General features: G+C 46.6%; 1 protein-coding gene across 1 annotated transcript; it reads right to left on the reverse strand.

The window, feature by feature from the left end:
* Positions 1-6148: 6148 nt before the first annotated feature.
* txn2 (thioredoxin 2) lies at positions 6149-30155 on the reverse strand. The gene is made up of 4 exons (XM_078237564.1): positions 30057-30155; positions 27703-27980; positions 11368-11491; positions 6149-6975 (listed from the first exon to the last, which is right to left on the reverse strand). Exons 2-4 carry the CDS (start codon positions 27978-27980, stop codon positions 6865-6867), a joined length of 513 nt encoding a protein of 170 aa, XP_078093690.1. The 5' UTR covers positions 30057-30155; the 3' UTR covers positions 6149-6864.
* Between the last annotated feature and the right edge of the window lie 35450 nt (positions 30156-65605).

Raw genomic sequence — 65605 nt, forward strand, 5'->3', positions numbered from 1 at the left:
TCCCAGATAAAAAAACCTCACCACCATCTCGGAAATGCCTACAGCTGGATCACCCATCATAAGCAGGCAGAATGAATCTCACCATGCAGGAATGGGCTGCGTTCAATTCTTAATCTGTGCTGAGTGACTGACCTCAGCCAGGACAACAGGACAGATGTGACAATTGAGCTCTTCTGCCCCCCCCCCCCCCCCCCCCCCCCCCGGGAATAGGAAGTCCATGTGGGATGAAGAAGATCAGAGAGTCTGCCAACGCTCACATGGTTAAGTATGGCTACCTGGGTGAGATCCCTGAGGCTGTTCATGAAACTGAACCTGAAATCATTAAACACAGGATAGGTAGTCCTCCCGCTCGGAGTCAGTAACAAAGTTATTCAGACCTAAGAGCCATGTGCCGCTCACGTTGTATTGACACCACCAGGAACTGAACGGTTTATTTTGCTCAGGCTTCTCCCAACCCCTGTTGCTTTGCCTCCAGTTTGGACATTTGGTCTCCTGGACGGTTTGCTCAGAAATGACTCATCTACTTCCTGTACCGAGTTAGTGATAAGGAGCAGGAGGTGCTGGAAGCCATCTGTGGAAGGAACAGCACCGAGTTAAACCGATGTTACTCATGTATATGTGCAGGAATTATTTCTGATTTTTGTTTGAGGGGGGAATAGTTGCCCCTCTTGAGACTGGCAGAGCTCGCTCGCAGCCAGATTTCGACAAAGGTAGAAACCCGTCACTTTGTTTAAAAGTCACTGAACCAAACAACTACAGAATAAGTCGGCCCCGTGCCTAGCGTATAGAGTTCACATCCCACTGCCTCACAGCAAGATCACAAGCACAATCTGGCCAAGCCCAGGCTTGGGGAGTTCAAAGTACATGCAAACCTGGCGTCAAATCAACCTCTGTCGATTGGATTTCCGAGCAAGGGAGTTGCTGATTGTCCTGAGGCTCTGCTAATTGAACAGACTCACTAATTACGCTCGGCAGAAGTGGGGGTGTCCTGTCAATAAGAGACTGGCTATTTTCCAGCTGACTCCAGATAACAGCTACCAGGCCCAGCCATCAGAAAAACATAGAAACCGGAGGTAAAAGCAAATACTGCGGATGCTGAAATCTTTAAAAAAAACAGAAAATGCTGGATGATACTAGACACTATAGTTAAGAAAGCCCCACCAATGCCTCTACTTTCTCAGAAGACTAAGGAAATTTGGCATGTCAGCTACAACTCTCACCAACTTTTACAGATGCACCATAGAAAGCATTCTTTCTGGTTGTATCACAGCTTGGTATGGCTCCTGCTCTGCCTAAAACTGCAAGAAACTACAAAAGGTCGTGAATGTAGCCCAATCCATCACGCAAACCAGCCTCCCATCCATTGACTCTGTCTACACTCCCCGCTGCCTCGGCAAAGGAGCCAGCATAATTAAGGACCCCACACACCCCAGACATCGTCTCTGCCACCTTCTTCAGTCGGGAAAAAGATACAAATGTCTGAGGTCACGTACCAACTGACTCAAGAATAGCTTCTTCCCTGCTGCCATCAGACTTTTGAATGGACTTACCTCGCATTGAGTTGATCTTTTTCTGCACCCTAGCTATGACTGTAACACTACATTCCGCACGGTCTCGTTTCCTTCTCTATGAACGGTATGCTTTGTCTGTATAGCGCGCAAGAAACAATACTTTTCACTGTATACTAATATATGTGACAATAATAAATCAAATCAAATCACAATCTCAGCAGGTCTGACAGCATCTGTGGATAGAGAATCGAGCCAACGTTTCAAGTCAGGATGACCCTTCGTCAGAGCTCACTGGAGGCCCTTCACCCCCTCTAACCAGTTCCAACCTTTCGAACATGGTTGATCTGTGTCATAGCTCTATCTACCCACCTCACTTCCCTTCACAGATACTGCCTGACCTGCTATGTTCCCAGCATGTCCTACTTACTGTTTGCCTGTTAAGCAGCCAAGTCTACTACGCTCACTGGAGGCCTTCAACCATTGAATCAAACTCCATTGGCTTCCCCTAACCTCCTCTACATGGCTCTCAGCTGGATATTGATATGGAGAGAGAGCGAGCGAGCATGCGCAAGAGAGCTCAAATCACAACTGTCAGTCAGGAGGGGTCATTATTCCCAGTGTCTGCTTGCTCCGAATGCCACTTTTTGACTTGACAGTATCCTACTGGTCAAATCTGATCCTCCCTTGGCATTCCCTCTCTGCTTCCCGCTCCTCTTTAGGGAATGCTGCGCTGCTTTGGATGGGATGTTAAACCAAGGTTCTGCCTGCCCGCTCAAGTGTGTGCAAAGGTTCCTGGGGGCCCTGTCTGAAGAGGAGCAGGGAAGATCACCGGTGTCCTGGCCACTGTACATCCCACAGTCAACACCATTAAAACAGATCATTGTATTGGCTATTTGTGGGAGCTTGCTGTGCACAAATTGACTAACCTGTTTCCTACAAGTAATGACACTTCAAAAGTATTTCATTGGCTGTAAAGCTCAGGGATATTAAGGTTGTGAAAGGTGCTATAGAAATGCAATTCCTTATTTTTTTCCCTCTTCAAACCTAACAGTCTGACCACATCTCCTCGTCTAATATCTCTTACGTGGTTCCATTTCAAAACATGGTTGCTGTCACTTTTGAGAAGCACTTTGGGATGCTTGGGGATGGGTACAGTGGGTTAGCACTGCTGCCTCACAGCGCCAGGGACCCGAGTTCAATTCCCAGCTTGGGTCACTGTCTGTGCGGAGTCTCACCTTTTCTGCGTGGGTTTCCGCCAGGTGCTCCAGTTTCCTCCGACAGTTTGAAAGATGTGCTGGTGCATTGCTAAATTCTCCCTCAGTGTCCCCGAACAAGCATCGGAGTGTGACGACTAGGGGATTTTCACAGTAACTTCATTGTGGTGTTAATGTAAGCCTACTTGTGACTAATAAATAAGTTTTATTAAGGCACTATATAAAGCTAAGTTGCTGATCCTGGCTTCATCCAAGACAGGGGCTGAATCACCCTTTGCTGATACAGATGTGCAAAGCTCGAGGCCCAAGTGTAGGGGCCCACCCTCCTCGAAGCTTAGATCTGATAACTCTCAGACTGGAGAATCAAGTTCTCGTAATGAAATCTACGGGAGAAGAGGGAAATGGGGAGGGAAGGAAGGATGTTTCAAAAAAAAAAGGAACTTTCATTTTGCTGTGAAAATTTATTTGTAATAAATCTGTTACATTGGTGGTAAAATTTTAAAACATTTGAAATCTGAATTTGATTACAAAGTGAGCTGTGTGCGAATCACAGTTAAGAAAGCTCAAATTGATAATGAATTTAAACAATCCGAACTCCTCAGCCCATGTCACCCATGTGATTTGCTGCAACGGAAATCTTCAGATGGTGACTGATGCACACCAGCAGAGAGTGGATAACGGAACGCTGCCAAACGTCGCTGGAAAGTACCTGAAACATGCTTGGGTGTCTGGTACGGGTAATAGGGAGCCTTAAAATTCTTCAGGGGCAAATGATCAGGAAGAGAAGCAGCCAAATCCACACAAGAGAAGACACAACATTGCCAAACACCAAGGGGGGGGGGGGGGTCTGTGACATCTGTTTGGGTTAAAACAAATGACCAAACACGAAAAGCAACACCAGTCTTGCCCCTTACATCCAGCGGAGTGGTTGGGAAGAGTTACTGCTTTAAGGTTTCAGTCAAATTAAACAGATACTAAGTTCAAATCGCGACAACACGGCAGCGCCGGTCCCATTTCGAGTCTCTCGTGAAGTTTTTCAAAGCCTGACTGTTGCCCTGTCCGTTATTGGCTCCTGAACCTCACCTCAAGCCAACTTAAAGCAGAGGCCATCCCTGAGCAGTGCCACATGGTTAGGCATTTGCTCGGAGCCCAGTGTTATCCTACACAAAAGTCGTTGCACTTCACACAAAGCGCTGGCGATTGGGGGAGCTGCGGTCAGATAGGCCAAAGGCTTAGGCCCACAATAGTGCTTGCCACTCATGGCAGCCCATTTCTGCCTCAGATTTCATCAATACAGACATTCGGTACAAGCTTAGTGACTGCCCGAAATCTGTTGGGGGTGGTGCAGTTGAGCTGGATCCCTACTTCAATCCACTTCCAGATTAAGCAAAGATTCACTGACAAGTGATCAGGCCTGCAATCCCGGCCCATGACACTTCAGCCACTCTTTGGCTCGGCTTACCAAGACTAGTTTTACGGGACCATTACTGTCCTGCTAGAGATCAAATAACTCATTCAAGATTGGTGCTTAAAACCAAGTTCCTTCCTGAAGCGATATTTAAAAAATTATACCTTTAATGAGTTCCATCCAACTGGATACACAGTGACGGCCTCAATCCTGCCAACATTTCATGATTTTGTTTTTAAATATGTTACAATAAATGCCAGAAGCTGAGTCTCAGTAGGCACGTACCAGGTTTGGTTGAAGATTTAAGCATTTTGATTTCAGACTTGGGCAGAGAGCTCCCCTAACGACCGGTCATTAGCATCCGGAAACGTGGCCAATTTGTTTTGCGGGAGTTTGAGATCCTCCTTCCAGCTAAAGTTTTACTTAAGAGATTGATTGTACTTCATTATTTTGGAGCGCAGTGTGCAGGCGATGACTCACTGTGTGGCTGGATGTCAGTGGGATCCACTGGCTCCAGCACACAGCCAACACACAGCCAAACAACTGAAATCATCAGATTGCTCTGCTATAAATTGCAACTCACGTGAGGGACAAAGTCAGGACTGGCTGAGCAGTGGAAAGGAAAAGAATGGAACCGAGAGTTGATGTATGCTCGTCCTATTTTAAGCAGCATTTAAACAGATTTAGATTCCACCCCCCTCAACAATTTGTTTAATCTTCACCTGGTTACTGCGTTTAAAAAAGACATTTAATAGGCCCCACCCAACATAATCTGGGGTCATGTCTCTCATTAATCTGCCAGCCACAATCTGATTTGACCATTGCTCAGAGTGCTTGCTAACTGGGTAGGTGTGAGAAGCACGACTAAAAGATTGACATACACCGAGGTCACAGCTGCTAAAGTAGAACGCTTCATATTTTCAGGTCAGATTCTTTTCCCTCCCAGCACATGGTTAATGTGGCTACTGCTCAAGGATGTGCTCAGGCTGCGTGCAGCAGCAGGCAATTTAACCATTGTGTTACAGGGAATCACCAGCTTGATCTGTTCTATCCTTAGCCCGGGGATACCGAGGCCCACTGCTGCTGTGACCACGCCCTAAACCAGCGAGCTCCACATGGAGGAGGGATTGAACCAGGGGTTGTCTGTGCTGAGGACTGCGCCGAGCAGTGCCTGGATTCACAGATCTGTAATTTACGCTGCAGCCGGGGTGGCACCCTACACGGGCACACTGTGCAACCTCCTTCTCGCAATTCTGTCAACCTTGAATTTCTGAAGTGGCCAGAGCCACAACGCGGAAGGAATCCTTCTTCCCTTGCCAGGTTTCACTTCCCCTCTTACATATGTAAGAGGTTAGGTTGATTGGCCAGGTTATAAATTGCCCCTTAGAGTCCTGGGATGCGTAGGTTAGAGGGATTAGCGGGTAAATATGTGGGGGTAGGGCCTGGGTGGGATTGTGGTCGGTGCAGACTCGATGGGCCGAATGGCCTCCTTCTGCACTGTATGATTTCTATGATTTCTATGATAACAGGCTGCATGTGCTGAAGGCCATAGTTTTCCTCACAGGTGGGGGGGAAAAAGGATATCGAGAATAAATTCACTACAACAGTCCGTGAAAACCAAGTTTTCAAATAAACAGCCTCTCTGCTGTCCTTAAAATCATGATTGTTAATATTCTACCTTCAAGAGAATAATTTGGTTCCAGCTCTTAATTTCTTGCTCATTGCGTTAAGGCAGTGTTCAACAGCGCAGCTTACATGATCAACAGCCAAGAACAAGACTCACTTTCAGCAACACTGCCCCCGACCCCAAAACCAGACCAAAGGAGACAGCACATGAAAATGAATGATTAACCAGAGAAACAGTGTTAGTGCCAGCATCCGTTTCAAACCCTCTTTCCACAGGAAAGCAGAGTTTTGTGAGTGTCCAGGTCACTGATTCGCACGTGAATCCTCTCCCCCCAGCCCCCAACCCCGCCAGTTGCCGAACTAGAATTTATTTAGTGATTTTTTTAAAAAAATGGAAGATGTAATTTTTCTAACATCCCCCTTGTACTTTGTCTCGCTGGCCTTATTCTAGCTATATGGCCTTTCAGGTCTCTGCTGATAATCCACATAGCCAGCTATAAGGACTGGAGAATGCTGCCCCTCTTCATCACCAACGAATATTTCCGCACAGCTTTTGCTCGGTGCAGGGTCACTCAATGCAAATCAGATCACTGACTGTGAACTCTGCTGTGGGCCACAGAGCAGCACTGGGAGGGGCTGGAGAACCTCCCAAAAAACATGGATATACAGGGCGTGCAGAAAGGGGGGGGGCGGGGGGGAGTCGAGGGAGCTGCAGGAAAGTGGAGTGGAACTGAGGATCATACACTGACTTCCTGGGAAGAGAAAGCCACAGCAGACGGGACAGGATGGAGAGTACGCAGTTGTGCTGGTGTAACAAGGTTGGACAGGCTGCCACGAGGTAGCTGGAGTAGATTCCGTTGTGTTTGGTGTGCAATAATGGTTACATATTTCAGAAGATGACAGGAGACAGCAGCCTCAGTTATGGCAAGATTTACTAGCTCGAGTGTGGGTAGAGGCAGGAATCTCAGCCAGACAGGTGGTTAAGTAGCAGCATCTCTGACCTAGTTTACAAAACAGAGGAAACATGTAGCTGGAAAATGGAGGATCACATGACAGTCGCACAACTATTCCATAAAACCTTAACCGGTCATCAGCCCAGTCACCATCAAATCAGCTTCTTGATGAAAACTTCCAGTTCATCTTCACTTTTCACGCCAACGAACTTGTCCACGACATCCCCGTCCTTGACAGCGATTACCGTTGGGACTACAGTCACCTGCAAACCATTGGGGAAAACGCAGCAATCTTACATCATTGTTTCTGTAACTGGAACTTTGAAAATGAAAGTGTAAATATTACAGATCACAGTGCAACTGGTTATTGGGAGTCAGCGGCTCAAAGGCAGATAACTTGGTGGGAAACCATTGGAACCTACAGAATAAGAGGCCATTCAGTCCAGCCTGCTTGGGCTAGTTTTGAAAGAGTTATCCAATCAGTCTCATTCTCCTTTGTCCTTTCCCCATATCCCTGCAATCCCCCCCTCAATATTTGTCTAAATCTCAGTTACTATTGAATCTGCTTCAGACAGCGCATTCCAGATCATTACAACTCGCTGCATCAAAACATTTGCATCTCCTTTCCAGTTCCTTTATCAATTGCCTTAAATCTGTTTTTCTGGTTATTAAATCTCCTGCCAGTGTAAACAGCTTCACCCTATTTCCTCTATCAAAACCCTTCATAATTTTGAAGACTTCTGTTCAATCTCTTCTCAACCTTCTCTGCTCCAAGAGAATCTCGTCTCTTAGAATCATAGAATCCCTACAGTGCAGAAGGAGGCCACTCGGCCCATCGAGTCTGCACCGACAACAATCCCACCTAGGCCCCATCCCCGCAACCCCACATATCTACCCCTCAACAAGAGCAGGGATGTACTTCTGAGGCTGTATAAGGCTCAAGTCAGACCCCATTTGGAGTATTGCGAGCGGTTTTGGGCCCCATATCCAAGGAAGGATGTGCTGGCCTTGGAAAGGGTCCAGAGGAGGTTCACAAGAATGATCCCTGGAATGAAGAGCTTGTCGTATGAGGAACGGTTGAGGACTCTGGGTCTGTACTCGTTGGCGTTTAGAAGGATGAGGGAGGATCTTATTGAAACTTACAGGATACTGCGAGGCCTGGTTAGAGTGGACGTGGAGGATGTTTCCACTAGTAGGAAAAACTAGAACCAGAGGGCACAACCTCAGGCTAAAGGGACGATCCTTTAAAACAGAGATAAGGAGGAATTTCTTCAGCCAGAGAGTGGTGCATCTATGGAACTCTGCCTCAGAAGGCTGCGGAGGCCAAGTCATTGAGTGTCTTTAAGACAGAGATAGATAGGTTCTTGATTAGTAAGGGGATCAGGGGTTATGCGGAAAGGGCAGGAGAATGGGGATGAGAAAAATATCAGCCATGATTGAATGGCAGAGCAGATTCAATGGGCCGAGTGGCCTAATTCTGCTCCTATGTCTTATGGTCTACCCTCTAACCTATGTATCCCAGGACATTAAGGGGCAATTAAACATGGCCAATGCACCTGTGCTGCGTTAAAGCAATAACAGTGCTGAGTTAAATCAATCAATTCTGCTCATGTCGGGTTGAAAAAGGAACATAGCCCAGGGGATAACCACTCCCAGACCCACCAGCAGGAATATGCTTTGGCTGAACCATCTGAACAGAAGGATGGGGTCTCTTTACGACATCTCACTTAAAAGGCAGCTCCTGTGAACATGCGGCACTCCCTCAGTGGCACTGGGCTGCCAGATGACATCCTTGAATAAAGCATCAACCTGTGACCTTTGAATCCACAGGGAACAGTGCTACTAACTTGAGCCACACTGCCAGAGTCACACAGATGATGAAGCAAGGCACTTAAGGTGTTCCAGTGTTCTGTTTCCAGTTGCACTGTGATAAGTGGCTCTCCCAGCACACTCCATCCTACAGCAGGCACAAAGCAAGTGTCTCTAAGGGGCGCACCCCGAGCTTCTCCATAGAGATATGGGGGAGAGAATCAAACATTGCAGCCTGCAAACATCCAGTCAAAACACTATGTTCTTCCTGTGTCATGACGGGTGACGGGTTAGTAAGAAAAGAACCACAAGGGGCGTGTATGATGCCAGCTCTAACCTGTCCAGGAATAGGGGCAAGTGATACGGGCTTCACTCTTTCTTCCCCCATTACCTGTAATTTTGTGCTCTGATCCGAGGATCCGAAGTCCTACATTTACCGTATATTGCTGAGTACAAAATCAGTCTGCATCACCTGGAATGAACTGAAAGGGGGGTTGGAAATGGTAACTTCTAAAAAGGAATTTGGAGTTAGAAGATAAATTTTAAAAGTTTGGGGAACAGAGGATTGGAATATGGATAACTTCCAAAGAGACATTGAGCCAAATGGCTTCCTTCTGCGTTGTACAATTCCGCTCCATACCGTTTTCATCTCGACAACTCTCATCACATTAGAGCATCCAGGAATTGGGCCTAGACTTTCTGCAATGCCATTAGATGAAGCTTCACTGAGGCCTCCAGTTTCATTTCCGCGTCCCGCCCGCCTCTGGGTGGCTCCCAGCCCACATGTGGCCCTTTGCACAAAGAATGCAGCGAGGGTGAAGAAAATAAAAACCCGACATTCTCCAATTGTTGACTCTTTGCACTGTACCTCAACTCCTTGGAATTCAGTTTGGGTCAAACATCTGCTCAGAAAATCCCCTCCCAGATTTACTGCACATTCTGTTCAGGAATGCGAGGGAGATAAATCGAGGGGCTGGACTGAACCCAAATTAAACAGGTCTGTTTCTGGGCGAGTCGGTGAGCTTCAGTTCAGGGCAGCCAACCATGAAAGCACAGATGCTGCGGGTTCAGGTTAGATAAGGTTCAATTAGCACGGGAGGGGGAGGGCAGTTTAAGAATCCCTATATAAAATGGGGCAGAAAGTTTTCGGATATGAACCGCACGACAGGTTTCTTTCTCAGGCTCAGTTACGCGTGAAATGCTAAATTGGGGCCAATTAAGCTTGGAATTCAGACACGTACAATGCGCAAAGCTGGAGCCAGGGTGTATCTGCAATCAACTAATTGTACACACACTCTGATAAAAACTGAACCAATGTCATAGCCTGGAAACAGGGGGACTCTGGACGGCACTGATTAGCTCAAGGTGTTTCACTTTCACGGGTTCTCTTCCCTAAATAGTCTCTGCCTTCAAAAACACCTGATTCAAAAAGAGAAGCTGAACTGCAGCCTCCAAATCCTTACCCCAACAAAAGAGGTCAAGAGTGTCGATCGAGTTTGCACTTGCACAGGACTGAGGCACTTAGATGGTCCAAATAAAAAAAAACTGAACATGGTTCTGGCGGCTGTTCCATCTTTTTTTTGGTAATCTATTCATTGACGGGACATGGGTATCGTTGCCTGGGCCAACATTTATTGCCCATCCCTGAGAGTCACCACATTGCTGTGGGTCTGGAGTCACATGCAGGCCAGATCAGGTAAGGACGGCAGATTTCCTTCCCTAAAGGGCATTAGTGAACCAGATGGGTTTTTGATGGTCATCATTAGACTTTTAATTCCAGATTTTTATTGGAGTCAAATTTCACCATCTGCCATGGTGGGATTCGAACCCAGGTCCCCAGAGCATTATTTTATTTATTTCTCAATTTGTGTCACAGGTAGGCTTACATTAACACTGCAATGAAGTTACTGTGAAAATCCCTTAGTCGCCACACTCCGGCGCCTGTTCAGGCACACTGAGGAAGAATTTAGCACGGCCAATGCACTTAACCGGCACGTCTTTCGGATTGTGGGGGGAAACCGGAGCACCCAGAGGAAACCCACGCAGACATAGAGAGAACGTGCAGACTCCGCACAGACAGTGACCCGAGAATTGAACCCGAGTCCCTGGCGCTGCGAGGCAGCAGTGCTAACCACTGCGCCACCCTACCAGCATTACCCTGGGTCCCTGGATCAATAGTCCAGCGATAATATCACTACGCCACCGCCTCCCTAACCCTGAACTCATCCAAAACTCTGCCTCTCATGCTTTAACTAGCACCGAGTCTCGCTCACTCATTAATTCTTTGCTCGCTGATCTACACCAGCTCCTGGTTAAGCAATGCCTTAATTTTAAAATTCTCATTCAAGTTCCCAAACCTCTTCATGACCTCACCCATCCCTATCTCTAATATCCTCCAGCGTTACAACCCCCAAACTCTGCTCTCCTCCAATTCTGGCCTACATAAGAAATAGGAGCAGGAGTAGGCCATCGAGCCCCTCAAGTCTGCTCTGCCATTCAGTAAGATCATGGCCTCTTGCTTGTACTCATTTATTCACTTAACGAGAGGTCAGAGACAAATCCACTGAACCTGGGTCGGGTGCAGATGCCATTCTAACAAGCAACTGCTGAATTTCGACTGGCTCCATGAGGATGGCACAGAGAAAGGGGCGAGAGCAGTATTTACCCTTTAGTAATGAAGGCAATAATGTGAGAAGGAGCATTTAATTTAATTTATTGTTTTTGCTCTGCTGCTTAAAGTTCAGGCTATATTTGATAAATGAAGCTAAGCAAGTGTGGGGATTGGGGTGGCTTTCTTAAACAAATCCTTTTGCCTGGCATCAAGTAATGTGATCACATGCCCATACCGTGTACTCGATGGCGAGGTCTGTGTGATCATCTATGTCGACTTTTGCCATTACGACCTTCCCTTCCTGTTTCGCCACCATCTTCTCGAGCCTTGGACCAAGAGTACGGCAGGGGGCACACCAGCTATTGGAGCAGAGAAAGAGACAGTGAAGGAGGCTGCATTAACGTGACAATTGTTTCTTTATCAATCCCCTCAAGACCCGCTGGCATTTGGAGCACTGACCCCAGGAACTCCTAGTGCCTCACCCAAATGATGATGCATCACTGGATCCGATGCACCAAGTATGGGCAGAATATTTCTCTTCTCAGAATTTTAAAGCACAGAAAGAGGCCCTTCAGCCCATCATATCTGTGCCAGCCATCAAGCAGCTAACTATTTTAATCCCATTTTCCAGGTCTGTAGCCTTGTATGCTTTGGCGTTTCAAGTGCTCATCTAAATGTTTCTTAAATGTTGTGGGGGTTCCTGCCTCTACCGCGCTTTCAAGCAGTGAACTCCAGATTCCCACCACCCTCTGGGTGAAAAAGGTTTTCCTCAATCCCGTCTAAATCTCCTGCCTCTGACCTTACATCTGTGCTCTCTAGCTATTCACCTCTCCAAGGGGAAAAGTTTCTTCCTATCTATGTCCCTCATAATTTTGTACATCACTGATGTGGGGACAGGTATGGCAGTGCAGCTCCCCCCCAATCCCAGCCTTTCAAACTGTGGGACGAAACCCACACAAACATGGGGAGAACGTGCAAACTCCGCACAGAGTGTGACCCAAGCTGGGAACTGAACCCGGGTCCCTGGCATTGTGGGGCAGCAGTGCTAGCAACTGTGCCACCGTGCCGCCCACATGCCGTACTTGCATACTAACATTTTGTGACTCAAGCACTAGAATCCTACATCCCTCTGCACCTCGGAATTCTGCAATCACACTTCATTTAAGTAATACTTTGCTTTATTCCTTCCTTTAATTCCCTTGCCTCCATTCAGCGGCAGCCCAGAGGTTGGGATGTTGATGCAGATCCTTCGATGATATTTTGCTAACTGAACAGAGGGAAGGTACAGCTCTACAATCGGTTGTGTCAGTACAGAGTAGGTCATCAGTGTATCCTCGGTCAGGCCGCAGTCTATCTTCAAGTAATGCTGTGCACAAAATCATATATAGAAATAACAGAGTAATAAGCCAGCAGCTTTCATCGATCTTTGATGCCATCGATTCAACAATCTGTGCTACACATAGGAAGATCTTAAAAACTGAAAGCCACGTTAAATCAGTTAACCTTTGAACTGCCAGAAGATAAGATTCCTGTCTTCCTAGACTAGCCAGTTGAGTGAATTCCAGCTCTCATGCAATGATAATAATACAATTACAGTAACACAGCTACTGCAGTGTTGGGAACTCCTGATCTACAATGGCACCAAAATGGATACCACTTAATCTAGCACAGGCTAAAACTAATAATCTAATTTATTTATAAGTAGAATAATATATGGATGCACAGTAATAAGCTACGGTTGAATACTGAAAACAAGGACAATCGGAGTTCAACACCATTTTATAGCTCATTATGTGGCAAGGTTAATGGAGAAACCATGGTTTATAAATCTTCAACTGAAAATGTATCACATGGGTGACAGCTTGCAATGTCAAATCTTGGGAGTCTAGACAATGACTCAAAACTCAACGAGTGATTAACATCCCATAATGGTTCACATTACAGGTGTGGGTGTTAATTTAAACTTTCTTCCTCTCAAACATCCCCATGACAACTCCACCAATGATTACACATTCTACTGTCCCTATTTATAAATGTGCCCTCACAGCAAGGTGGCACAGTAGCGAGCACTGCTGCCTCACAGTGCCAGAGACCTGGGTTCAATTCCGGCCTCGGGTCACTGTGTAGAGTCCACACATTCTCCCCATGTCTGCATGGGTTTCCTCCCACACTCCAAAGATGTGCAGGCTGAGTGGATTGGCCATGCTCAATTGCCCCTTAGTGGCAGGGGGATTATCAAGGTAAACATGTGGGGTTACGGGGATAGGGTTTGGGTGGGATTGTTGTCAGTGCAGGCTCGATGGGCTAAATAGCCTCCTTCTGCACTGTAGGGATTCTATAAAATAATATCTATGAAACAGGTCCGGCAAAATTAATGGATGTAGAAACATACAAATTTGTGACTTTTCACAATGTTAATATCTCCTTAAGTATAGATTATAAGATGACCTAACTGTGGTATTTGAAATGATTAAAGGAGTGGATAGGATAGATAAGTAACTATTTGCTTTGGTGGGGCTGTGTAGAACAAGGGAGGAAGGTGCATAATCTTAAGATTAAAACTAGACCATTCAGGGGTGATGTTAGAAAGCACTTCTTTGTACAAAGGATAGTGAAAGCTAGAAATTCCCACAGCCCCAGTAAACTATTGAGATTGTGAGTCAGTTGAAAGTTTCTAAACTATTAGATTTCTGTTTTGTTAAGCAAGACGTGAGCAAAAACCAAGGTGCATAGGTGAGGTTGAGATGCAGGGCAGCCATGATCTAATCAAATTGGGGGAACAGACTCAATGGACTGAGTGGCTTCCTGTCGTCAGGGGCATTAGTGGGGTTACTGGGATAGGGTGGGATTATTTTTGGTGCACTCGATGGGTGAAATGGCCTCCTTCTGCACTGTAGGGATTCTATGACATGTTCTGTAAACTGACAGCGATGGTTTTCGGATTCTGGTGGAACTGTTGGACAGATCCACATAGTATTTGTCATCTGAAAGTGACACAAGATTCTTTGAAAGGCAGAATGGTCCGAAGCTAAAAGTTTCGAAATCGTATTTACCTCTTAACTGAACTCAAACAAAAAACATACTGAAATCCCTCAGCCAAATCCCTGAAGGCCACACAGGTGCCCAATGGTCACTTCACCACAAACACAAAGACACCGGGGCCGGGAATCTCCCCCAAAAATTCTAAGTGCCGAATTTGCGTAAAAACGGAGTAAATCCCGCTGGTTTTGTTAGCGGGATTTTCAAAATGAATGTCCCACACACTGTGCATCACAGAGTGCCCTCGCGTGAATCTTGAAAAAATTCAGGGGCTGCCAGCCACGATCAGCCCTTCCCTCCCTCTGTCACCGATCTCACCCCCACCAATCTCCCCGTCCCCAGTAGGCCCTACTCCCTCTGGCCTCACCTCCTTGGCACTGCCCAATGCCCGATGGGCAGTGCCACTTTGCCCCTTGGGCAGTGCCAAGGAGCCAGGCTGGCAATGCTCAGGAGATCTACCCCCCCCCACCCCTTACGGGGGGGGGTTCCTCCAAGACCCCCCCCCCCCCCTTCACCCCAGCGGGGTCGGACCGCCTGGTAGTGCAGAGCTATTGTAAACCCCGCTGGGGTGAAACACTCCTGGCAGGCGGGGTGAGGGGCTAGCAAGCCCGGAGACTTCAGTCCCAGGCCCACGAATGATGTTTAAATTTGAATTTAAATATTTAAAGCAGATCCGTGCCAATTTCTGGCGTCAAGCGGATGCTGGAATTCCAGTGGCTGGAGCCACGCAGACGCCGTGGCGCCCAGTGGGGAGCCCACTCAATGGCCTCCGCTTATGTCCCGCGGCCCAATTTCAGCGTTTCACTGCACTCCCAGCTCAGGTCAGAGGTGAAAGCTGCAGATCGCTGGTCAACACCATTCTCAGATCCTGCTACATCGCGCACATTTATAACTGCAGTTCAGGGTGTGTGGTTTCTCACCAAAACCCCCTGCCAACTTACAGGAGTGTGACACTGGTGCTGTACATTTTTGTACTTTTTACACATCGTGAAGGATTTCTTGCAGCAAACTCACACGTCTGTGAATCGACTAGGCTAATCAGCCTAATCAATGGGTATTTTTTATTTTTAGATACAACAATCATGAATACAGGCGAGTGCGGTCAGCGGGGTGTCATCACGTTGGAGTGTGACATGTCCACAAACACTACAAAGGTAAATCAGCAGAGCGAAAGATAGGATGCGCATTTATTTAGTGCCTTTTAGAAGGTAAAGTCGCCATAGTCCCAGATGACCATAGGCTGCTCTTTCCTTTGAGGGGGGAGAGCTGACTGGTGATGATTTTACCTGAGAATCACCACATCTCAGGCGAGGGGCAAGGCATGGATAACCTCAGCTGGTACAGAAATTGAACCCATGCTGTTGGCCTTGCTCTGCATCACGAACAAGTTGTCCAGCCAACTAAGCTAACCGACCTCCATTTACAACCTCAGGGGAGCACAAAGCACTTTACAGTCAATCACATACCTTTAAAGTATGTTCACTGCTGTGACACAGGAAATGTGATCACCACAGGATTCCTAGCCTCCGACCTGCTTTTGTATTTAAGTGGCTACTCCAGTTTAGTTTCCCTCCCCCCCAGGATGTTGTTAGTGGGGGATTCAGTGATCCATTGAATGTCATGGGTAATGGTTAGGTTCTCTCTTGTTGGAGATGATCCTTGACTGGCATTTGTGTGGTGTGAATGTTACTGACCATTTGTAAGCCCAAGCTTGGATATTGTATAGCTCTTGCTGCATTTGGACACGGATTACTTCAGTATCTGTGCAGTTGCGAATGGTGCTGAACATTGCGCAATCAGCGAACATCCCTATTTCTGACCTTGGCTAGAGCTCCTTGATGCTACACTCCATAAAATGTGGCCTTGATATCAAAGAATCTCCCAGTACAGAAGGAGGCCATTCAGCCCATCGAGTCCATACCGACCACAATCCCACCCAGACCCTATTCCCTTAACCCTCATTGCTCATCCCCCTGACGCTAGGGTCAATTTAGCATAGCCAATCAACCTAACCCATACATTCTTTGGACTATGGGAGGAAACCAGAGCACTTGGAGGAAACCCACGCAGACACAGGGAGAACAGTCACCCAAGGCTGGAATTGAACCCGGGTCCCTGGCGCTGTGAGGCAGCAGTGCTAACCACTGTGCCACCCCAAGGGCAGTCACTCTCACCTCACCAGTTCAGCTCTTTTGTAGCCAATTCGCGAGTGTAAGTAGAACAATGTGCAGCACCACTGAAAATTTAGCTTAATTCACATTCCACAAGGAGCGCATAACAGCGAAGGCTACGAAACGAGCAAGCTATATGAATATACAAAAAGTTATCTTGGAAAAAGTTAGGTCTAATCATCTTCAGCTGCTTCAATGATCTTCCCTCCACATGGTGAGAAGTGGGATGTTCATTGATGATTGCACAATGTTCAATACCATTTGTAACACCTCAGAAATTGACAGCAGCAAGACCTGAACAACATTGGACTGACAAGTGGCAAGTAACAATCATAACTGGATGGGTTCAGCTCCAACATCAATGAAGCTCGACACCATCCAAGATAAAGAAACCTGCTTTGATTGGAATCCCGTCCACCATCTTAAATATTCACTCCTCCACCACTTGCGCACAATTGCAGCAGTGTGTGCCATCTACAAGAGGTGCTGCAGCAACCATCAATGCTCCTTCGACAGCATCTTCCAAACCCATGAGCTCTACCACACTGAAGGACAAGGGCAGCAGACACATGGAAACGCCACCACCAAGTTCCCCTCCAAGCCACACACCATCTTGACTTGGACATTTGTCAACATTCCTTCATTGTTTTGAGTCAAATTCCTGAAACCCACCACCTGCAATTGGTGCGTGTTGGAAGGATTTGCAGATTGATACTCACAGAATCCCTACAGTGCAGGAGGCAGCCATTCAGCCCATCGAGCCTGCACCGACTACAATCCCACCCAGGCCCTATTCCCATAACCCCACGCATTTACCCTTCTAATCCCCTGACACTAAGGAGCAATTTAACATGGCAAATCCACCTAACCTGCACATCTTTGGACTGAGGGGAGAAACCGGCGCACCCGGAGGAAACCCACGCAGACTCGGGGAGAACGTGCAAACTCCACACAGATAGTCACCCAAGGCCAGAATCGAACCCAGGTCCCAGGCACTGTGAGGCAGCAATGCTAACCACTATGCCACCCGATTACTCAACCTGTTTAGTCGTGTCATAAACACACTTTCCTTGGCCATCAAGTCCGGGGTGGAACTCAAACCCAGAGCTTCTGGCTCAGAGGCAGGGGCAGTACCCATTGAGCCACAAGACCTCCATCCTTAATTATACATTCTACTAATTTCCTGACAACAGTTGTTAAGCTTTAGCCACCATTCTTAAATAGCTGCGTGACATGCAGCATTCCAATCTAAAGGAACAGTTCTTATACATTGGATTGGATCCTGGGACTGGGTAATAAAGTGCCTCATGAAAGCTTTCATACACCCAAGAGACGCTCCGCTGGAAAGATTTTTCTGCTGGAAAGATTTTTGATGATATGACCTTTAGCCGCACCCTCTATAACTCCACCACCGAGAAAGGACAAGAGCAGTAAGGAACACTACAAACTCCAAGATCCCTTCCAGTCACACACCATCCTCGACATGGACATAGAATGCCACTCCTTTATCGTCAACTGGGGGTGGCGATGGCCGAGTGATATTATCGCTAGACTATTAATCCAGAAACTCATCTAATGTTCTGGGCACCTGGGTTCGAATCCCCACAGATGGTGGAATTTGAATTCAATAAAAAATACCTGGAATTAGAGTCTACTGATGACCATGAAACCATTGTCGATTGTCGGAAAAACCCATCTGGTTCACTAATGTCCTTTAGGGAAGGAAATCTGCCGTCCTTACCTGGTCTGGCCTACATGTGACTCCAGAGCCACAGCAATGTGGTTGACTCACAAATGCCTTTGGGCAACTAGGGATGGGCAATAAATGCTGGCCAGCCAGCGACACCCATGACCCACGAATGAATAAAAAAAAAATTTTGGAACTCCGTCCCGAATGGAACCAAGCAAGTCTTTTCACTACATGGACTTTGGTGGTTTAAGGCCACTCTCGCAAGGGCAATTACGGATGGGCAATAAATACCAACCTTACAAATAATGCCAAAAATCCTAAGAATGAATTCTAAAATAGAATCAACCCAGTTGTTAGTGAGTGCAGCCTGACAGGACTGTGCTAACTTTAATTAGCATTCTCCTGGCAATTCCACTGTTTAAGCTACTTCAGCTGCAGTGAAAGATGGGTTTTATGCACTTTGTTGTGCAGTTTAGCGAGCTTTAATTTGCTTCTAACCCACATCATGATGGATCTGGGATTGCGCAATGGCAACAGCTGAAAAATATTCTGTTCCCCAGCATGAGCACCTCTCATCTTGATAATCACTAGAATTCACAAAACAAGCAGTCAGTGGATCAGTACTTCCTTTGTTTCTCTTCATAGGAGGTCAAACGTCCTCTTTATTTCACTCAAACAATGTGGCTCGATGTGTTCTGTATATTAATGAAAACAGGTAAGAAATATCAAATATTTCCAAGTGACTGAACTTCCTCTTTTCAGCAACACAAAGCTGAGGACGGTTTAAAGAAAACACCACTTCCCTCTCGAATGACTCATTCCACAATATTCAGCAGGCATCAACAGATCCTCAATATCTCAGCAAGGTGGCTATTCAGCATGAACCAACTTGAAAAGCAAACACTGGCAGGACACTCCTACCTGTAAGAGCTAGTTACCGAAGCTTAGAAGTTTAAGCAATGGTTGCTCGTCAGATGCTGTTCTAAACGTCCTTGTGAGAAGGCTGGTTACAAAGACCTTGCTTCTCCCTACTTGTCCATTCTGTTGTTGTCACCTGAGGCTCAGTGAGAAGCACTCACCCGGTTAATAGGGGACAAAGTAAAAGCAGGGGTTTGATTAGAGGCAGGCGGCTGGAGAAATGATGAGATGTGAATTAACCCATCAGTGGAAAACAAGCGTTTTACATACGTGACTGGAGAAAACAATGGGGCGACAGAAGTGGAAACTTCAAAGTGGAGAGAAAGACAAGGAAACTGACATGTACCTGCCAAAAGTTGACTCCACAGGGGGATAAAATCAAAAGGAAAGAAATGGCACAATTGAAGAACACCAAAAAGAAAAGCGGAGAGAGAGAGAGAGAGCACTAACATCAGAACTCCAGCTATAGATTCCCCAAGAGAAGCAGCCACTCGTTAAACCAGAAGACTATTTCCCAGACATCATCACCTTAACCTGGCTGTGGTAATTATTTGCTGGAGTTAGTTCACAGAGTCACTTAATATTGGATGTTGTTTCATAGAATCCTACAGTGCAGAGGGAGACCATTCAGCCCATTGAGTATGCACCGACCACAATGCCACCCAGGCCCTATCCACTGAACCCCATATATTTACTCTAGCTCGTCCCCCTGACACTAAAGGGCAATTTAGCAATGGCCAATGCACTTAACTCGCACATCTTTGGACTCCGAGTTCAGGTAAAACGCAGGTAGTTTTGGGACAGTTTCATATAAAATTATGTGCGTAGAGCCATCAGTATCATTAAGTGTCATTGAGTATTATTGCCCTTCTTTGTCCTATGCTTTTACATCCTGGGAGTTACTATTGACCAGAAACTGGACTGAATCAGCTATACAAATACTGTGGCTGTAAGAGTGGGTCTGAAACTCGGAATTCTATTGCAACTAACTCTCACCTCCTGACTCCCCAAAGTCTGTATACCATCTATAAAGGAGGGTGATGCAATATTCTTCACTTGACTGGATGAGTATCATTCCAACAACACTCAAGAATCTTAACACCACCCAAGAATCTTACCACCACCCAAAACAAAGCAACCCACTTGATTGGCAACACATCAATCACTGGTGCACATTGGCAGCAGTATGTACCATCTACAAGATGCACTGCAACAACATGACGAGGCTCCTTCAGCTGCACCTGCCAAACCTATGACCTCTACCAGCTAGAAGAACAAAGCAACAGGTACATGGAAACACCACCATCTGAAAGTTCTCTTCCAAATCACACATTATCTTAACTTGGAAATATAACACCATCCCTTCACTGTTTCAGGTTAAATCCTGGAATTCCCTCTCAATGGTGTGTGTATACAACTCCACCACGGACTGCAGCAGTTTAAGATGGCTGCTTGTCACTACCTTTGCATCCGTATTTACTGAGGAAACGGGCATGGAGTCTACGGAAATAGGGCAAACTGGTAGGGAGGCCATGGAACCTTTACAGATTAAAGGGGAGGAGGTGCTCGCTGTCTTGAGGCAAATCAGAGTGGATAAATCCCCAGGACCGGACAGGGTATTCCCACGGACCTTGAGGGAAGCTAGTGTTGAACTTGCAGGGGCCCTGGCAGACATATTTAAAATGTCAGTATTCACGGGGGAGGTGCCGGATGATTGGAGGGTGGCTCATGTTGTTCCGCTGTTTAAAAAAGGTTCCAAAAGAAATCCGGGAAATTATCAGCCAGTAAGTTTGACGTCGGTGGTGGGCAAGTTATTGGAAGGTGTGATAAGGGATAGGATCTACAAATATTTGGATAGACAGGGACTTATTAGGGAGAGTCAACATGGCTTTGTGCGTGGTAGGTCATGTTTGACCAATCTATTAGAGTTTTTCGAGGAGGTTACCAGGAAAGTGGATGAAGGGAAGGCGGTGGATGTTGTCTACCTGGATTTCAGCAAAGCCTTTGACAAGGTCCCTCATGGGAGGTTAGTTAGGAAGGTTCAGTCGCTAGGTATACATGGGGAGGTAGTAAATTGGATAAGACACTGGCTCAATGGAAGAAGCCAGAGAGTGGTTGTGGAGGATTGCTTCTCTGAGTGGAGGCCTGTGACTAGTGGTGTGCCGCAGGGATCGGTGTTGGGTCCATTGTTGTTTGTCATCTATATCAATGATCTGGATGATAATGTGGTCAATTGGATCAGCAAGTTTGCTGATGATACAAAGATTGGAGGTGTAGTGGACAGTGAGGAAGGTTTTCAAAGCTTGCAGAGGGATTTGGACCAACTAGAAAAATGGGCTGAAAAATGGCAAATGGAATTTAACGCAGACAAGTGTGAGATATTGCACTTTGGAAGGACAAACCAAAGAAGAACGTACAGGGTAAATGGTAGGACTCTGAAGAGTGCAGTTGAACAGAGGGATCTGGGAATACAGGTACAGAATTCCCTAAAAGTGACGTCACAGGTGGATAGGGTCGTAAAGAGTGCCTTTGGTACATTGGCCTTTATAAATCGGAGTATCGAGTATAAAAGTTGGAGTGTTATGGTAAGGTTATATAAGGCATTGGTGAGGCCGAATTTGGAGTATTGTGTACAGTTTTGGTCACCTAGTTACAGGAAGGATGTAAATAAGATTGAAAGAGCGCAGAGAAGGTTCACCAGGATGTTGCCGGGACTTGAGAAGCTGAGTTACAGAGAGAGATTGAATAGGTTGGGACTTTATTCCCTGGAGCGTAGAAGATTGAGGGGAGATTTGATAGAGGTGTATAAGATTTTGATGGGTATAGATAGAGTGAATGCAAGCAGGCTTTTTCCGCTGAGGCTAGGGGAGAAAGAAACCAGAGGGCATGGGTTAAGGGTGAAAGGAGAAAAGTTTAAAGGGAATATTAGGGGGGGCTTCTTCACGCAGAGAGTGGTGGGAGTGTGGAATGAACTGCCAGATAAAGTGGTAAATGCGGGGTCACTTTTAACATTTAAGAAAAACTTGGACGGGTTCATGGATGAGAGGGGTGTGGAGGGATATGGTCCAAGTGCAGGTCAGTGGGACTAGGCATAAAATGGTTCGGCACAGACAAGAAGGGCCAAAAGGCCTGTTTCTGAGCTGTAATTTTCTATGGTTCTACCTTCTCAAGAGTAATTAGAAATAGGCAATAAATGCTGGCCTTGTCAGTGGCCTCCACACTAGATGAACAATAAAAAAATATCTGTTCACTCAGAGGATCATAGAATCATAGAAACCCTACAGTACAGAAAGAAGCCATTCGGCCCATCAAGTCTGCACCGACCACAAACCCACTCAGGCCCTACCCCCATATCCCTACATATTTACCCACTAATCCCTCTAACCTATGCATCTCAGGACACTAAGGGCAATTTTTTTTTTAGCATGGTCAATCAACCTAACCCACACATCTTTGGACTGTGGGAGGAAACCGGAGCATCTGGAGGAAACCCACGCAGACACGAGGAGAATGTGAAAACTCCACACAGACAGTGACCCAAGCCGGGAATTAAACCCAGGTCCCTGGGGCTGTGAAGCAGCAGTACTAACCACTGTGCTACCGTGCCGCCCCATGTGATGTGAAAGATCCCATGGCAAGAACAGAGATATTCTCTCTACGGTTTTGGTCAATATTTATCCACAACATAAACCTGATTATCTGGTTCTTATTGCTGTTTGTGGGACCTTCCTGTGCACAAGATAACAGCCGTGTCTGTAACATTATAATAGTGACTACACTTCACTAGCTTTGAAGCATGTAGGAAGGTTCCGAAGGTTGTGGAAGGAGCTGCATAAATGCAAGTCCCTTCTCTTTTCAGGGATGGAAGTTTTACTACCAATAAAGTCAGGGAAGTCACAAGAGAGGTCACTGTCCCTCAAAAAAATAGGATAACCAAGTTCCTTACGAGGCCCTGAAGATGCAACAGGGCATCCTTCACTTCTCCTCAATAATAACGTGGGTCTACCCTCTAATGGATAGTTTAGTTCAGAGTCATACTAGCACACCTCAGTAATCACTCCCACTGCACCGTGCGCTATGCTGGATAATCCCACAGTTCATCGACTACAGGGCGAGGCAATGGCCTAGTGGTATCATCGCTAGACTATTAATCCAGAAACTGGGCTAAGGTTCAAATCCTGCCACGGCAGATGATGGAATTTGAATTTTAAAAAAAATATCTGGAATTAAGAATCTACTGATGACCATGAAACCATTGTCGATTGTCGGATAATCCCATCTGGTTCACTAATGTTCTTTAGGGAAGGAAATCTGCCATCCTTACCCGGTCTGGCTTACATGTGATTCCAGAGCTACAGCAATGTGGTTGACTCTCAATTGCCCTCTGAAATAGCCTAGCAAGCCTTTCTTAAGTCTTTGAGGTGTCTCACCACCACCTTCTCGGGGCAATTAGGGATGGGCAATAAATGCCATCAATTTACCTGGATCTTTGAGAATAAATTTTAAAAAGCCCTCTTACTCAATACAATATTTCTTTTTTTGCGATTTTTCAGCTGTATTAATGAAACCATGGCCAGGTTCCCATGCTTAAATTCATCAATAAATACTTTATAAAATATTAAAGGTTATATTCTGATACGCAGTTCGGTCACACTGGGTTAAATTGAAGATTGTGTGGGTGTGATTGTGTAAACTAGTTTGGGCAAGAGGATTCTTATTTGAGCGTAGCTTCACACTCAATGTTTTTTACCCTTTTGGGAATAATGGATGGGGCGGGAGAGGATTTCCGAGCTGATTATTAGCTGTTGAACCACATCATTGCTCCTTCTGTGGCCATTAAGTCCTGGTGTTGGACTCCAACCTGGAGCTACTGGTCCGGTGGTAGAGAAGGCTACCCACTCCGCCTCCATGAACAAATAAATTAAATATCTTTGTTTTATCAATTTGATTATGCAGATTACATTCCACAGCAATCGGATTTTAGTCCAATCACTCTTTTGAGTCAAGGGAGGGGAATTGTAGAGGTTAGAGATGGCACCAAGGTTGGAAAGAGATCAGCAGCTGTAGTTGAGAGATTACAAGCTTGGATTTAAAAGTGTATACACAGTTGTTAAGGCAAAACATAAGGCTGAGAGAGGCACAGACTTCTTCATTGTCCCAGTTCTTTCAAAGAATGAGCCAGAATGAGAGAGACGTCCGTGGGGAAATGGTGCAGGAGAGCTTCTTTGCAGCTTGGAAGGAACAAGAGGTGAGGGCCAATGTTGTTGTTCTCAGCAAGTTTTTACATAGAAACAGAAAACTACAGCACAAAACAGGCCCTTCAGCCCCACAAGTTGTGCCGAACATATCCCTACCTTTTAGGCCTACCTATAACCCTCCATCCTATTAAGTCCCATGTACTCATCCAGGAGTCTCTTAAAAGACCCTATTGAGTTTGCCTCCAACACCACTGACGGCAGCCGATTCCATTCGCCCACCACCCTCTGTGAAAAACTTCCCCCGAACATTTCCCCTGTACCTACCCCCCAGCACCTTAAACCTGTGTCCTCTCGTAGCAGCCATTCCCACCCTGGGAAAAAGCCTCTGAGAGTCCACCCGATCTATGCCTCTCAACATCTTATATACCTCTATTAGGTCTCCTCTCATCCTACGTCTCTCCAAGGAGAAAAGACTGAGCTCCCTCAGCCTATCCTCATAAGGCATGTCACTCAATCCAGGCAACATCCCTGTAAATCGCCTCTGCACCCTTTCAATCTTTTCCACATCCTTCCTGTAATGAGGCGACCAGAACTGAGCACAGTACTCCAAGTGGGGTCTGACGAGGGTCTTATATAGCTGCATCATTATCCCATTTTTCATTCATATAACATTTTCATTACAGTTCTGAAACACTATATCCAGCATGTGCGCATGAGAAAAGCCAGGACCAGGTTCAGCTGTGATACTCCTGCAGTCAAATAGTCTGCTGGCAATCACTGGACTCACATGGAGAAACAAGTCAGTTTAAAAGACAGCCCAGGACACTTGGGGGTGACGGTGTGGTGGTGGGGGTGGGAAGTGGCAAAAGAAAAAACATGTGGCTGTTATTACTTCCTCACTCAACAGGTGCAAGGGCTGCAAGTTCCCCTCTCCGTCTCACACCATCTTGCTGTTTCCTTCATCGATGTTGGGTCATTCTGGAACTCCCGACCGGACAGCACACATTGTGGGCCCACCTTTACCACGTGGTCTCATTGATTGTCCTTAGGAAGTGGTTAACCAGAGATGGGTAATAAATACTGACCCTGCCAACGATACCCATATCCTGTAAAAATAATTGAACTGCACTTTTCTGTTCCCCTCAGCTATAGCTCTGCAGCCCATGATTCGGATTTCAATGTGGAAACATTTCCCATGCCATGATCCGACAATGCTGCAAGTCAGGCAGGGAAACAGCAGCACCTGGGAGCTATGATTTGTGAGGACGCATCCCCTGCATCGTGGATCAGGTTTCAAATTCCAGCTTCGACAGCTGCAGGGACTCGACTTCCTTTCTGCCTCGCCACTGCCAGAGCCCAAGCGAGTTCCGACATGATTGCCACATCATTGTGAAGAGGTACAGGGCCACAACATAAAATCTCAAACTCACCACAAATGAGTACTCGATTCACAGTCTGTGCAACCACCATAATGGGTGTGGGAAATACAAACACGGGAATTCACATCCAACATACTACTTTTGAAGCACACTCACTTATGGAAGGGAATGCAGTAACCATCGCGCACCATCAAAGCACATTGACTGAGTACTGAGAAGAATCAGTGTTTGGTTGTCTATGACTGAGAGCTCTCTGATCCTTTGAAATGAGCCACAAACATCTGAAGATCGACACAATTTACTTTCACACGTGCGCCTCAGTCCACCTCCCTGACATTTTTCTCCTGTGGTGTCATTGCTACCTGTCGCCACACCAAAGAAACCTGCATGTATTACGTGGTGCCTTTAATGTCCTCAGGACATCCCAGAGAGCTTTACAGCCAATTAAGTACTTCTGAAGTATTATCCCTGCTGTAATGTAGGGTATACCAAAGTTAATTTGCACATAGCGAGCTCCAACAAGTAGCAATGTGGTGGCCAGATATTCTGTTTTAGTCATCTTGGTTGAGAATTAAGTATTGTTCAAACAGGGCCTTAGTTTCACAACTCATTCAAAGCCCCTCCAATTCCCTCAGTACTACACCGCAGTGTCAAGTGCTTAAGGGATTTGAACCCACAACCTTCTAACTCAGAGGCACAATGCTGCCAATTGAGCTATGACAGGTATCACAACGCAGTCAAAAGATCTTTCCCAAAAGGTACATTCGTCCTGCAAGGTCCTCTCTGGACTATCCCAGAACTCCATGCAAGATCTCATCAATAGCTTCTAATGGCGACCTATCGGCAACGTCAGTGACAAGCACAAAGTCAGCTCCCTTGGTGGAGATGGCCAACTGTAGACCACCACCACCACGGAATCCTGCATTCTTGCCCTTGCCTGCACAAGGTTTCAAGCAATGAAGGTGGCCCAATTTGGGCAGCAGAATGCACGCAAGGGGAAACCAGGTAAGTATAGTGGGGAGGAAGGAATAGAGGATATACTGAGAGGGTAAGGCGAGATGGTTGGGAGCAGGATTGTATGCAACTTAAACATCAACCAAATGGAGTGAGCAATCTGTTTGTGCTGTAAAAGCTTCATAACTCTAGGTAAGTGGTTGCCTGGATGAATTGCGACATCTTCCATCTGAAGTATTATCCCTTCTATAATGTCTGCATCATATTTTAGGAGGGACACCAAGGTCTTGGAAAGGATGCAGAGGAGATTTAAAAGAATTGGTACCAGGGCTGGGGGACTTCAGTTATGTGGAAAGACTAAAGAAGGTGGAGTTGTTCTCCGAAGAGGAAAGGTGGTTATGGAAAGATTTAACAGAAGTTCAAAATTATATAGGGTTTTAATGAGAGTGACAATGGCCCAAATGGTTTATTTCTGCGCTATGATAATGATCGAAAAACTGGAGCCACCGTGCGTAACTCTCACCAGCATCTGCCTTTGCTGTCAATTCCATTCACCTCCCTGGCTGCACACTGCCTCTAAGCCCTGCTGAAACTTCAATTCCCGAACGGCCCATCCACCCACCCCACTCCTTAACTGTCTGCATTTAAGATTGGGAATCCTGGCCTCAGCAGAGGGGCTGAGAGTCCAGTGGAATCACACCCACTGACACTTCATATATGATCAGTTAACTCAGCAAAGATCAAAGATCTATGCCTGGTTGGCATGACTGGGTAATTATAACAAGTGGTGCACCTCTAAGCCACTGGGAAGCTAAGCAAGCTCATTCGGGGGGAAAAGAAAAAACATGTTAGGCAGAAGTCAATTTGAGGCATTAACTCGTAGCTATCCCCAATGTCACAGAAGATTTTTTTCATAAATAACTAAGGGTTATGCAGCATGAAGACCCCAGGATCAATACCCATAGCCACAAATCCCAGAGTTAGCAAATGCATCAACATTTCTGAGGTGGATCAGACAGGAAGAATCCCTGGTTCTCACTCGCAGTCACCAGGAAGCCCGGTTTGTGTGAGCATTTAAGGATGTAAAGTGAGGGTAGAATTGGGCTCAGGTGCAATGCCTCCCTGTCAGGCAACCAATTGCCACCTGGGTAACTAGACCCAAAATGCATTGGCACAAAGGCAGAAACCCAACAAGGGTTGAAATAAAAATCAACTACTCACCTTGCATGGAAATCCACCACGACTGGTGTCTTGCTGTTGATGACTCGGTCGGTGAAATCCAGCTGGTTCTGTATGTTGAAGGTGACACTGCAAGCTGGAGATTTACTAAACCTTCTGGTGGTGAGGGGGCCTGCTCGGTGTTGGATGGAAGGCCCAGTGCCGTGTCGTGAGAGGGAGCTCAGGCTTGGCAGGACTGCTGAGGACCGAGATCGCACTGGGGCAGAGGACTTTGTAAAGGTTAGAGACGCGAGCCTCCTCAGCAAAAGCCTTTGAGCCATCTGTGAAAGCAAGCTGTTAGCATTAGCACATGCATGCAAATGAATTCCAGCAGCAGCCTTCAGTTAATACACTTATAAATAGAAGAATACAACGCTGTTGAGCCTAGTGAATTTTGAGGTAGATCATGATTCATGGTGTCTGCATCACACAACCGTTGAACTAAATTGATTTCACCCAACAAGGGATGCTACATTCCAGCCAGGAATGTTTTGAATTTATTTCTCTGCTGGGTGCCAGGTTAGTTCTCAGATAATAGCAGTACGATGATGGGGTCACCCTGAGGTTTGTTTGTTTCATATCTTCACACATTCCATTGGGAAATAGTTGGGAAGTGTTGGCAGGCTAGTTATCAGTTTGTTGAATCAAGTCGCAAACGTTCCATTGGTGGAATGGAACTTGGACCTGGAGCCTCTGGCTCAGAGGTGGGGGCGCTACCGACTGAGCCATGTGACCTCCATTCCAGATTGGGGAGGAGAGAATTAGCTTCAGTTTGACTGGTAGCCAGTGCCTGTGTGTGGAGATCAAGCAAGGACACGGTCAGGTTTAACTACATCTCTCCTGTCACTGAATAGAATAACATAGAATGCATACTATGCAGAAGGAAGCCATTCAGCCCATCGAGTCGACACCAACCACAATCCCACCCAGGCCCTATCCACATAACCCCATGCATTTATCCAGCTAGTCCCCCCTTACATTAATGGGGCAATTTAGCATGGCCAATCCACCTAACTTGCACATCTTTGGACTGTGGGAGGAAACTGGCGCATCCAGGGGAAACCCACACAGACATGGGGAGAAGGTGCAAACTCCACACAGTCACCCGAGCTGGGAATCAAACCCAGGTTGCTGGCACTGTGAGGCAGCAGTGCTAACCACTGTACCAACATGCTGCCCCAATAGTATGGCTGTCCTGAAAAGTAGACACAGGGATTAAATAATTAAGGGAGCCTGGCATCAAGCAGACTGCAGGGGCTGAATGACTTACCCTGTTTCTGTGTTTACGGAACTGTACCTCCCCCCCCAAAAGAAAGACCTCTCCTGGTTAGCTAACCTGCTCTAAGATGACAGTACACAGCTGCAAGATCAAAGAACTTACAAATTCCTACATTGCAGATCATTGCTCCAGCAGCTGTCATTAGGCAATTTTCAGATTTCTCTTCAACCTAAATTCAGGGTAGGTTTATCTACCTCCCTCTCTCCCCAGCTTTATCTCTCTGCATCCCTCTCCCAGACTCCAGGCTTATCGTTCTCTTACCAAGTTTATCCCCCATGGGCAGTTAAGAATCAATCACATTACAGTGGGTTTGCAGTCACCTGTAGTCCAGATCAAGTTTATTTATTAGTGTCCCAAGTTGGCTTACATGAATACTGCAATTAAGTGACTGTGAAAATCCCCTAGTTGCCACACCCTAGTGCCTATTTGGGTCAGATAACCTGGTGTTGTTAAAACTCTTACTCAGATAAGATTGGCAGAGCTTGTTCCTTCCCTAAGGACATTAGGAAAGGATGTGGGTTTTATGACAACCAATGGTAGTTTCAATTGATTGTCTTTCAATTGCAGGTTTATGAGTTGAATTTAAATTCCGTGGTGGGATTTGAACCTGTGTGTACAGTATCGCTGCCGACTGTGATTTAAGTATATTCCTGGTGGGTTCACTTGCCCGGACACTCCACCCATTAGTCAGCAACACATCCATCCACGTGACAGACTGCCTTTCTGCACCAATTGGAAAGCAAAGATTCAATCCCTAATGGGATGATGTTCAACTATCAGCCAAATGGCCCTATTTTCAACGTTTTGATCAGATAAAGAGAAACGTTCAAAATCTTTTTAACATCCCGATGATTTATGCAGACAGCTGTTGTCCTGGAATTTGATCTTCGGTTCCTGGAGACTGCAGGCCAATCCGGGAGGGTTGGCAACCCTAACCTCAGGGCTCTAGATTGCTAACCCAGTGACTTTTCCACTCCGCTCCCCTTTCCTGCCCGCTCCCCTTTCTCTCTCCCTGTCGCCTCCCCACTCTCCGGGTTTTACCCACTCCCGGGTTTAAGATTTTTTTTCTCCCTCTCACCTCCAACTTCCACACGCTGCCACAGCCGCTTCCGGTCGGACCTGACGTAATTTCTTGACAACGGTTTCCCAGAGGCCTTCGCGGTTTGGAGGATCGGCGCAAACGCATTGGTGGCGAAGGAATGACGGAGATTAGAGTGCGGATGCTGCGGCGGCCATCTTTGTAAAGGACATGGGCGTGGCTATCCCGCTGTCACGTGAGCTGGGTCAAGGTTCCCTGCTGGTTCCCCTTGCGTTGAAGTTAAACTTTATCTATTAGTGTCACAGGTAAGGCTTACATTAACACTGCAATGAAGTTACTGTGAAAATCCCCCAGTCGCCACACTCCAGCGCCTGTTCGGGTACACTGAGGGAGAATTTAGCACGGCCAATGCACCCTAACCAGCACGTCTTTCGGACTTTGGGAGGAAACCGGAGTACCCGGAGGAAACCCACACAGACACGGGGAGAATGTGCAAACTCCACATAGACAGTGACCCAAGCCGAGAATCGAACCTGGGTCCCTGGCGCTGTGAGGCAGCAGTGCTAACCTACTGTGCTGTCCATTGTGCCACCGAGTGAAGATGCATTGAATTCAAGGAACACCAGATAGCAACTTACATGGTGGTAATACCACCGAATTAGTACCCAAGAGGCTCTGGGGACATTGGTTTCAATCCCGCCATGGCAATTATTCAATCTGGAATATAAAGCTAGTCTCAGTAACAGTGACCATGAAATTATCATTTTAGGTCAGCACAGTGGTTAGCACTGCTGTCTCACAGTAAGAAGTCTCACAACACCAGGTTAAAGTCCAACAGGTTTATTTGGTAGCACAAGCCACAAGCTTTCAGGGCGCTGCTCCTTCATCAGGTGAGTAGGAGCTCTGTTCACAAACAGGGCATATATAGACAGTGCCAGGGACACGGGTTCAATCCCAGCCTTGGGTGACTGTCTGTTTGGAGTTTGCACATTCTTCCTGTGTCTGCGTTAGTTTCCTCCGGGTGCTCCGGTTTCCTCCCACACTGTAAAGATGTGTGGGTTAGGTTGATTGGCCATGCTAAATTGCCCCTTAGTGTCAAGGGGATTAGCAGGGTGAACACGTGGGTGGGAATGTTGCCGGCGCAGGCTTGATGGGCCGAATGGCCTACATCTGCACAGTAGAGATTCTATGATCATCAGTTGTTCTAAAAACCCAGTGGTTCATCAATGTCTTTTAGGGGAGGAAATCTGCCATATTTACCCCGGCCAGGCCCACAGGAATGTGGTTAAGGGCGGCACGGTAGCACAGTGGTTAGCACTGCTGCTTCACAGCTCCAGGGACCTGGGTTTGATTCCCGGCTTGGGTCACTGTCTGTGTGGAGTTTGCACATTCTCCTCATGTCTGCATGGGTTTCCTCCGGGTACTCCGGTTTCCTCCCACAGTCCAAAGATGTGCGGGTTAGGTTGATTGGCCATGCTAAAAATTGCCCGTTAGAGTCCTGAGATGCGTAGGTTAGAGGGATTAGTGGGTGGGATATGAGGGTAGGGCCTGGGTAGGATTGTGGTCGGTGCAGACTCGATGGGCCGAATGGCCTCTTTCTGTACTGTAGGGTTTCTATGATTCTAACTCGTAAGTGTCCTCTGAAAGGTTAAGTTCAAGGACAATTAAGGATGGGCAACAAATTGCCAGTGACACCCACATCTTATATGTAAATTAAATTAAATCTGAAACATTTTCCTTACGAGCATTTTGTCCTGTAAATCAGTTGGTGCAACTGATTCACTCCTGAGTGCAATTTGCACACACAAATTTGACTTTCTTTCTCGTCCTGCACAGACTTGTCAGGCTCCAGGGAATTTAAAAAATATATTTTACTCCATTCTTAAAGTTACTAAGCCGATGCTCAGAGTGAACCAGGCAGACCCGAATCCATCTTCTTGCCTTACTCCAAAGACCAAATTCAAAATCCAATTGAATCCAATTCACGGTCCCCACCAAAGAGACAAACAAGATCCAAGCTGACAAGATAAGGCATTGCTCCCATTTTGGGCTTGATCTTAGCCAAAAGGCGGAGGCAATGTTTCTGCCCTCTCCCACAAGTGTTTAGGTGCATTTAAGTTTAAGTTTATCTATTAGTGTCACAAATAGGCTTACATTAGCAATGCAATGAAGTTACTGTGTAAATCTCCTAGTCGCCACACTCCGGCGCCTGTTTGGGGACACAGAGAGAATTTAGCATGGCCAATGCACCTAACCAGCACGTCCTTCAGACTGTGGGAGGAAACCGGAGCATCCGGAGGAAACCCACGCAGACACGGGGAGAATGCAAACTCCACACAGACAGTGACCCAAGCTGGGAATTGAACCCTTGTCCCTGGTGCTGTGAGGTAGCAGTGCTATCCACTGTGCCACCATGTCCACATTTATCAGATCTCCCATGTGTTCCATGCCTCACTTTCTGGGCTCACACTTTTGTCAGTCTACCAACCTATTAAATCTACCCTTTCAACCTGCCTTATATCCCAACAGCTCACCCTTGCTCCCAACTCGAACAAAATATCTCAAATAGTACATTAGGTGCATTGGACCATGCTAAATTCTCCCTCAATGAAAAAACCCGACACTCTTCCAATGCTAACAGCCATAAGAAGTGTATTTGGCCACTGAATCACCTCATGTGCATCATTTCAACTCGGAGCAGGATAGGGGCAGGTTGCTACTGGCATCAGAGCCCTTGGATAAAGATATGGAATGAAATGTGGCAGGTTTCCCATTGCTGATTGATATCTGGTGTTAACCACTGCCAACTGCCACTTTATGAACACTGAGCGGGCACAGGGAAGCTTTTGTGATTGCTGCAATGCTAAATGGTTGATTATCCATTATGCCAACACTCATACCTGAAGAATGACATGGCAGTCACGAGATAGTGCCTGTGGAACTCTATAGAAGTGTGAGGACAGGACAGCAAAGGGTGAAAAATTTCAAAGGTAAAACAACATCACAGACAGAGGCTGAGCAACAGGTTAACCCTCCCCAGTATCTGCAATGCACCTAACCAGCTCATCTTTCAGGCTGAGAGAGGAAACCGGAGCACCCGGAGGAAACCCACGCAGACACGGGGAGAACGTGCAGACTCCGCACAGACACTGACCCAAGCCGGGAGTCAAACCCGGGTCCCTGGCGCTGTGAGGCAGCAGTGCTAGCCACCGTGCCGCCCCTATGTACAAGATCCCATGGCACCACTCCAAAGAAAATCAGGGGCGTTCTCCTGGTATCCTGGCCAATATGTATCCCTCAGTCAACAACACTGGAATTTACAGCGTACAAATAGACCATTCAACCCAACTGGTTTGTTCCACGAATCTCCTCCCGTTACATCTAACCGAATCAACATATCCTTCCATTCCGTTATTCCTCATAAGACCATAAGACCATAAGACATAGGAGCGGAAGTAAGGCCATTCGGCCCATCGAGTCCACTCCACCATTCAATCATGGTTGATTTCAACTCCATTTACCCGCTCTCTCCCCATAGCCCTTAATTCCTCGAGAAATCAAGAATTTATCAATTTCTGTCTTGAAGACGCTCAACGTCTCGGCCTCCACAGCCCTCTGTGGCAATGAATTCCACAGACCCACCACTCTCTGGCTGAAGAAATTTCTCCTCATCTCTGTTCTAAAGTGACTCCCTTTTATTCTAAGGCTGTGCCCCCGTGTCCTAGTCTCCCCTGTTAATGGAAACAACTTCCCTACGTCCATCCTATCTAAGCCGTTCATTATCTTGTAAGTTTCTATCAGATCTCCCCTCAACCTCCTAAACTCCAATGAATATAATCCCACGATCCTCAGACGTTCATCGTATGTCAGGCCTACCATTCCTGGGATCATCCGTGTGAATCTCCGCTGGACCCGCTCCAGTGCCAGTATGTCCTTCCTGAGGTGTGGGGCCCAAAATTGCTCACAGTACTCCAAATGGGGCCTAACCAGTGCTTTATAAAGCCTCAGAAGTACATCCCTGCTTTTGTATTCCAAGCCTCTTGAGATAAATGACAACATTACATTTGCTTTCTTAATTACGGACTCAACCTGCAAGTTTACCTTTAGAGAATCCTGGACTAGGACTCCCAAGTCCCTTTGCACTTTAGCATTATGAATTTTGTCACCGTTTAGAAAATAGTCCATGCCTCTATTCTTTTTTCCAAAGTGTACGACCTCGCACTTGCCCACGTTGAATTTCATCAGCCACTTCTTGGACCACTCTCCTAAACTGTCTAAATCTTTCTGCAGCCTCCCCACCTCCTCAATACTACCTGCCCCTCCACCTATCTTTGTATCATCGGCAAACTTGGCCAGAATGCTCCCAGTCCCGTCATCTAGATCGTTAATATATAAAGAGAACAGCTGTGGCCCCAACACTGAACCCTGCGGGACACCACTTGTCACCGGTTGCCATTCTGAGAAAGAACCTTTTATCCCAACTCTCTGCCTTCTGTCTGACAGCCAATCGTCAATCCATGTTAGTACCTTGCCTCGAATACCATGGGCCCTTATTTTACTCAGCAGTCTCCCGTGAGGCACCTTGTCAAAGGCCTTTTGGAAGTCAAGATAGATAACATCCATTGGCTCTCCTTGGTCTAACCTATTTGTTATCTCTTCAAAGAACTCTAACAGGTTTGTCAGGCACGACCTCCCCTTACTAAATCCATGCTGACTTGTCTTAATCCGACCCTGCACTTCCAAGAATTTAGAAATCTCATCCTTAACGATGGATTCTAGAATTTTGCCAACAACTGAGGTTAGGCTAATTGGCCTATAATTTTCCATCTTTTTTCTTGTTCCCTTCTTGAACAGTGGGGTTACAACAGCGATTTTCCAATCCTCTGGGACTTTCCCTGACTCCAGTGACTTTTGAAAGATCATAACTAACGCCTCCACTATTTCTTCAGCTATCTCCTTTAGAACTCTAGGATGTAGCCCATCTGGGCCCGGAGATTTATCAATTTTCAGACCTTTTAGTTTCTCTAGCACTTTCTCCTTTGTGATGGCAACCATATTCAACTCTGCCCCCTGACTTTCCTGAATTGTTGGGATATTACTCATGTCTTCTACTGTGAAGACTGACGCAAAGTACTTATTATGTTCTCATCTGTCTTCCCTTTAAATGCACCTACGTTATTCCTTGTGGTAATGGGTTCCATATACTAACCAATTTCTGGATAAAGAAGTTTGTTATGAGTTCTTTATTGGATTTATTATTCACCATCTTATATTCATGACCCCTAGTTTTAGATTCCCCATAAGTGGGAATATCTTCTCTCCATTCAGCCTATGGAATCCCTTAGTTATTTAAAAAACTTCTATGGGGCCATCTCTTCTTTCAAGTGATCAGAGCTCCAGCGTGTTGAGATTTCCCTGCTAGTTATGGTATCATAGAATCCCTACAGTGTGGAAGGAGGCCATTCAGCCCATCGACTCTGCACCAACCACAATCCCACCCAGGCCCTATTCCCGGAACCCCACATATTTACCCTGCCAATCTCCCACATAACTCGGGTCAATTTAGCATGGCCAATCAACCGAACCCGCACATCTTTGGACGATGGGAGAGACATGGGGAGAATGTGCAAACTCCACACAGACAGTGACCCAAGGCCAAATTGAACCCGAGTCCCTGGCACTGTGAGGCAGCAGTGCTAACCACCGTGCCACCATGCCATCCGTATCATTCTTGTAAATTTTTTTTGTCTTCACTAGTGCCTTTATATCATTTGTGCTAAATGAAGACCAAGAGCTATGTGTTATATCTAAGAAAGCCAGATGGTGGAGGATAAAACTGTGGGCGGCACAGTAGCACAGTGGTTAGCACTGCTGCTTCACAGCTCCAGGGACCTGGGTTCAATTCCCAGCTTGGGTCACTGTCTGTGTGGAGTTTGCACATTCTCCCCGTGTCTGCGTGAGTTTCCCCCGGGTGCTCCGGTTTCCTCCCACAGTCCAAAGATGTGTGGGTTAGGTTGATGGGCCATGCTAAAAATTGCCCCGAGAGTCCTGAAATGTGTAGGTTAGAGCAATTAGCAGGTAGATATGGGGGTAGGGCCTGGGTGGGATTGTGGTCGGTGCAGACTCGATGGGCTGAATGGCCTCCTTCTGCACTGTAGGATTTCTATGAAAACTGGAGCCAATCTTAATACACTTTTATAAGGATTTATATACAGAGATAGACATTGCAAGTTATGCATCTCATGAACACATGAACGGTTTCATACTGTTCCGATGTGTACAACTTCATAAGTATTCATTTTCATAGTTACAGATCACAAACAAGTGTCTCCTAGTTTAAAAACCACAGTTTAGATTATTGTCTATTTATACCTCGTTTGATTCAACCAAAAGCTTGTCAATAAAGAGAAACGAAGAGCTGCTTTTGAAAGAGCCACCATGAACAGTGTGACAACATTTAAAATTTTTGAAGGAATCTGAACTGATCAAGTCAAAGTGACATTCCCACGATGATGGTGTGTTCCAGCGTTCCTCTGCTGCCCACCAGGCAAAGAAAGCCTCAAGCATGTGCACACACACAGTATGCTCCCTCTCCAGGGAAACCAGCGGTGGACATAGCTGCTGAACAACATTCTCAACTGCACACTCCCAGGTTAATAAAGAGGAGTTGTATGCCATTTTGAGGCCCATGCATCTGATGGGGGAAGAAAAATCCCAACTGGAACAGGCTCGATGTGCAGGTGTCTCGGTGGGAGCTGAACTTGGGAAGTTGCTCCTTTGGGCCTGACCACTCTCACTCTGGGGGAGACCTAATACCAAGGCAGAGACTCAGTCTGTCCCTTTGCCCCAGAAGAAATTGACAAGCTTCCTCTGTATCTTGGTGACAAACTCAGGGGAGGGACCAAAGTGACCACAAGTATCACACATAGTGACCGACCAGTATCACAGAAAAGTGACCGAGCAGCATCACAGCATAGTGACTGACCAGTATCACAGCATAGTGACTGACCAGTATCACAGCATAGTGACTGACCAGTAACACAGCATAGTGACTGACCAGTATCACAGGAAGTGACCGACCAGTATCAGCATAGGGACTGACCAGTATCAGCATAGTGACTGACCAGTACCACAGCATAGTGACTGACCAGTATCACAGCATAGTGACCCACCAGTATCACAGCATAGTGACTGACCAGTATCACAGCATAGTGACTGATCAGTATCACAGCATAGCGACCCACCAGTATCACAGCATAGTGACTGACCAGTATCACAGCACAGTGACTGACCAGTATCACAGCATAGTGACCCACCAGTATCACAGCATAGTGACTGACCGGTATCACAGCATGGTGACTGACCAGTATCACAGCATAGTGACTGACCAGTCTCACAGCATAGTGACTGATCAGTATCACAGCACAGTGACTGACCAGTATCACAGCATAGTGACCCACCAGTATCACAGCATAGTGACTGACCGGTATCACAGCATGGTGACTGACCAGTATCACAGCATAGGGACTGACCAGTATCACAGCATAGTGACTGACCGGTATCACAGCATAGTGACTGACCAGTATCACAGCATAGTGACCCACCAGTATCACAGCATAGGGACTGACCAGTATCACAGCATAGTGACTGACCAGTATCACAGCACAGTGACTGACCAGTATCACAGCATAGTGACCCACCAGTATCACAGCATAGTGACTGACTGGTATCACAGCATAGTGACTGACCAGTATCACAGCATAGGGACTGACCAGTATCACAGCATAGTGACCCACCAGTATCATAGCATAGTGACTGACCAGTATCACAGCATAGTGACTGACCAGTATCACAGCATAGTGACTGACCAGTATCACAGCATAGGGACTGACCAGTATCACAGCATAGGGACTGACCAGTATCACAGCATAGTGACTGACCAGTATCACAGCATAGTGACCCACCAGTATCACAGCATAGGGACTGACCAGTATCACAGCATAGTGACTGACCAGTATCACAGCATAGTGACTGACCAGTATCACAGCATAGGGACTGACCAGTATCACAGCATAGTGACCCACCAGTATCACAGCATAGTGACTGACCAGTATCACAGCATAGTGACTGACCAGTATCACAGCATAGTGACCCACCAGTATCACAGCACTCGGAACAATCCCATCCAGTGCCCCAGGCGTATGGTGACCTGGTCCTCCAGCTCTTGCTAGTTTTCTGGCCAGGCTCTCTCAGCCCTTTATACTCCTAGGTAGAGGATGTGGGTGGTGCTCCAGACAAAGGGCCTGATTGCCTCCGGGCTGACCTTCATCAGGTCCTCCCACAAAACTCAGCATCCCCACTGGGTGGATCCAGAGAGAAGAGAGCACCGTGAGAGGCTCTATTTTCTCTGGACCTGAGACCTGGCATTCGCTCTCAAACAGCTTCGGATCCAGAGTTTGGATCTGTGAATTTTGAAATTGAACTTCTGATTTCCAACTCCTAACTGTTAATGTACATAGCGAATGTGAGAATGAGAGGCCACACTGCCTGAGTATCTCAGTGGTCCGGGCAGGACTGACCAGTATCACAGCATAGTGACTGACCAGTATCACAGCATAGTGACTGACCAGTATCACAGCATAGTGACTGACCAGTATCACAGCATAGTGACTGACCAGTATCACAGCATAGTGACCCACCAGTATCACAGCACTTGGGACAATCCCATCCAGTGCCCCAGCAGTAAATCTCTTCCTGCTGGGCACCAGAATGGTAAGCTATGTAATGTGTTTGCAGGGGTGGTGTTGGGGGCAAAGGTATCTCCACAGATAAGGAGGGTGATGGAATGTGTGGAATTCACTCTATTACGTCTGTGATATTCTGGAATGTGAGAGCCTGGTGATATGTTGCTTATAGGCAGTTTACAACATAACCAGAATAATATAATGATTGGAGGAGGTCAGAAGGGCTAGATACATTTTTCTGGGTCCAGGTTTGTTCACTTTAATTTATTTTTGTTTCACTATGATTTATTGGTGGCATGCACGGAATTAAGCATATAAGTGGTATAAAAGTGTGAGTGAATCACTGTACGGTGGCACTTATATGGGAAGCGTTGGACTGGGAGAAAGGGGGAGGCTGGCCCAGGGGTATGGGTGTCTTGTAGGGAGTTTGGTCGGGGTCTTTAAAATAGTTACTCTGAACTTAGATGTTCTTTTTTCCTTGTTAACTCTTTCAGAGTAACTCGAACCATCTGAAGTTAACAATTTCAATTGCTTTGTCAGATAGTTCTGAGCCCAGTGCAATTGTCAAGGTAAACTCTTCAGTGGGAACTTCCAAGAAGGAATCATAGAATCTCTACAGTGTAGAAGGAGGCCATTCAGCCCATTGAGTCTGCACTGACCACAATCCCACCCAGGTCCTATTCCTGTAACACCACATGTTTACCCTGCTAATCCCCTGACACTAGAGGCAATTTGGCATGGCCAATCCACCTAACCCACACATCTTTGGACTGTGGGAGGAAACTGGAGCACCCAGAAGAAACCCACACAGACACGGAGAGAGCGTGCAAACTCCACACAGACAGTGACCCGAGGCTGGACTTAAACCCGGGTCCCTGGCGCTGTGAGGCAGCAGTGCTAACCTCTGTGCCACCGTGCCACCCTGGAAGTACCCTGGGGAGCCAGGATGTTGTAGCCAATGGGAGTTTTGGGGAGAGGGGGTGCAGGTAGGCAGAATATAGAGAGAAAGATGAGTGCAAAAGCTGTTGTAAGCATGAAGAGCTGTTCTGGATAACACTGCTAGTTATCTGGGGGCAAGGAGATATGCAAAAAAGTTTAAAATGCAAATTGTGTTTTATTCTTGGCACATATTTAATACAGACACTATTACAAACACTTATCAGAAAGCAAGCAGCATTGCAAAGAAAAGATTAGCTAATCAGTTGGTATTTATGCATCATGTTCAAGTATTTATGGAGAGAACAGGCAAAAGATTTGACTCCCCTGATACCTGATGACACCCTCATTAAATATTTGCACTGGACTTGGCACACCCATGCTATTTACCGGCTTTAGCCAGTACCTAAACTACAGCATGGCTGAGGAATTGAGAGAGAGGGCAATCTCTGGTCTCTGTTGATTGGGGTCGGGAATGTTGATTATATTTATTTGATAGGATCAGTTCTGGCACTTTTCTCTTCCGTTGTGTGGCAAACTGTGGACGTGAGGTTCAAACAGCAAGTGTGGTCAGTACATGTTCCTTCTGCACAACCAACTCAGCAGTAGCAACTTCTCACAATGACGTCATCTAAGGTGTGGTCAGACAGTTATACAAACCTCCGTAAGAGACCTGTACGGTGGATCATATTTCAGTCTGGCACAATCAAAGTCACCTTGCAGGTTAATGTAATCTGTATGCAAATGTTAGACTTGCAGACGGTGATTGAGACAAGGTCGCACCTTAGACATTTTATTGTTTGCTCTCAGGGACAGTTTTAATGTTTCGGGTAGTGAAACTTTTTTTGTTCACTAATTATCCTGAGCAGTGAAGCACAATAACACAAACAATACAGGAATAAGGATTTGATTTGAAATGATTTGATTTATTATTGTCACATGTATTGGTATACAGTGAGAAGTATTGCTTCTTGCACGCTATACAGACAAAGCATACCGTACATAGGGAAGGAAAGGAGAGAGTGCAGAATGTAGTGTTACAGTCATAGCTAGGGTGTAGAGAAAGATCAACTTAATGTGAGGTAGGTCCATTCAAAACCAAAAGAGAAAACACTGGAAAATCTCAGCAGGTCTGGCAGCATCTGTTAGGAGAGAAAAGAGCTGACGTTTCGAGTCCAGATGACCCTTTGTCAAAGCTTTGAAGCTTTTCCAGCATTTTCTCTTTTGGTTTCAGATTCCAGCATCCGCAGTAATTTGCTTTTATTTAGGTCCATTCAAAAGTCTGAGGGCAGCAGGGAAGAAGCTGTTCTTGAGTCGGTTGGTACGTGATCTGACTTTTGTACCTTTTTACCAATGGATGAAGGTGGAAGAGAGAATGTCCAGGGTGCGCGTGGTCCTTGATTGTACTGGCTGCTTTTCCGAGGCAGCGGAAAGTGTAGACAGAGTCAATGGATGGGAGGTTGGTTTGAGTGATGGACTGCGCTTCATTCACGACCCTTTGTAGTTTCTTGGATTGGGGTTCAAAGAAAATCAAAGAAATCTTGCTCCAGTTGTGCAGGGTTTTGGTGAGACCACATCTGGAATATTGTGCGCAGTTTTGGTCTCCACGTTTAAGAAATTATAAACCCGCATTGGAAGCGGCACAGCAAAGGTTCACTAGATTGGTCCCTGGGGTGAGGGGATTGTCCTGTGATGAGAGACAGAGGAAATTGGGTCTATATTCCCTGGAGTTTAGAAGAATAAGAGGCATTTTCACTGAGACCTACAATATTCTGACGGGGTTTGATAATGTGGATACTGAGAGATTGTTTCCATTGGCCAAGGAATCTAAAATACAGTGTCAGGATCATAGAATCATAGAATCCCTACAGTGCAGAAGGAGGCCACTTGGCCCATCGAGCCTGAACCGACCACAATCCCACCCAGGCCCTATTCCCGTAACTTAACATATTTACTCTGCTGATCCCCCTGACACTAGGGTCAATTTAGCACGGCCAATCCATCTAACCCGCACATCTTTGGACTGTGGGAGGAAACCGGAGCACCCGGAGGAAACCCACGCAGACACGGGGAGAATGTGCAGACTCCGCACTCCACACAAGGCCATAGTTGAACCTGGGTCCCTGGCGCTGTGAGGCAGCAGTGCTAACCACTGCTCAGGATAAGGGGACCAATCATTTAGGACTGAGATGAGGAGAGATTTCTTAGCTCAAAGGGTTGTGAAACTTTGGAATTCTCACCACAAGTGGATGCTCCATCGCTGAATACATTTAAAGCTGGGATAGATGGATTTTTGATCTCTCAGGAATGAAGGGATATGGGGAGCGGGTGGGAAAATGGAGTTGAAGGCCAAGATTAGCCAGGATTGTATTGAATGGTGGTGCAGGCTTGTGGGGCTGTTTGGTCTACGCCTTCTCCTACTTGTGTTCTTGCGCTCTAATGGTTCTCTGTTTAATTGACCCAGCCACCATTCTAATTGAGCACAGGTAGAGGATAGGTACTGTTAGTAGGTTACCTGTGTATGTACATGTGTGCACGCATGTACAATTCCAGCTGTTTTTCATGGGTGCGTTGGCAGGCTAATCATCATGGGAGGAATCACTTGCCACAACCTGACGTGAGTCATACAATAATGACAGAACTCTGGTTAATTATTTCTCTGTTGCCAGCCCAGATGCTCAAAGGTCAATTAGAGATTACCACTCCAACTGAGATTAACAATTGACTTTTCCCTTCAACTAAATATTTCAAACTTCTGAGAGATTCAGACATCAATGAGAGAATGGGAACAGCCATCTGTCTGGGGTAATGACTGAGGGTGAGGTCAAAGAGGGAGGTGTTGAGGAAGCTCTTAAAGGTGGGGTGTAGCAATGTAGAGTTTTTAACTTTACAGTTTATTTATTAGTGTCGCAAGTAGGGTTTACATTAACACTGTGGTGGGTCACCTGACTTGAGAGATCCATGGGAACTGAGAGTGAGTGATCACCCAGAGGGAGGAGTCCTCTCTCGGGGAGAATCATCGAGCAGTCATGTAATAGACTTGTAGGGACTGGTGCTGCTGCTCCATGGCAGCTAGGGCTGCAACCCCTTTCTCTTATCAATAAATACAAAGAACAATCAAAATTACAGCACAGGAACAGGCCCTTCGGCCCTTCAAGCCTGCACCAAACATGCTGCCCGACTTAACTAAAACCCCCTACCCGTCCAGGGACCATGTCCCTCTATTCCCATCCTATTCATGTATTTGTCAAGACGCCCCTTAAAAGTCACTGCTTCCACTACCTCCCCCGGCAGCGAGTTCCAGGCATCCACCACCCTTCGGGTAAAAGTCTTGCCTCATACATCTCCTTTAAGCCTTGCCCTTCGCACCTTAAACCTATGGCCCCTTTTAATTAACTCTTTCACCCTGGGAAAAAGCTTCTGACTATCCACTCTGTCCATGCCCCTCATAATCTTGCGGACTTCTATCAGATCAACCTCCGTCGTTCCAGTGAGAACAAACTAAGTTTCTCCAACCTCTCCTCACAGCTAATGCCCTCCATACCAGGCAACATCCTGGTAAATCTTTTCTGTACCCTCTCCAAAGCCTCCACATCCTTCTGGTCGTGTGGCAACCAGAATTGAACACTATATTTCAAGTGCGGCCTAACTAAGGTTCTATAAAGCTGCAACATGACTTGCCAATTTTTAAACGCAATGCCCCGGCTGATGAAGGCAAGCACGCCTTTTGAATTTTTGTTCCAAACTAAACCTGAAATCTCCTTATGCTGCTAAAGTGCCACAACATAACAAAAACCCATCAGGATCCTTTTGGCAAGGAAATCTGCCGTCCTTACTTGATCTGGCCTACACGGGTCTACAGATCCACAGCAATATGGTTGACTCTTAAATGCTGTCTGAAATGGCCCAGTGAACCACTCAATTAAAGGGCCTGATAGGCAATGAATGCTGGTCCAGCTAGTGACGCCCACATCCCATGAATTAGTTTTTAAAAATTATAGCAGAAAATGGCTCAGCTAACTTGGCCCAGAACAGGATTGAAGCAGTGAACTTCATAATATCCTGTTTTAAAATTGACATTGGAAATTTGGCTTCGTTGACAACCTGCTGGGCATTGAAATCAGAGCGCTGTGCGTTCAAATTCCACACTGTAATTTGATTAATTTGGTTTGACACTCCATACTGAGGGAGTGTTGCATTGTCATAAGGGCAGCACACAGTGGTTAGCACTGCTGCCTCAAAGCGCCAGGGACCCAGGTTTGATGTCCGTGTGGAGTCTGCAAGTTCTCCCCGTATCTGCTGGGTGCTCCGGTTTCCTTCCACAGTCCAAAGATGTGGAGGTTAGGTCTATTGGCCGTGCTAAATTGCCCCTTAGTGTCGCAAGATGTGTAGGTTAGGAGGATTTGCTGGGTAAATATGTAGGGTTACGGGGATAGCAAGATGCTCTGTCATAGAGTCGGTGCAAACTCGAACGACCTCCTTCTGCACTGTAGGGATTCTATGATTGTTGTCAGAGCTGTCATTCAGATGAGATATTAAACTGAGGTTCGGGTGGATATTAAAGTTACTGTGAACCAGTTAAAAAGCAGTGAGTTACCCTGGCCAATTGTTCTCTCAATAAATTGTTCTCTCAATGGGCGGCACGGTGGCACAGTGGTTAGCACTGCTGCTTCACAGCTCCAGAGTCCCGTGTTCGATTCCCGGCTCGGGTCACTGTCTGTGTGGAGTTTGCACATTCTCCTTGTTTCTGCGTGGGTTTCCTCCGGGTGCTCCGGTTTCCTCCCACAGTCCAAAGATGTGCGGGTTAGGTTGATTGGCCAGGTTAAAAATTGCCCCTTAGAGTCCTAAGATGCATAGGTTGGAGGGATTAGCGGGTAAATATGTGGGGGTAGGGCCTGGGTGGGATTGTGGTCGGTGCAGACTCGATGGGCCGAATGGCCTCCTTCTGCACTGTAGGGTTTCTATGATTCTTTCTATAAACATCATCCAAAAAACTGATTAAGTAGTCATTCATCTCTCTGTTGTTTGCTACGGACACACTGGCTGCTCCATTTTCTTATTGAACAGCAATCGCTATATTTTAAGGTAATTTATTGCACGTCAGGTGCTTTGAGATGTCCTTTAGAAATCTGAACCTTCCTTTCAACTGATCAGCTAACTACTGAGCAGTTAAGGTCACAGCGATCAGGACGATCCCAGATCTGATCCCAGTCCCTGTGCTCAGCGAGCTGGCCCTACGCTATTGCCTCCCTGGCAGAATCTGTGTGGAGAGGGCAGTCAAGTCAATGTTTTAGCTTTGGACCTGTGATCAGATCTGGAGAATGTTACAGATAAACAGCACGTGAAAGGAACAGAACAAGGGGAAGGGGAAATAGCAGAAGCATGAGAAATGTCCAGCAGTACTGCTGGAATGCATGTGTAAGAAGTTTAACAACACCAGGTTAAAGTCCAACAAGTTTATTTAGTAGCAAAAGCCACACAAGCTTTCAAAGCCCCTCCACATCAGGAATGCATGTGTGGCAGTAGAGTTGCCAATTAGGGGAGGCGCCGGCCTAATGGTATTATCGCTGGACTATTAATCCAAAAATTCAGCTAATGTTCTGGGGACCCAGGTTCGAATCCCTCTACGGCAGATGGTGAAATTTGAATTCAATAAAAATTAAAATTAAGAATCTACTGATGACCATGAAACCTTTGTCGGAAAAACCCATCTGGCTCACTAATGTCCTTTAGGGAAGGAAATCTGCCGTCCATACCCGGTCAGGCTTACATGTGACTCCAGAGCCCCAGCACTCTCAACTGCCCTCGGGCAACTAGGGATGGGCAATAAACGCTGGCCAGCCAGCGACGCCCATGTCCCATGAATGAATTTTTAAAAACCCTCCAGGATGGGCCTGGAGTCCCCAGGAATTGAAGATTAATCTCCAGGACACTGCAGTGCACAACCGCGTAGAAAACATTGTCAGGACATTAACTTTAAAAAAAATTTGGAGCTGGGGGCGGGGAATGGGGGGGAGACCATGTGGTGACAGGTAAGTATTTTCCAATTGGATAATGAATTTTGTTTTGCTTTCCAATTGGTGCAGGAAGGCAGACTGATGGCCGGAGCAAGCCATGTGCTGAAACCTCCGGGGATACATTTAATCCCTGTTGGCAACCAAGTGTGGGAAGTGGGCTCAGCTGAGATGCTCCCTGCAGTCGAATTGCCAGTCCTTAACCGCTGGATAAATAAATAATAACCAGTCAGCTGAGGTGTCAGATCGATGACACAGCAGTAAGGAGTTTAACAACACCAGGTTAAAGTCCAACAGGTTTATTTGGTAGCAAAAGCCACACAAGCTTTCGAGGCTCTAAGCCCCTTCTTCAGGTGAGTGGGAATTCTGTTCACAAACAGAACTTATAAAGACACAGACTCAATTTACATGAATAATGGTTGGAATGCGAATACTTACAACTAATCCAGTCTTTAAGAAACAAAACAATGGGAGTGGAGAGAGCATCAAGACAGGCTAAAAAGATGTGTATTGTCTGGAGACAATACACATCTTTTTAGCCTGTCTTGATGCTCTCTCCACTCCCATTGTTTTGTTTCTTAAAGACTGGATTAGTTGTAAGTATTCGCATTCCAACCATTATTCATGTAAATTGAGTCTGTGTCTTTATAAGTTCTGTTTGTGAACAGAATTCCCACTCACTTGAAGAAGGGGCTTAGAGCCTCGAAAGCTTGTGTGGCTTTTGCTACCAAATAAACCTGTTGGACTTTAACCTGGTGTTGTTAAACTTCTTACTGTGTTTACCCCAGTCCAACGCCGGCATCTCCACATCACAGCAGTAAGAGACAGAGAACTGGCAAGGTTGGGGGTGGGGGGGTGCGGGGGGGGAGGAAGTTTATGAGAAATTCAGAATTCCTTTCTCCTGATTTTTTTTCTCTCTCTCTGTAAGTAATTTCTGAACACATCGATCTAAAAGAAAGATCCAAGCGTCTGTACAAATCCACCTCTTTGTACATTATCTGAACCTCTTGCCCAATCCCATCCACAGGCCTTTGTGCGTGTGTGTTTTCTTCCATTTATGGTCGAAAGGCAGCACGGTCTGTAATGGTGGGAGGGACCGTGGTTTCCGGCTGCACTAACATTGTTCCCACTGACAACAATCATCTTAAAAATCAAAGTAACTAACCTCTGACACAACTCATTGGCAGGACTCTCCCAGACTGTTAAAGACACACTATGACACACTGACTGCATTCTTCACATTCCTATCCTGCTGCAGCTGGGAGCCGTAGCTGCTAAACCCTCAGCTCTGCCCACTCATTGGTTGTGAAGTCCTTTCATTTATGTATGTTTTTTCCTTTTTAGGGCAGGAAGCTGGGATGGACTGGGCCATAAGTTGTGCATTGTAAGGGAATTATCACTGGAATAGGAAGAGGCTTTCTTTCATTCAAATGTTTCAGTGCTGTAAGCGCTTTCGGGGTTGTAATGCACATGATCTTCAATTGTCAAAAGCCTCTCATTACTTCCACCTGACTTGGCAGCCTTAAGTATGGGAAGATGTCTGATAAGAAACGGGTGAAGGGATCACACATCATTTTATTTAACAGCAGGGTATGGCCTAGTTTTTCTCTATATAGATATCGCACTATGTTAGAGCCATTGCAGCACAGAAGGAGGCCATTCAGATCATTGAGTCCACCCCAGCTCTTTGTAGAGCGAGTGATTCAATCGCATCCCCCCATATTTCTTGCCCAAAACTTTGAATCTATATTCCCTCATCCTTATACAATCAATTAAAGGGAACAGCTTTTCAACTTATCGAAACATATCATAATCTTGTGGCGTGGTACAGTTCACTCAGGGAGTCCGAGTTGTTGTGGCAATATGTACGTCACATGCTCATTGTAGTCTGGAGCTATGATGGGGAGTTGCTGGCGTTGGACTGGGGTAGGCACAGTAAGTAGTCTCACAACACCAGGTTAAAGTCCAGCAGGTTTATTTGGTAGCATGAGCTTTCGGAGCGCTGCCCCTTCATCAGGTGAGGCACTCACCTCTGGAGCTATGGACCTTATAAATTTGGCATGTCCACCAAGACTCTCACCAACTTTTACAGTTGCACCAGAGAAAGCATTCTTTGTGGTTGTATCACAGCTTGGTATGGCTCCTGCTCCAATCAAGACCACAAGAAACTACAAAGGGTTGTGAACGAAGCCCAGTCCCATCACGCAAACCAGCTTCCCATTCATTGACTCTGTCTACACTTCCTGCTGCCTCAGAAAAGCAGCCAGCATAATTAAGTACCTCAAGCAACTCGTACATACTCTCTTCCGTCGGGAAAAAGTTGCAAAAGTCTGAGATCACGTACCAACCAACTCAAGAACAGCTTCTTCTCTGCTGCCATCAGACTTTTGAATGGACCTATCTCGCATTAAGTTGATCTTTCTCTACACCCTAGCTATGACTGTAACACTACATTCTGCACTCTCTCCTTTCCTTCTCTATGAACGGTATGCTTTGTCTGTATAGAGCGCAAGAAACAAGACTTTTCACTGTATGCTAATAGACGTGACAATAATAAATCAAATCAAATCAAAATGAAATATGCCCACTCACTCAGCCTATCCAAATCACGCTGAAACGTCTCTGCATCCTCCTCACAGCTCACCCTCCCCCCCCCTCCCAACTTTGTATCAAATGCAAATTTGGAGATAATACATTCAGTTCCCTCTTCCAAATTGTTAATATGTAATGTGAATAGTTGGGGTCCTAGCACAGATCCCTGCAGAACCCCACTAGATCCAAATCGTGACTTAGGTTTAGGTGTTCAATGTTGTAATACTGAAAGTGACTGCTTTACCATTCAATTTGTTTCATTGTTTGTCATTCGTTGCTCAGTTGCTTCTACTCGCGTGGCCGAGTCAAAAGGTTGTGGCTTCAAGTCCCATTTGCAAAGCACCAATTCAAGGCTGACACCCTCGGGTTCCATAATATCGGGGGCTATTCCCTCTGTCTGCTCTAATACCCTCAGGGTGAAAATTCTGCACTGGAGCTCAACTTGAAGGTTTGCAGCTGAGATGGCAAAATAGCTTTTCTTTCGGATAACAATCAAATAGCAAATGCAAACCTCGGGGGGAGAGATCTCTTCTGCAAACATTAACCTAAGAGAAAACAATTACTATTTAATTCCCGAACTACTCACAAAGATTATAGGACAGTCTGGTACGGATTTATAGATCTCCTGTTCCCATTCCCCCAGTCAGAATTGTATCCCTCCCCGCCCTTGCCTTTGCGTGGGAAGGGGTGAAGGGTGTTACTGACTGGGCTCCATTCAGTTGGAGATTAAAAACTCAATTTTGTTCTTGGTTTATTTGTGCGGAAGACGGGTGATAATTCAGTGACAGTTCCCTGAGGGCCACACACTCGCTGTAGCGATATGCACAGGCAAGTCTTGTCTGTAGTTCGTACATAGCAAAGGCAAATTGATTTATGTGGACTGCCATTGACAGCCTATAGCTGGCAGCTAAGTTGTCAAGGTTAGAAATTCAGTGTCATTTGTATTAGAGTCTTAATTTTACAAAAAAAAACATGGTATGCATGTGAAAGAGATACAAAAGTCTGAGGTCACGTTTCAACTGACTCAAGAACAGCTTCTTCCCTGCTGCCATCAGACTTTTGAATGGACCTACCTCGCATGAAGTTGATCTTTCTCTATACCCTAGCTATGACTGTAACACTACATTCTGCACTCTCTCCTTTCCTTCTCTATGAACGGTATGCTTTGTCTGCATAGTGCGCAAGAAAGAATACTTTTTGCTATACATGTGACAATAATCAATCAAATCAAATCAAATCAAAATGCGTTTGCTTGGCTGCGATTTCTAAAAGTTCAAGGGCTGCAAGTTACAGAATTTTTTTTTATCCATTCGTGGGACGTGGGCATCGGTGGCAAGTCCAGCATTTATTGCCCATCCCTAGTTGCCCTTGAGAAGGTGGTGGTGAGCTGCTTCCTTGAATCGCTGCAGTCCACGTGCTGTGGGTTAACCCACAGTGCCATTAGGGAGGGAATGCCAGGATTTTGACCCAGCGACTGCGAAGGAACGGCCGATATATTTCCAAGTCAGGATGGCGAGTGGCTCGGAGGGGATGTGAAATCACGGACTGCAAATTCTTGAACATTACCTCAGATGTAGTCTTGATACTTCCAGCTGTAGGAATAAGCTTAACTTCAAACGTGGTTCTTGCTAATTGTGTGCACCAGTGCAATCTAGCCCCAGGGCACACATTCATTTGCTTGCCTGACAAACACTGCTCACCGCATACAGAGTACCTTGTGTATTCACAGGTCCTGAAGTGTCAGATAAACACTAAGGAAATAATAAGGCATTGTTTCAATTTAGCGGTAGAGATGACAGATGGGCCACCCATCCTCTCTGCGTGAATGCAGTGAAGGAGAACACTTTTTCTTTGCAAAAATATACTTCATTCATATAAAATCTGAAAGACACATTACCAAACATTCCAAATTGTTGTAACAGTAAAGTACAATGATACTCACATTTTCTCCAGAGATCCTGATGCACTCGGAGGTGCTTCTGTAATGAGAACATCACAAACATTTCAATATTTTCGTTACAGGGAGTACAATTCTTTTCAAACTATATACATCGGTCATGTTGCACTCTGAGGTGCTTCAATGCAGTTACATACGGTTAAGATTAGGCACACAGTCCAAGGGATTTTATCCAGTTACTAGCCCCTCGGTGTACATTGGCTGAAAGGCCTTACACAGCATGGTGGCACAGTGGATAGCACTGCTGCCTCACAGCTCCAGGGACCCAGGTTCAATTCTGGCCCCGGGTCACAGTCTGTGTGGACTTTGCATGTTCTCCCCATGTCTGCCTGGGTTTCCTCCCACACTCCAAAGATGTGCGAGTTAGGTGAATTGGCCATGCTAAATTATCCCTTAGTGTCAGGGGGACTAGCAGGATAAATACGAGGGATTATGGGGATGGGGCCTAGTGGGGATTGTTGTCAGTGCAGGCTCGGTGAGCCAAATGGCCTCCTCCTGCACCATGGGATTCTATGAGTCCCCCATTGCGCCTCTGCGGCGGCTGCCCCAGGCTTGAGTGCGTCCCTCAGCATATGGTCCTGGGCTTTGGAATGTGCCTCGGCTGAGGAATTTTATCCTCAGATAAAAGAATTTTCACTGGAAATCCCACAAGTTTCGGGCAGACCAAAGAGCATCTTTCACCGAGCAGCAGCTGATGTTTATCTCAGTGTTTCTTTTTATGTGAGATGTAGGCATTCATGAGATGTGGGTGCTGCTGGCTGGGCCGGCATTTATTACTCACCCCAGAGGGCATTGCTGTGGCTCTGGAGTCGCATGTAGGCCAGACCGGGTAAGGTCGGCAGATTTCCTTCCCTAAAGGACATTAGTGAACCGGATAGGTTTTTATGACAATCGACAATGGTTTCATGGTCATCATTTGACTTTAATTCCAAATTTTTATTGAATTCAAATTTCACCATCTGTCATGGTGGGATTCGAACTCAGGATTCCAGAGCACTATCCTAGGTCTCTGGATTCTTAGTTCAGCGATAATACCACAACGCCACTGGAAATAGAATGCAGAGCACAGGAACAGGTGTCACAAAGCTGCTCGGGATGAACCTCAACGAATACCAATGTATCTCTCTCTAGAACCTGATAGTGAGTCACACTATCTATAACCCCCATGACTTGCTGGGCTTGCAAAATCTCACTAACTGTCCTGGCTGGAGACAATTCACACCTCTTTAACCTGTGTTTTACCCTCTCTCCACTCACATTGTCTGTACCTGTAAAGATTTGACTGCCTGTTAAAACTCGCATTCCAACCGTTATCTTGCAATTGAGTTTGTGTCTATATTTGCCCTGTTTGTGAACCAAATCCTGCACTCACCTGATGAAGGGGCAGCGCTCTGAAAGCTCGTGCTACCAAATAAACCTGTTGGACTTTAACCTGGTGTTGTGAGACTGCTTACTGTACATTCCAAGAGGTGTGACCATTTCTACCCCCTGCAGCCAGTTTGAGGGCAGCCTGCAGGGGCGCAGAGAATTTGAGTGCGCATGAAGGATCTGGCGGGGAAGGTCTTTCTCACCACTAGCCAAGCTCGGTCTTGGTGCTTGTTTGAAAGTTCTGGTGATGAGGCATTCTGCCAAATGACTCTTGACAGTCTGCTCAGGGAACCATCCAACAGGATCCACCCTTATGAGGAAAGGTTGAACAGGTTGGGACTCTACTCATTGGGATTTACAAGAATGAGAGATGATCTCATTGACACATCCCCCCCATAAGACCATAAGAAATAGTAGCGGGAGTAGGCCATTCGGCCCCTTGAATCCGCTCTGCCATTCAATAGGATCATGGCTGATCCGACATTCCTCATGTCCACTTTCCTGCCCTTTCCCCGTGACCCTTGATTCCCATAAGGGATCAAAAATCTGTCTATCTCTGCACTTCTTACGTGAGCATAGGTGGTCAATATTGGCAGGCTGAAGTAAAAACAGAAAATGCTGTATAAACTCAACAGCCCTGGCAGCATCTGTGGAGAGAGAAACAGGGTTAACATTTTTAGAATAGATAGATGCTTCATGGCCGATGCAGACACGATGGGCCGAAGGGCCCCTTTTTCTGCTGTAAATCTCGATGACTCTGAGTCTGTAAGACTCTTCTTCAGCATTGGCAGGCTATTTATTCAACTATGAAGAAGTATGAATTGTATCCCAAATACTGTCCCCTGCTAATACTGAGATGTGTATACTTGGAAGCCGGAGTAATTGGACAGTGACCCAAGTGTTAGTGACCTCTCAAAGAGCTTTCATGTAATGCTTTCTCTTCTGGTTCCCATGTAGAGTTTTTCCACAACATGCCAAGAATTCATCCTCGGCCCTCTTCATGTTTCCCAAAGGCGTGCTAACCATTAGCAGCAATGTTTACAGACTTGGATTCAGCCTGCAAATTAATCAATGATCTCTCACTTGAACTCCGGCCCTCTCCGAGCCAACAGCTTGTCTGCCTCACGCTAAAATTTTGTGATGATCCAAAATTTTCTACAAACACCTGGAAGATCGAACCCATGTGTCTCCGTCACCAACTCTGTCCTTTCTCCAATAGCGGACTCATTCTGTTCAACACTTGAGATGAGCTTAATGATAAAGTGGGTGGCACGGTAGCACAGTGATTAGCACTGCTGCCTCACAGCACCAGGGACCCGGGTTCAATTCCCGGCTTGGGTCACTGTCTGTGCGGAGTCTGCATGTTCTCCACGAGTCTGCGTGCGTTTCCTCCGGGTGCTCGGGTTTCCTCCCACAGTGCGAAAGATGTGCTGGTGAGGTGCGTTGGCCGTGCTAAATTCTCCCTTAGTGTACCCGAACAGGCGCCAGAGTGTGGTGACTAGGGGATTGTCACAGTAACTTCATTGCAGTGTTAATGTAAGCCTACTTGTGACACTAATAAATAAACTTGAAACTTAATCATCCTCTGAATCTATGTGCATTCCTTCTCTGATCCAGCTGCAAAGCTTTCAACTACTTGGCCCTATTTCTGGATCTCCCTCCTTCTTTCTATCCTTCTTCCCATCTTCAAAAGCCTTCACAAAGTGCATTTCTTCAACTCAGAAAATCCAGTCACCTGCCTTAACCAACAACAATATTCATTTGTATAGCACCTTTAACTGTTCCAAGGCATTCATGAGCATTATAAAACAAACTACAGTACTGAGGCCTCATATGCAGATATTGGGCAGAATTTTCCCGCACTCACTCCGAAACCAGAAAATCCAGCCTGAGGTAAACCGCTCCATGGTTCACCCCTCGCCCCCTCCGATTCCTGTGGTGGTTGGGCAGAACAGGACTATTTGCCACATTACGTCAGATGATCAAAGGCTTGGTCAAAGTAGTAGGTGTTAGGGTGTGCTCACCAGGGACCTGGGTTCGATTCCTGGCTTGGGTCACTGTCTGTGTGGAGTCTGCATGTTCGCCCCATGTCTGCGTGTTTCCTCTGGGTGCTCCGGTTTCCTCCCACAGTCCAAAAGACGTGCTGGTTAGGTGATTGGCCATGTTTAATTCTTCCTCGGTGCACCTGAACAGGCGCCGGAGTGTGGCGGCTAGGGGATTTTCACAGTAACTTCATTGCAGTGTTAATGTAAGCCTACTTGTGACACTAATAAATAAACTTTAAAACTTTTAAAGGAGGAAGCAGAGGAGCAGAGAGGTGTAGGGTAGGAATCACAGAACTTAGGGCAACAGCAGACAAGGTCAACAGTGGTTAAGCAATTAAAATCGGGTCTGCTCAAGAGGCCAGTGTTAGGTGCGTACAGATATCTCAGAGGGCTGTGGGGCTGGAGGAGATTATGGAGTAAGGGAATGGGAGGCCACAAAGGGATTTGAAAACAAGGATGAGAATTTTAAAATCAAGACATGTTTGACCAGGAATCCGTGTGGATCAGCAAGCACAAAGGTGATCACTTGCCAAAGCCCTGGCATTGGTTCTCTTTTCATTTACCATCTGAAAGATATCGTACAGTCAACAGTGCAAGCTTCAGGCTGACTTTGATTCTACTTAGATGCTGAGAGGAGCTACAGCAGCCCATTTTGGCCCCACCTGCGACATGCCAATTCACCATGAACTTTGACCTTATGAATAGCATGCCTCTGACTCTTGTGTCTTTGCCTTTACAAACTAAAAGTTTAAAGTTTACTTATTATTGTCACACGTAGGCTTACATCAACACTGCAGAAGAAGGTGGTGAAGAAGGCATATGGCATGCTTGCCTTTATAGGACGGGGCATAGAGTATAAAAGTTGGGGTCTGATGTTGCAGATGTATAGAACGTTGGTTCGGCCGCATTTGGAATACTGCATCCAGTTCTGGTCGCCACACTACCAGAAGGACGTGGAGGCTTTGGAGAGAGTACAGAGGAGGTTTACCAGGATGTTGCCTGGTATGGAGGGGCTTAGTTATGAGGAGAGATTGGGTAAACTGGGGTTGTTCTCCCTGGAAAGACAGAGGATGAGGGGAGACTTAATAGAGGTGTATAAAATTATGAAAGGCATAGATAGGGTGAACGGTGGGAAGCTTTTCCCCAGGTCGGTGGTGACGTTCACGAGGGGTCATAGGGTCAAGGTGAAGGGGGGGAGGTTTAACACAGATATCAGAAGGACATATTTTACACAGAGGGTGGTGGGGGCCTGGAATGCGCTGCCAGGCAAGGTGGTGGAGGCGGACACGCTGGGAACGTTTAAGACTTATCTAGACAGCCATATGAACGGAGTGGGAATGGAGGGATACAAAAGAATGGTCTAGTTTGGACCAGGGAGTGGCACGGGCTTGGAGGGCCGAAGGGCCTGTTCCTGTGCTGTTTTGTTCTTTGTTCTTTGCAATGAAGTTACTGTGAAAATCCCTTAGTCACCACACTCCGGCGCCTGTTCGGTTACACTGAGGGAGAATTTAGCATGGCCAATGCACCTAACCAGCACATCTCTCGGACTGTGGGAGGAAACCGGAGCACCCGGAGGAAACGCATGCAGACATGGGGAGAACGTGTAGGTACTCTACACACGACAATGACCCAAGCCAGGAATTGAGGCAGCAGTGTGTGGTGAACCATCGTTGGTTCCCACCAGGTAGTACTGAGCCAGGGTCTGGCCAGTACTATGAGTCTGTATATATGTTGCTGTTGGGGTTAGGGTTGGGTTGTTCTACTTGTTACTGTTGGGGTTAGGGTTGGGCTGTTCTACCTGTATTATAGTTATTATGGTACATCCCAGTCGGACTCCGCCTCCTGGGAGAGGTATAAAGGTCACTGCTCTGTCTGGGACCCCTCAGTCTGGGATCGTGTATTATATATGGTAGCTCCATTGTAATAGTAAATAAAAGCCTTTATTTCCTCGAGCATCTCTAGCCTCGTGAGTTATATCGCGCATCACAGGGCGGCACGGTAGCACAGTAGGGCGGCACGGTAGCACAGTGGTTAGCACTGCTGCTTCACAGCTCCAGGGTCCCAGGTTCGATTCCCGGCTCAGGTCACTGTCTGTGTGGAGTTTGCACATTCTCCTCGTGTCTGCGTGGGTTTCCTCCGGGTGCTCCGGTTTCCTCCCACAGTCCAAAGATGTGCGGGTTAGGTTGATTGGCCAGGTTAAAAAAAATTGCCCCTTAGAGTCCTGAGATGCGTAGGTTAGAGGGATTAGTGGGTAAATATGTGGGGGTAGGGCCTGGGTGGGATTGTGGTCGGTGCAGACTCGATGGGCCGAATGGCCTCCTTCTGCACTGTAGGGATTCTATGATTCTATGATTCACAGTGCTAACCACTGTGTCGCCATGCTACCCTCAAAATGTCGCAAATTCAGCCCCTGGTCTAAGTTGAATTGCACAGGCTCGGCCTGATAGTGGTTGGGGATGCAGTGACTAGGAGTAACATTGGGCTTGAGGGAGGGAAAATAAATTTAACCTGGGGTCGGGGGGTCGGGGGGGGGGGTCAATTGCTGCTGATCACTGGTGTGAGGATAGGTGAGGATAGGATGGGAATGGTCTCCGTATGTGCATATGGTTTTAATTTAGGCAGGCATCATGGTCGGTGCAGGCTTGGAGGGCTGAAGGGCCTGTACCTGTGCTGTACTTTTCTTTGTTCTTCTTTGTATGGCAGTGCAGCTCCCCCCAACTCCAATCAAATACCTTCCTCCATCCTCCATTCTCCAAGCAAGGACATGATATTTGAAGAGGTATTGGAAAAGCTGCCAAGCACTGTAAAATTATATACCTGCAAGCAATGATGCCTTTGGAAGAGGCAAAGAGAAAGTATTAGTGGGAGAAAGTCAGCAACTTGAAGCAGAAATCAGGCGCTAAAGCACAGAGATTGCGACTTGGAATTTTCCTGGAGGTTTCTCACTTTAAGAGTTTTAACAACACCAGGTTAAAGTCTGAACAGATCACCTGAAGAAACCACATAAATATGAGTTCTGCCAATGTCCCACCAATGTTAATTCAGGGGATTGGGAAAATGTTTTGAAACCTCGGGTCAGTGAGGCTGGAGGGTGAGAAAGAAGTCACGATTTAGTTCCATGAAGGAGTGTTTTCAAATGTACTGCTTAGAATTCCACTTTTTTTATTAGTGTCACAAGTGGGCTGACATTAACTCTGCAATGAAGCTATTGTGAAAATCCCCTAGTCGCCTCACTCCGGTGCCTGTTCGGGTACACTGAGGGAGAATTTAGCATGGCCAATGCACCCTAACCAGCACGTCTTTCGGACTGTGGGAGGAAACCCACGCAGACACGGAGAGAATGTACAGACTCTGCATAGACAGTGACCCAAGCCGGGAATTGAACCCAGGTCACTGGAGCTGTGAGGCAGCAGTGCGATTCACTGTGCTGCCTCGCATTAGGTTGGGGGGGGGGGGGGGGGTTGGAATTTGTTTGTGAGTTAGTGCTCTTGTTTGTTCAATGCTTTCATTTCTAATTTAATTTAGAACTTACTTCCTGACCGCTAACCTTTATTGTTTCTATATTCCTCATAATTTTCATCTCTCATCCCCTTTGGAGGTAGAGAGGCCTGTGACTGTCACTCACCCTCCCTCACAGGAGGCTTGATAGTAAATATCAGGAGGTTAGGTGACTCCAGACGGCAGCAAAGCTGAATCGAATTCTGCCGCTCCTGATCTTCACTCACATTCGCTTTCCAGCATCAGTCTCTGTAACAATGATCAGCCACTGGAATCTTAATAGTTTTCCCTCTCCTAAGCCAAGCAGTTGAATCCAATTCTAACACCTGTACTTGCATCCTGACAAGGTTTAGCCAACACGGTACCATTTATGGTGTCAAACTGGGTTATTCCCAGAGTACAACCAGAAATGCTGGATAAACTCAGCAGGTCTGGCAGCATCTGTGGAGAGAGAAACAGAGGGGCGGCATGGTGTCACAGTGGTTAGCACTGCTGTCTCACAACGTCAGAGTCCAGGGTTCGATTCTGGCCTCAGGTGACTGTCTGAGTGGAGTTTGCACGTTCTCCCTGTGTCGGCGTGGGCTTCCTCCGATTTCCTCCCACACTCCAAAGATGTGCAGGTTAGGTTAATTGGCCATGCTAAATTGCCCCTTAGTGTCAGGGAAATAGCAGGGTAAATACGTGGGGTTACAGTGATAGGGCCTGGGTGGGATTGTTGTTGGTGCAGACGCAATGGGCTGAATGACCTCCTTCTGCACTGTCAGGATTTTATAAATAAAGTTAGCATTTTGAGTCTTTATGACGCTTCTGAAGAACCAAAGAGTAAAAAGTAAAGTTTATTTATTAGTGTCACAAGTAGGCTTACATTCACACTGCAATGAAGTTACTGTGAAATTCTCCCAGTCGCCGCACTCCGGCGCCTGTTCAGGTACACTGAGGGAGAATTTAGCAGGGCCAATGCACGTCTTTCGGACTGTGGGAGGAAACTGGAGCACCCGGAGGAAACCCACACAGACACGGGGAGAATGTGCAAACTCCACACACGCAGTGACCCAAGCTGGGAATCAAACCCGGGTCCCTGGTGCTGTGAGGCAGCAGTGCTAACCACTGTGCCACCATGCCACGCCACAGGATAGAAATAGAGGGATAGAAATGTAATGAATCATATACTTGGAGAGGGGGTGGTGCAGAATGGAAGGCCACGAATATGTCAAAGCTATGGGGAGATTGACAAGGCTGCAATGCACTTAAGAGAAAGAGGGTGTTAATGGTGCCACTAAGGTCAGAAGAGTGCTAATAGCGACATCAAGATGTTGCCAGGCCTGTTGCGTTTATTCAGCATTTTCTGATTTTATTTCAGATTTTCAGCCTCAGTAGTATTTTGCGTTTATTTGGGTTAGTATGACTCAGCTAAAGAACGGACTTGTATTTATATTCCTGCTGCATTTGGATGAATGCAGAGAGCCAGCTGTTTAATAAATTGAGATACACTGGGCTGAATGTAACCTGCCTCTCTAATGGGGGGGAGGATGAGCGGGGCAGGTGTGTAGAACTGGGTGGGCACCTATCCCACCACCTTCCTGCCCACCTCCAAGTTCTCCCCCATAATACGGGGGGCAGGTGGGCGCCAAAGTCAGCTGCCCGCCCACCATATTTAACTGAGTAATTAAGGGTTAACTGCTCTCAAGCCAATTGACTCTGACAATGCACTGCCCACGCTATAAAAGGTTTGGCATGGGCAGCAGGGCAGGAGTGGGAGGCCCATTTTCTAAACTTATTTGTTATAAGGGCAGGCAGAAAGGGGGTGGGGTTCACTCTTCAGGAACTGCCGTTGGCCAACCACAGGGCAGCCCCACCCCCCCCCCGCCTTAAGTCAAACCCCCTCCTTTCCTTCTTACCCACTCCCTCCCTTAAAGCCAACCACTCCCTGTTCTGCAACCCCCCCCCTCCCAAAACCCCCACCTAGCTTACCCAAATCCTCCTGACCCTGGACTTACCTGCTCCAGGGATCCATGGGCCTTGATCTTTGCCTTTTCCTGTAGTCCCGGCAGCTACCACTGACAATACCCTGGCGCTGCTCAGAGTGATGGAGATCCGGGGCAATCGGAGCTCTGGAGGGCGAGATCTCCACCCCAGTGAGGGACAGAAGTCCCACTCGGCCCTCGTTAATCAGCCCCGCCGTACTTTATGGCTGCAGGGCAGCTCAGCTCAATTTGGTTTCCATGGGCTGGGATTTGCCATCGGACCCCTGGATTAGTCTGCTTGTTGAGTCATCAAGGAAATTGGCAAAGTCCTTTTTCAGGAAAGTAAAGTGGCATTTGACCCATCAACAGCAATGGTAGCTTTTTACACTGTATTGTCAGCATTTTGTACAAAAAATGGAGAGGGTTTCACACCGGATGGCAGATTATTCACCCACCCCACCATCACCTCAATGGTTCAATACTCCGGGTGCCATATTTAATGGGTGGCCCTGTACACAGCTAGACCACTTCAAGTCAAAGGAAGCTACTGGGTAGTCATGGATGCCAGACCTAGGAAGCATACTGCCTCTGGGTTCCCTTCCCTTCACTCCCTTCAGCCCTTCACCGCATGGCAGCCATGAAGAAGCTTTGTACCCCCTGCCCCCCGTGAATACACAGAGCCACCCCGTGAGCACTGTGCCAACTTCCGTGCAATCACCTCCGAGCTCCCCTTGGAATTCTGCTTGCCAAGTGCTCACCTTTTGAGTCCAGTCGTACATCGCGTCATTCTGACATCATGCCATCATGGGTGTTAAATGTGATATGGGTTGGGGGGGGGGGGGGGGGAGGAAGGATGTATGATTCTGGTGCATGGGCCTGATAATGATATGCAAATATATGATAATGATGTTCCTGACATTGCACGGTGGGAATCGCACCCTGCCACTGAGGTGGGGAGGGAACGGACACATCCTGCATTTACACAATTGAAAAACCCCTCTCAGGCCTTCCCATGGTATTTTCCAGTCCTGCTGGAGGGAAGGTCATTGATGAAGCAACTGAAGATGGCTGGGCCTAGGACACTAACCTGAGGGACTCCTGCAGAAATATCCTGGAGCTGAGATGACTGACCCTCTACAACCACAGTCATCTTCCTATGTACCAGGTAAGACTCCAACCGGCGGAGTGTTTGCCCCCTGATACCCATTGATGCCAGTTTTGCTAGGGCTCTTTGATGCCACACTCGGTCGAATGCAGCCTTGATGTCAAGGGCAGTCACTCTCACCTCACCTGTCTTGGGTGATGCCATGCTTCTTGAGAGTGGTTGGAACAGCATTCATCCAGACATGTGTTGCAACACACACCTGACTATTATCTTGTAGATGGACAGCAGTCTTCGGGGAAATTAATTTGCTAACTATACTCCCATTCTGCAGATTTATAAAAATGTACTCAAAGTTTGCAGTATTCTTCCTTTGTGGGGAAGGCGATGGCCTCGTGGTATTATCTCTAGACTGTTAATCCAGAAACTCAGCTAATGTTCTGGGGACCCGGGTTCGAATACTGCAAGAGCAGATGGTGAAATGTGAATTCAATACAAAATATCTGGATTTAAGAATCTACTGATGACCATGAAACCATTGTCAATTGTCGGAAATTAATGTCCGCTTCACTATTGGTCCTTTAGGGAAGGAAATCTGCCGTCCTTACCCGGTCTGGCCTACATGTGACTCCAGAGCCACAGCAATGTGGTTGACTCGCAACTGCTCTCTGAACAAGGGCAGCTAGGGATGGGCAATAAATGCTGGCCAGCCAGTGATGCCCATGTCCCACGAATGAATAAAAAATTCCCCCGCCTTCCCAATTTGCTGACCTGTGCAAAATTTGAAATTGTACATCTGGGGCAGGATTTCCTGGCCCATTCCGCCAGCAGGATCTTCTGGTCCCGCCAAATACGACCCCCCCTGCAGCAGATTCCCTGGCGGCGGGACAGGCAAGCCACACAAAATGCCATAGCCACTGATGAAACCGGAAGATTCCACTGGCGGCCAATAGTGACGTGTGTCCGCTATCAAAAGACATGCGGCGGGGCGCCAGAAAATCCCGTCCTGAGTCTAAATTGTGAATGTAAATTGTGAACAACAGTGGCCCCAGCAGCAATTTCACTTCACACCTTTTGCCAGTCTTATTATGCCAGTCTTAATTCTTACTCTCTGTTTTCTGTCTCGTGGCCAACTAACTATCCATCCTGGTTCCACATTCTCTGATGTTAATCATGAGTTGACTATGTGTTAAATTATCGAAGTCCTTTTGAAAATACAAATCATAGAATCCCTACAGTGCAGATGGAGCCCATTCAGCCCATCAAGCCACACCGACAACAATCCCACCCAGGCCCTATCCCCGTAACCCCACGTATTTACCCTGAGAGCCCCCTGACACTAAGGAGCAATTTAGCGTGGCCAACAACCTAACCTACACATCTTTGGATTGTGGGAGGAAACTGGAGCACCCAGAGGAAACCCATGCAGACACGCACAGACAGTCATCCAAGGCTGGAATTGAACCCGGGTCCCTGGCGCTGTGAGGCAGCAGTGCTAACCACTGTGCCACCGTGCCGCCCATCTACATCTAGTGTATTCCACCTTGTGTACACTCTCTGTGTATAATATTTTTTGTTTCATTAGGGGAAGTGAAGGTCAGAATGGCAATCTAGCAAAGATGGGGATGGCAGGGTGGCACGGTGGTTAGCACTGGTGCCTCACTGTGCCACCGGCGTGGGTCACTGTCTGTGCGGAGTCTGAACGTTCTCCCTGTGTCTGCGTGAGTTTCCTCCCACAGTCCGAAAGACATGCTGGTTAGGTGCATTGGCCATGCTAAATGCCCATCCTTAATTGCTCTTGTAAAGATGAGCCGCCTTCTTGAAGTGCTACTGTCCACGTGGTGTAGGTACATTTACAGTGCTGTAAGGGAGGCAGTTTCACCCAGCAGTGCATATATTGAATCTGGCTTCTGAGTCAGAAGTTTGTGAGTTCAGGTCCCACCCCAGACAGATTAGCACGTAATTCAGACTGACAGCTCGGTGCAGTACTGAGTGAATGCAGGCTGTTGGAAGTACTGAGTTTCAGATTTTGACGTGAAACTCAAACCTCGTCTTCCCTCTCAAATAGATGTAACAGGAAACAAAAAAAAGAAATGTATTCTTTACCTCCTGACCGTTGTTCTGAGCAGTATCAACACAAGCAACTCAAAAGAAAAATGTAAATCATTAATTCCGCATTGAGCATCAGGCTACAGTTTGGAGAGAATAAACCAATGTCACAATAGTCTGCTATCTGTTTGTGCAAAGCATCTCCTTGTGCTAACCACATCCTTCACATACTGTGGTCTGACCCAGCATTTTGCAAGTTGAGATAGAACATGTGTTGCCATAAACCCTTCAAGGCTTTTCTCATTCCTCTCGAACGCATAAGCTTTTTTGGCAAAGAATTGAAGCTGATGACAAATGTGCACTTAATGGAAAGCAGCACCCAGCTTTTGCTTCCCACATCTCCTGAGGAAGTATTCCAACAAAAGGAACCCAACTTAGTGTGCTTTATATTGCTCATGGGGAAGTTAATGGGGTTGGATTGAAGTTATTTCCTTTGTCATCATTTGGGTTTCAACACATCAGATTTAGCAGCCTGCAACAAGTTGGTGAAGCAATTTGGTGTTATTGTGCAGTACAGTGAAATTTAAAAGCACATCAAACCCTGGGGAATAGAAGGAAGTAAGGTCCTTCACCCATCAACCTTCAGATTTTAGATATCATCATGGGGCGTCCCAGTGCTGGGAATGGGACACTCAGGGTACACTGAGGGAGAATTTAGCACGGCTAATGCACCAAATCAGCATGTCTTTCGGACTGTGGGAGGAAACCAGAGCACCCAGGGGAAATCCACACAGACACAGGGAGAACTTGCAAACTCCACACAGCGACCCAAGCTGAGAATCGAACCCGGGCCCTGGCGCTGTGAGGCAGCAGTGCTAACCACCGTGCCACTCTGCCGCCCCCATCTTTGCTAGATTGTCATTCTGTGGGCTCAAATGTACGACACTGGCATGCCCGGCAGCTCACTTGGTAAGGGAAATGTTTAACTGATACAGATCAGAAGGTGCCAGGTTTGATTCTGACTCTGACCTTAGCCAGGGTCATGATGTGGAGATGCCGGCGTTGGACTGGGGTGAACACAGTAAGAGTTTTAACAACACCAGGTTAAAGTCCAACAGGTTTATTTGGTAGCAAATACCATTAGCTTTCGGAGCACTGCTCCTTCGTCAGATGGAGTGGAAATCTGAAGATTTCCCCTGAAGATGGCTGGGCCTAGGACACTAACCTAAATCTGAAGATTTCCCCTCCATCTAACGAAGGAGCAGTGCTCCGAAAGCTAATGGTATTTGCTACCAAATAAACCTGTTGGACTTTAACCTGGTGTTGTTAAAACTCTTACTTAGCCAGGGTCGCAGTATAACTCGCTTAATGTCCTCAGCTTGATGCTGAGAGCTTGTTTTCCCTTGTGGGAGAGTCTAGGCCTAATCTCAGAGTGAGGGGGTCACCCATTTAAGACAGAGATGAGGAGGAATTTCTTCTCTCAGAGGGTAGTGAATCTGTGGAATTCTTTACCGCAGAGGGCTGCAGAGGTCGGGTTATTAAGTATGCTCAAGGCTGAGATAGAGTTTTAATCAGTAAGGGAATCAAGGGTCATGGCGATAAGGCAGGAAAGTGGAGTTGAAGATTATCATTTTGGATTAGTCATGATCTCCGCGAATGACGAAGCAGACTCGATGGGCCAAATGGCCTACTTCTGCTCCTACATTTTATGATCTTATGGATAGAGAAGGAAATTAAATCAGCCAGAGTTGATACTGACTGCGTATGCATCTACATGGACAATGGAGAAGGTCAGGATCGAGCAAGCTGTGATGCTGTCCATAACTGACCAACCTGAAAGCATCTACCAATTAGTCTCTTGGGCAAAGAGGCTGCCTGGGCAAAGTGCTGCAGGGCAATTTATGCCCATGGAACATAATCATAGCTGAAGTCAATGACTTCTGGGGGGAAAGAAGAGAAAATGAGCAAACTCCAACCCCAAAGATTTAGATTCAAGAAGCTAGCAAGGTTATCATGGTACCAAGGTGGGAAATATATACAAATCCCTAACACAGCAGTCTAACCAATGTTGGAATTTGAGCATGTTTCCAGCAAAAGACCAAAAGCACTCCTACAGCGCCAGGAAGCCGGGTTCAATTCCAGCCTTGGGTGACTGTGTGGAGTTGGCACGTTCTCCCCGTGTCTGCGTGGGTTTTCCCCAGGTGCTCTGGTTTCTTCCCACACTCCAAAGATGTGTGGGTTAGGTTGACTGGCCATGCTAAATTGCCCCTTAGTGTCAGGGGGATTAGCAGGGCAAATAAGAAGGTTATGGGTTTAGGGCCAGGGTGGGACTGTTGTCAGTGCAGTCTTGAAGGGCTGAATGGCCTCTTTCTGCATAGTAGGATTCTATGAAAAGAGTTGCAATTGAAGAAACGCCATTGTGGGAATTTGAACTGTCCCTGATTGGTGGGAAAGAAGCAGCAGCAGTTAAAATGGATCCCAGTGGTTCCCCATTTTAACACTGTTGATTTAACCTCCTGATTGGGGCCTCACCAATATGTACAAATCAGGGTCCCACCTTGTACCAGGGACTCTGAGAGTATTTTAACCATTCCTGAGTGACTGACCTTCCAGGTAAAGCTGTTGGGAAGATAATGAGACCCCCTGAGATAAGTTAAAGAACTTTCCTTAGTAAGAGCGGGAACAGCTAGAGTGCCACTCCAATCCCCCATTGAAAGTTTGAATCTCTGCTGGTCTGTTCTCCCATCACCATTTGCAAGACCCTCACAATACTCATCCCCTGCACTTTTGTTGCTGGTAGCCTCCTCTAGATACCAGTAGTTGATCACTGGCTTATCTGATTTTTGCACCCCACCCTCCGACTCCTCATTGTTGACCTCCTGTTGCTTTCTTCTTCAGGTGGGTGAGCTGTTAACTGGTGGCATTCAAATGTTAAGTAGTACCTCAATAATTATCTGCTGACCTTTATACTTGACAGGCACCTTGATGTCATTAATCGATCATGTGCAACTTTAAAATGATCAAACGTGATTTTTTAAAGATAAAATTCAAATTTAAGATCATCGAATTTAAGGGGAGGCAGTGGTGTAGCGGTACTGTCAGACTAGTAATCCAGAAGCCCAAGGTAATCCTCTTGGGACCCGGGTTCGAACCCCACCATGGTAGATGGTGAAATTTGAATTCAATACAAATCTGGAATTAAAAGTCTAATGGTTGTCATTGTCTAATGATGACTGTGAAACCATTGTCGATTGTTGTAGAAACCCAACTGGTTCACTGATGTCCTTTAGAGAAGGAATTCTGCCGTCCTTACCTGTGA

This window comes from Mustelus asterias, chromosome 21 (genome assembly GCF_964213995.1).
Source record: "Mustelus asterias chromosome 21, sMusAst1.hap1.1, whole genome shotgun sequence".
NCBI lineage: Eukaryota > Metazoa > Chordata > Chondrichthyes > Carcharhiniformes > Triakidae > Mustelus > Mustelus asterias.

Bases quoted from the DNA above. Each gene is read 5' to 3' on its own strand.
- txn2 (XM_078237564.1), bottom strand. From the start codon at position 27,980: ATGGCTCAAAGGCTTTTGCTGAGGAGGCTCGCGTCTCTAACCTTTACA. The intron at 11,492-27,702 runs GTGAGTAGTTGA...CTGCTCCAATAG, and splicing joins GTGGTGGATTTCCATGCAAG to CTGGTGTGCCCCCTGCCGTA. The intron at 6,976-11,367 runs GTATGGGCATGT...AATGGTTTGCAG, and splicing joins ACCTCGCCATCGAGTACACG to GTGACTGTAGTCCCAACGGT.